This window comes from Vipera ursinii, assembly GCF_947247035.1.
Source record: "Vipera ursinii genome assembly, chromosome: 3".
Lineage (NCBI taxonomy): Eukaryota > Metazoa > Chordata > Lepidosauria > Squamata > Viperidae > Vipera > Vipera ursinii.
The window spans coordinates 203,537,482-203,602,856 of record NC_139516.1 but is presented as its reverse complement, the minus strand read 5'-3'; the positions used below and the strand labels follow the sequence as shown (position 1 = coordinate 203,602,856).

Below are 65,375 nucleotides of genomic sequence, written 5' to 3'. Positions count from 1 at the left end.
GGATACCCAGAATAGTTTGGTACATTGAATCTAACAAATTCTTATTCTTAATTTTACTACTGGGACTATGAAATAGAGAGTGTTCAGGATCCATGATTTTGAATGATTCCAGCCTGAATAAGATGTTTGAATATTGTAGAGCTAATTTACATTGTTGTAATCTCTTCTGCATCTGGATTATCTTATCTGTGTTCATCTGGTCCTTATTTTAGATGCTGGAACTGGGGACCCCCTGACAGAAGACAGGGGATACAGCAATGAACTCCTTATAGAAGACCTTATCCCCACACTGAAGATGGTCATCCGAGCTGTTAGGTAAACCTTGGGCTGCTTACAATATTGCATATCTATGTGTGTGTTTAAAAATCAGTTTACAAGTTTGGAAAAAAAATCAGTTCAGCAATGCTAAATTACGTATCTTTCAAGCAGTGCAACTCAAGAGAGCTTTGCCAGTCTCTAGCTTTCCAGATGTGTTGGTCTTCAGTTCTCATCTTCCCCCTAGTTGGGGTGAGAGTCAGGGCTTTTTTTCTCATTGAACGCTCAGACACGGAGTTCCGGCACCTTTTTTGGATGGAACCTTGTAGGGTAGGCAAGGCGGGGGTTGTATGACAATGTGTGAGTTCTGGCACCTTTTTCTTTACAAAAAAAGCACTAGTGGGAGTAATAAGTTGCAACAGTTGATATAGAGTACACAACTGAAAATCCAGCAACATTTGATTCCTTCTTTATTGAGGGTCAAACACATGAGGAAGTATTTTGGGGTAAGTAGTGGGCAAGTGGGGGTGCGTTGGCCTAGTGGTGGTGAAGATCTGGGCTTGTCAACTGGAAGGTTGGTGATTTGAGACCTGAGCACCGCACAACAGGGTGAGTGCCCGTTACCTTGCTCCAGCTCCTGCCCACCTAGCCTGCAAATGCGAGTAGATAAATAGTGTACCACTTCGGTGGGAAGGTAGCAGAGTTCTGTGTGCTTTGGTGTATAGTCGTGGTGGCCGCACGACCATGGAAGTGTCTTTTGCACAATGCTGGCTCCCTTGGCTAGGAAAAGAGGTGATCCCCATCCTCTAGAGCAGAGGTCCCCAACCTTTTGGGCACCAGGGACCAGATCCATGGAGAGAGGTTTTTCCGCAGACCGGAGGGGGCATGGTTTTGTGTGCTGCTGCATCTCGCGGATGGGGGCTTTGCTTGTTTGTGCAGCCCGGTTGCTGGCATGCCGCAGCCCGGTACTGGTCCCACGGACTGGAGGTTGGGGGACCCCTGCTCTAGAGTTTGACTCAACCTTTTTTTAATTTTTAGTGGGCAAAAGTCCGCTTGAGTCCAGAGTCACTGGACAGTGAGATTGGTCGCATGTAAATCAATAAATAATAATCCCCCCACATGGCACTGCCTTCATGAGTTTGTGTGCTCTGAAGAAGAAGAGAATTATGCCAGAGGTTCAATCATACTGGACAGGTCTCATCAGAGGAGTCAGACAAAGAGTGTCGCTCCCATAAAAATGTACTGAGATATAATTTAAAGAAATCCATACTAGATCGGTCATTACCTGGGTCAACAAAGACCACATTAGGTGGAGGAGTTCCTGGACCTCTGGTGACAAATGAGCTAGAACAACTGTTGGTTGAGCAACCAGGGCCACCAGCTGCAGGACTGTTGGAAGAAAAAGTCACAAATATACAAAAGGATCTCCCAGAAGAAGTAGAATGACTATGGCAAAAGAAAGCAAAGGTAGTACTAATAGTAATAGGAGCACCACTGAACACCATCGGCATTGACAAATTTACCGTCAGTCAATTGCAAAAGGCAGCTTTACTTGGAATAGCTTACATCAGGGGTGTCAAACTGCCGGCCCATGGGCCGGACGTCTCACTGGGAAACCGCACCCAGCCCATTGGGAAAAAAAGCTCCGATACGTTGCACGACGTCACGTGACATCACAAATTTGACATGTCTGACTTACATCCTTCAAATGTCAACTTCTGCCTATCCCAGGTCCTTAGGAAAGACTCAATAGGTGGACAAAAATGCCAAATCTAGTCTAAACATCTGGCTGGCTGTACAGTGAACCACAACAATAATAATAATTTGATCTTAAAATAGGTTATGTCATGTTCCAAACCTTGCTTACACAATAACACAACTACCCCAAATGGCTTGGACTACAGCCCAGATGCTTCTAGCAAAGGTTAGAAGTATGTTACAAAGTAGAAACATCTGTTTGGGCGCATTTGAAGCTTGAACCAATTTAAGTTCAAAATACCGTTGACTGGTTTTGTGACATTAAGTACTAATCTAATTTCTTTCAATAATTAGATTTTACTTTAAATGGCTAGAGAGACTGTATCTGCTGATGTCCTCCTTACCTGCTTCCTGCTAAGAGTAGCTAATTTGGAAAGCGTAAAGAGAAGAATTTTTAACTCTAATCCATTATAAATGGAATTAATCAAACCTGGGCTAGATTGTGTGCCTTTGTTATAGCCCATTAAATTAACTCCCATTTATTCCCAGTGGCTTGTAACAAAACTACTTAAGAAGGCTACATTAAGCTTGTTTTGAAGGTTTGACTTGAAGAGGATTTAATGAAATCCATGTCTTTGAATCAGATGTATTCTATGCATCAAATGTGATGCTTTTAAATCGATTTGATAGTTAATAAACATTTCTGATCAGTTTGGATCTTCCCAGTCAAAACAGCAATGTGAATTAATTGTAATAAGATGTTAGCTAGATTCCCATAGTCTTATTGCTTGATTGAATTGTTATTAACCTTCTAACTATTAATGGGAAATCTTTGTCTGTTTTTTATTCCCTCTCTTATTGGCTATTAATTACACTTTCATTTAATATTAGTAAGGCTGCTGATTTTAATATTAATATTATCATTATTAATTTATCCTCGGACAGAAGTCTTAATATTTGACAAGTATTTTATATGAGTGGTTACTGTTGCAAATAGCTGATTTTTTTATTATTTCAAATGGTTTTTATGATTAGATTGTATGTTTTGGGTGTTTTTAATCAACTAACAGAGTGGATATTATAATAGTTGGTTATTTATGCCTGTCAGAAGCATCACAGTTAAAATAAGGCATTTTTTTTAGGAGACAACATTTAAAATCTAAAATGCAAGATTAAAATATGCGCAAATTAAACAGCTCTTGCCCAGTTGATTATATCAGGGTTTTTCAACCTTTTCACCCATTGTACCACTTTTAGGATATGGCAGCATCCGAGTACCACCAGTCGCCTAGCAAGGGGTCAAAAACTTGTGACCAAAAAAAAAAGGGGAGATAAAATGATGTAGTCCTTGAATTACAACAGTTCGCTTAGTGACTATTCGAAGTTACAATGGCACTGAAAAAAGTGCCGCCCAAGCTACAGCCGAACAAGACACCTGCCTGCCCACCCACCCGGCGGTGCTCTTCCTCCTATCCGAGGTTTTCATTGTTGTGAGCATTTCTGTTGAGGATTGTCAGCAGGAGTGGGATGGGGGGGTGTTTGGTTTTTATTCCCCCCCCACTCTGCTGGGTGGTTGCAGCAGGTTTTGGTCACTTCACATAACCCTGGGACAGTGTGACCATCATAAATATGAATCAGTTGCCAAGCATCTGAATGAAAATCACAAGACCCTGGAGATGCTGCAACATTCCATCTGATCGGCGCTTCTTCTGGGCTCAGCAGAAGCACCAGGATCAGCACGGAGCTCCAGCTGGAGCCTGGCGCTGATCCTGGCGTTTCCACTGAGCCCTGACAGCCCTGCAGCTCCAGCCATCTCTCGCTCAGGCTTGTGCGGTGCTGCCACCGGTTCAGCTCATTCCCCTCCCCCACTACCATTTTTCTAGGATGGTCGCGTACCACCTGCCAGGTGCCAAGGTACCACAGGTGGTACCCATACCACTGGTTGAAAAGCCCTGGATTATATAATATATATTATGTATCGTAATTATAATAGTTGATAGAAAGCCCCATTTCAAAATTATACAGTAGTCCTCAAGTTACAACTATAAATTGGGACCAAAATTTCCATTTTTAAGCAGGGCAATTGTTGAGGGAGTCAAGCCCAATTTCGCAATCTTTTTGCTATGGTTGTTAAGTGAATCACCACAATGGTTCAGGGAATCATGCCGTCGTTCAGCAAATCTGGCTTCCCCTCAGTGATGTGGTGTTTCAGAAGCCGGCTGGGATGTTTGCAAATGGTGATCACATGACCCTGGGGATGCTGCAACTCTCATAAATATGTGCCAGTTGCCAAGTGCCAGAATTTTTCATCACATGACCACAGGGAACGCTGCAATGGTTGTAAGTGCAAGCATTGGTCATATGTCACTTTTTTAGTGGTGTTGCAACTTTGAAGGTCCACTAACCGAATGGTTGTAAGTTGAGGACTACCTGTAAATGCAGCTAAGAACTGAGGTTTCTTAGAGAAACAGAACCACAGAAGTCAACTTGGCACAGCCACACAGTGATTTGCCTATGGTTGCAGAGGATATGAAACATGAAATGTCATCCATCCAACTGAGGCAACTATGCAAAATTTAGTCCTGCCTTAGGCACGAAAGCCGGTTGGGTGACTTTGAGCCAATCATCAGGAGACTGAGAGTTCTAGTCCTGCCTTAGGTATGAAAGCCAGCTGGGTGACTTTGGGCCAATCACCAGGAGACTGAGAGTTCTAGTCCCGTCTTAGGCATGAAAGGCAGCTGGGTGACTTTGGGCCAATCACCAGGAGACTGAGAGTTCTAGTCCCGCCTTAGGCATGAAAGCCAGTTGGCTGACTTTGGGCCAATCACCAGGAGACTGAGAGTTCTAGTCCCGCCTTAGGCATGAAAGCCAGCTGGGTGACTTTGAGCCAATCACCAGGAGAGTGAGAGTTCTAGTCCCGCCTTAGGCAGGAAAGCCAGCTGCCTGACTTTGGGCCAATCACCAGGAGACTGAGAGTTCTAGTCCCGCCTTAGGCATGAAAGCCAGCTGCCTGACTTTGGGCTAATCACCAGGAGAGTGTGAGTTCTAGGCATGAAAGCCAGTGGTTCCAAGTTCACATCTAAACATGATTGGAGTTCTAGCATGCATGGGAATTCCATGAGCTTCAAGTCATCTCCACCCTCTGCTCAGCTGATGTAAAGATGGAACATCAGGGTTTGTTTCATCACTGGAGGTTCATCACTGGGTGTTTTTTAAGAAGAGACTGGACAGCCACTTGACTGAAATGATATAGGGTCTCCTGCTTGAGCAGCGGGTTGGACTAGATGACCTTCAGGTCCCTTCCAGCTCTATTCTGATTGATTGTATCTGAATAACTCATTCGGAACCACTTTTTCTGCTGCTGCTTCTTGCACTAGGATTCTACAGTTCCGCCTGTATAAGAAAAGATTCAAGGAAACCTTGAGACCTTACGATGTAAAGGATGTGATAGAGCAATATTCAGCTGGACATCTCGACATGCTTTCCAGAATCAAATACCTTCAAGCAAGGTAAGAAGAGGGCATGGCCCCACTCGTAGACTAAACATGCAAGCTCTGTTGACTGAGAGTTTGGCCTAGATCAGGTCATGGCATTGTCGTTGCAAGCACCCCTACTCAAAGGGTGTCACTTTGTAAGAAATTGATGGCTGTGCAACAGACTCCACCAAGAGTCTGAATTTTCATCTCAGGCTAGGTTAGGCTTTGTGTTCACGTAACATATTCAGTCATACGAATTAGAAATCTTAGTTTTATTCTATGTGGGTTTTGTGTATTTGTGCGTGTAGCTTAGTATTTTATGTACACCTAAGTTGGTTGCTTAGCTTATCATTCAGTGGGTTACGCAGATCCAGACATAAGTTAATGCAGGAACCAAGTTAAGAGTTCCATGGAGACGGGACCTTATAAAATCCAGTGATTCAGCCACTTAATAGATTATTATGTGTTGCATTATCTATCTATTAACTTGTCAAGGCCACCCAGTGAAGTCAAGGCAGAGAAGATCGATAGATAGATAGATAGATAGATAGATAGATAGATAGATAGATAGATAGATAGATAGATAGATAGATAGATAGATAGATAGATGTAGGTAGGATGGATAGATGGATGGATGGATGAATAGATAGGTAGATAGGATGAATGGATGGATGGATGGGTGTGTGCATAGAAAATTTATAGGCTGCCCATGTTACCTCAAGGTAACTCTAGATAGATGATAGGTAGGTAGGTAGGTAGATAGATAGATAGATAGGAAGGAAGGAAGGAAGGAAGGAAGGAAGGAAGGAAGGAAGGAAGATTTTTGCTAATGGCAATTTCCTTCTTGCAAAGAAAATCTTTCTTTAAATTGGACTATTCCATTTTAACCAACATGCCTACTAGAGGTAGTCCCAGTGCTGGCTGGGGAATTCTGAAGCCCACACGCCTTAAAGTTGCCAAGTTGTACAGCATGTCATATGACTAGATCCAGGAGTCCTTATGTTCTGTTTTTATCTCTTTCCAGAATAGATATGGTTTTTGCACCTGGGCCTCCATCTACTCCCAGACACAGAAAATCCCAGAAGGGAGGCACATTTCCTTACCCTTTGCAGCAGTCTCCAAGGTGACATTTTTTTTTGGGGGGTGCCACTCAGTGAAAGCCACATTTACATCATTTTCTCCCTGGGGCCATCATTCCCCCCCCCACACACACACACACACTTTTTTCCCTTAAGTGCCAATGTAATGTGGACCATAGATATACTTAAGGTAGTTAGAACTGAAAAATGTCCATTCTGATATCTTATATCTGAAAATCCAAAATACCTCGTCCAGTCTTCATCCGAGGAATGTTGCTTTTCATCAACAAGCTGATCTACTGAGATTGATTTACTGTCAGATACAAAAGCAAAATTTGGGACACTTTTATTTTTATTTCGTTACGACATTTGTTTCCTGTCCATCTTGCTGCAAGGCGACTCTGCACAGCTAGTCCTCGGCTTACAGCAGTTCCACTTAGTGACTGTTCAAAGTTACAGCGGCACTGAAAGAACTGACTTATGACCCTTTTTCACACTTACGACGATTGCAGAAATCCCCACGGTCACGTGTTCAAAATGCAGAGGTTTGGCAACTGACTCGTATTTATGACGGTCGCAGTGTCCCGGGATCCCCTTTTGTGATCTTCTGATGAGCAAGGTCAGTGGGGAAGCCAGATTCACTTAACAACCGTGTTATGAACTTAGCAGGTTCAGTGACTCACTTAACAATTGTGGCAAGAAAGGCCATAAAATTGGGCAAAACTCACTTACGAAATGTTTCATTTAGCAACAGAAATGTTGGGCTGAATTTGGTCGTAAGTAATACATAACTGAATTTGCACACGTGTAGAACAACTAACCAACTTACAAGTTCCCAACTTTCTCCAACTCTTGATAGTTTGGAATAAACGGTTTCTGCATTAAAATTACAATTCACATACCCCAAAGCTTCATTTTTTCCCCCAAGCATGGCTAATTTTTCTTGGCGTATACCGCATGAGCCCAAGATGTGATATTCCTACAATGTACAGATAGTCCTCAACGTATGACCACGATTAAGCTCAAAATTTATGTTGCTAAGTGAGAAATTTGTTAAGTGAATTTTGCCCCACGTTACGACCTTTCTTGCCGTGTTGTTAAGTGAGTCACTGAAGTTCTTAAATTAGCAACTCAGTTGTTAGACGATGCTGCCTTCCCCATTGACTTTGCTTGTTAGAAGGTTTTAAAAGGTGATCACATGACTTCACATGGGACACTGCAACCGTCGTAAGTATGAGTCAGTTGCCCAGCGTCCGAATTTTGATTGTGTGACCATGGGGATTCTGCAATGCTCATAAATGTGAAAAATAGTCTTAAATAATTTTGTCAGTGCTGTGATAACTTCAAACGGTTACTAAATGAGTAAGTCGAGGTTTACCTGTAACGATTTTAATCCCACGGAGGGCAAAATTGTATTCATTTGCCTTTGATTTTTGCACAGGCCAAGAAAGCACAGTAATTCTGCAGAATAATAAGGCTTCAACACGCACAGGGGCAATTGTTACATCCCAAGTAACAGAGGTTGACCATCCATTCAGTAAATCCTCCTTTGAAATGACCTGCTGTGTAAATAGATTGTGAACTAGAAATATTTGTCGGAAAAACTTCTTATGTTTTTTGCCTCTGTGTAAAATGGAACCTTTTTCTATTTTAGGAATGAGCCATTCATAAGTAAAGCATCTGCAGATGATCCCGAAGACCAAAGCATGATGGGCAAATTTCTCAGAGTTGAAAGACAGGTATGGAACGCCCAGCAGCTTGCATCCACCTTTTTCTCCTTTACGACAAATCCGAAATGTTGTGCTGAGCTTTGACCTTCATGATGACCTCGAGAGAGGTTCAATTTTCACTTGCTCTTAGTTTGGAAAGCCAACTGCAGGTAGTCCTCCGATTATGACCAGAATGGAGCCCAAAATTTCTGTCGTTAAGTGAGGCATTTGTAGAGTGAGTTTTGCCCCATATTACGACTTATCTTGCCCCAGTGAATCGCTGCAGTTGGTAAGTGAGTAACCTGGTTGTAAAGTGAATCTGGCTCCCCCCATTGACTTTGCTGGTCAGAAGGTCGCAAAAGGGGATCACGTGACCCCAGGAGACAGCAACGGTCATAAATATGCCAAGCATCTGAATTTCGATCACCTGATCATGGGCAGGCTGGAAAGGTCATAACTGTTTTACTTTACATTTTTTCACTTTGAACGGTCCCTAAATGAGCTGCTTGTATTTATTCCAGCTGACTTCTGATGACTGTTGTCTTTCAGGTCCATGACATGGGGAAGAAGCTGGACTTTTTAGTGGACATGCACAAGCAGCATATGGGGCAACTGCAGGTCCAGGTCACCGACGCGTGTCCTTTGAAAGACGCCCCATCCCCGGCTGAGGATAACCGGTTCTCTGAACTGAAATCCATCATCTACAAATACTCCAAGCCTTCCATTCATGAGCTGTCTCCAAGCTTCCATCACGTTCCCATAAACAAAGTCCCTCCTTTTGGCTTCTCCAGCCAGGACTGTGGTCACCGCCCCTTTTCACTGCCCCTGGGTGAGCAGAACTCAGGCCAATGGCCATCCCTGCCCTTCTCCACTGCCTACTCAGAAAGGCCCACAGTCCTGCCAATACTGACTTTCATGGACCCTCGGGTTGCCTTCCAGTCCCCGCCCAGAGAGCTCTGGAGCCCCCATTCGGACAGAGTATCCCCAAGACAGAGGCAAAGCACGACAAGGGACAGTGACACCCCCTTATCCCTGCTCTCGGTCAATCACGAGGAACTGGAACGTTCCCTGAGCGGGTTTAGCATCTCTCAAGACAAAGATGATTTCCTGTTCGGCCCAAATGGTGGAAGCAGTTGGATGAAAGAAAAACGCTATTTGGCTGAGGGGGAAACAGACACGGATACGGACCCTTTCACCCCCAGTGGCTCTATGCCTCTGTCCTCCACGGGGGACGGGATTTCAGAGGCAATATGGACTTCTTCAAGCAAGCCAATTTAATCTTCTCTACGGGGGTGGGACGCGGGAGGGTGGAGAACTGGGCTGGCTTTTACTTCTCCTGTAAACTTAAACTTTGTATATCTTACAGTACATGCCCAAAGCTTCCTCCCTCAAAAGCGAAACAAAAAGAAAAAAAAAGGCAACCCACCACACCCATTCCTTCCACCACCGATGGCTGTTTCTGCATGCTGGGTGTTCGTGGACTTCTTTCTCCACCATTTCACACAGTTGGGCGATGCAGTTCTGCTGCTGCCGCCAAAACGAAGTGGCTAAGATTTGCGCAGGGTTTTGTTTTGTTTTTTCTTTTTTGCATGACTTTATGCTCTAAAGGATACAGGGAATTTCCTCCATGATTAAAATCATGAAAAAATAAGAAGAAGAACAACGCTATTGCTCGCTAAGTCAAGGGTCAGATTGATGCCAGGGCTAAAAACACCACAAACGTGGAAAGATTACAGGCTGCATCTTTGTGAGCAAAACAGTCCTTATTTCTTAGAATGATGCCCTTGGTGAGGTGTGCATGCATTTGCATCATTCCTCTTTGCAATTTTAGCTGTTTCCCTCTTGGCCGTCCATTTTGTTCTCTCCCATGCCGTCACACTAGGCCGATTATTTCTGTTCATTTGACCTCTTTGCTCCTGCACCTATGTAAGAAACCAGAGAATATAACACATTCCACTATCCAGAGAATTGAAGTGTTTTTCTGCATAACTTCGCATGTTGATGATTTCTATTGAGCTTAGGCATGCTTAATCTGCTTTGAATATTGTCTTCACTCATCATCTCCATGATGTCCACGGGTCAAAGTCCATGGGTCAAATGAGCGAAATGTCATTTCTGATCTCTTTAAGTTTCCTTGAGTTAGGCAAGTTTTGAAGTCAACGTTTTAACTGATGATTGTTGGCCTTCACACAGCACTTCTGTCATCAGTATAGTGAGGGCCACGTCTTGCTTGTCCCTTTATGATGGTCGTCATATCTGTAACACTTAACAACATTAATCTCTTCCTGAATTATGATGAGAGATGGGTCACTAAGACATAGTTTGGTTATCTCTCAGCTGCTTATAGAATGACATCTACGTACTACTCTTATTCCAAAAGCAGTGTTTCTCAACCTCAGCAACTTCAAGATGTATGGACTTCAGCTCTCAGAATTGGGGAATCCGTAGAGTTGAAATCCACACATCTTGAATGTCTATGCAGATTCTCAGTCATCCAGGTCATGGTTGTCATATAAATCCTTCCATTCTCCACCATTCAGTCAGAACTCAGGAAGCTTCTTGGATGAGAAGTGAAATGTCTTCAAGCAAAACAGGAAACTCCAGTTGCCTTTTGAAAGAAAGCTTCTTTGGGACACACCTCTGGAAGTTGCCAGGACTGAGAAACATTGCCTTACAGGGTTTCAATATACAATTTACTAGACTGAATCGTGGCTGGGGAATTCTGGGAGTTGAAATCCAAACCAAGGTTGAGGTATTGCCAAGGTTGAGATATACTGTCCCAGAGGCTTTCAATATACAATTTGATGATGGTGATGATGATGATGAGGAGGAGGTTATCCATTCAATCATGTCCGACTCTTGGTGATTCTATGGGCCAGGTGTCTCCACATCTTCCAGTCTTGCCCTACGTCTCTGCTTGGTGTCCGCTTTGATGGTGTCTTCCACCCTTTTCTTTGACGGCCTGGTTTCCTTCTTATCACTAACTCTTTCAAACATAATTACATTACTTTCTCCAGTGAATTCCCTTGCATGACCTGGTCAAAATAAACGAGACACAATTTTGTGCTTTTTCCTTCTAGTGACATGTCTGGTGTTATGTTCTCCAGTACTTGCTTGTTAGTTACTTCTGCTATCCAAGGAATACGCAGGAGCCTCCCCCAGCTCCACAGCTCAATTTTCCTCCTGTCTTGCTTATTTAAGGTCCAACGTACACCACCGTAGGCACCTACAGGATAATACAATTTACTAGACGTAACCATGGCTGGGGAACTCTGGGAGTTGAAGTCCACACGTCTTATAAAGTTGCCAAGGTTGAGAAGCACTGCCATAAAGAGTCGCCATTTGAACATATAATCTAATCCAGGATGTTTCCACAGTCAAAGAGCATCCCAGATGTTTGCAGGGTTCCATTTTAAATAGCTTTCTAGAAGGTTGTATTCACAAATGAAGAGGTAGAATCTCCTTGGGCTTCCCTTTTCTTTCTGGAAGTTTTTTCCTTTATTTTTTATTTATTTATTTTAATTCCATTTTTATCCCGCCCTTCTCCGAAGACTCAGGGTGGCTTACAAGCTTAGCAGTAGCCTTCATTCTATGTATATGCCTGCTTATTAGGGCTTTCACACACACCCCAAGCGGCATTATTACAAAGTCAGCTTAATTGCCCCCAACAATCTGGGTCCTCATTTTACCTACCTCGGAAGGACGGAAGGCTGAGTCAACCTTGAGCCTGGTGGGACTCGAACCTGCACTAATTGCAGGCAGCTGGTGTTACTTAAGGGAGCATTAGCCCACTGCTCCACCAAGGCTCTTTATTGATCACTGGCCAGGAAGCAAGGGAACTCTTCAATTTTCCTCCCCTGGAATTCCTGTACTTGCTTGTAATGAGTAAAACCTGACTCCAAATGAAGCAGAAGCACAGTTCCCCAGATGTGATACGCTTATACACAGGTAATCCTCAACTTACAACCATTAATCAGTGGCCGTTGAAGTTCCAACGGCACTGAAAAAAGTGACATGATCATCTTTTGCACCTACAACCATTGCAGCATCTCATGGTCACATGATCAAAATTGAGAGGCTCTGCAACTGACTCATATTTATGACAGTTGCAGCGTCTCAGGGTCAGGGTTTATTTATTTATTTATTTATTTATTTATTTATTTGTTTGTTTATTTATTTATTTATTTATTCGGTTTATGTACCGCCCTATTCCCAAAGGACTCAGGGCGGTTTACAAGGCAAAATTTAAAAACAATCCAATATAAAATTAAAATAAAATTAAATTAAGTCTAGCCATAAAAATTAAATCACAATTTAAAAACATTAAACCCCTCAGTCCAGACCAGATAGCTCAAAGAGCCAGGATTTCAGGTCCCGGCGAAATGAACGAAGGTCGGGGGCAGTCCGGAGTTCCGTTGGCAGTTGATTCCATAGGGCAGGCGCGCCCACAGAGAACGCCCTCCCCCTGTGGATCGCCCGTCGGCAATCCTTGACCGGCGGTACCCTGAGGAGGCCCTCCCTGTGGGAGCGCACAGGACGATGGGAAATTGACGCTGGCAGCAGGTGCTCCCTTAGATAATCCGGGCCCATGCCATTTAGGGCTTTATAGGTCATCACCAGCACCTTGAATCTCACCCGGAGGGTAACCAGAAGCCAATGCAGCTCGCGGAGAAGAGGCGTTACACGGGAGTATCGGGAGACTCCCATCACAACTCGCGCGGCTGCATTCTGCACCAGCTGAAGCCTCCGAGTGGTCCTCAGGGGCAGCCCCATGTAGAGAGCATTGCTGTAGTCTAGCCGGGAGGTCACGAGCGCATGGGTGACTGTGCGTAGCGCATCTCGGTCCAGATAGGGCCGTAACTGGCGCACCAGGCAAACCTGGGCAAAAGCCCCCCTGGCCACGTCTCCTATATGATCTTCCAAACTGAGCCGTGAATCCAGGAGGACACCCAAGTTGCGGGCCCTATCAACAGGGGGGTAACACCTCACCCCCCATAGTTAACGATGGAAAAGATTGGTTAGTCTGAGATGCAGGTATGTACAGCCACTCAGTCTTGGCAGGATTGAGACGAAGCCTGTTTCTCCCCATCCAAACCCGGACCGCTTCCAGGCAACGGGATATCATGTCGAGGGTTGAGCGGACAAGCAAAGTTAACGGGGAAGCCAGATTCACCTAACGACGGTGTTCCTAACTTAACAACTGTGGTAAGAAAGGTCATAAAATGGGACAAAACTCACTTAGCTATCATCTTGCTTAGCGCCGGAAACTTTGGGCTCCGTTGTGCTCGTACGTCAAGGACTACGTGTATGTGAAAGGTTTCCTTATTAAGGGAACAAACATCCAATCCAAAATTGTGGAAACCTTTTGGGAAAAGTGTATTTTTGAGGTTTGATGGCTGATAACATCACTTTTTTTTTTTGGAATAGTACCATAAAACTATGTATCAATGGAAAGATGATTTAATCAAGAATGTAATGCAACAAAGTTTGTTCAATTATCTGTATTCTATGAAAATTTATAGCCAAATAACCAGAAAAAAAGGAAGCACAACTTGCTTAGGTTTGATATCAGGTAGCTTTCCTTCATCTGATTGTAGCCAATGAGCATGATTGTTTAGGGAGCCAATCGGCTGTCATCTTGTTTCGGCAATGAGCCAATCAGATCACAGTAGGGTTCAGGTATTGATGTCGTGTATTGAAGCTGAGAGGAGGACATTTGTCAGTGTGTTAGGTGATCGCTATCAAGTGGGTTGGGGGTTTGTTTGGTGTTCTTTCATTTAGTGAGCTCGTAAAACGTAATAAAATTAAAGTAATGGCGCAAAGAGTTGACTGGTTGCTCAGAAAGTGATGTAAAAGAGCCTTGGTGGAGCAGTGAGCTAATGCCTCCTTAAGTAACACCAGCTGCCTGCAACTAGTGCAGGTTCGAGTCCCACCAGGCTCAAGGTTGACTCAGCCTTCCATCCTTCCGAGGTAGGTAAAATGAGGACCCAGATTGTTGGGGGCAATAAGCTGACTTTGTAATAATGCCGCTTGAGGCGGGGACGAAAGCCCTAATAAGCAGGCATATACATACAATGAAGGCTATTGCTAAGCACATTGATTTGTGCTTTAAATTGCAAGCCGCCCTGAGTCTTCGGAGAAGGGCGGGATATAAATGGGATTAAAAAAATAGTATTAAGTGAACAAGGCTATAGTTATAAAAAATTATAGAAGAAAAATCGGTGGAAACTTTACCAAAGGTGGCATTTCTAGTGTATGCTTTTCCCAAAAGGTTTCCACAATTTTGGCCACTGCTATAGGGCTAGGATAGGGAAATTGCTTGCTCAATAATTGCAGGGGTATATAAAAAAAAAATTCAGAATACTAGTTGTCTGCAAATTAAATATATAATTCTTGATCTTTCTAACAAACACTAAGAGTGTGTGATGTGATGAGAAGTGGGCAAATGCAGTTTTAGGCTGCATCAGAAGAAACCATGATGAAGTCACTTGTGACATGATACAAAAATGACATGAATCATGTACTTGCCCTATTTTACACCAGCTGGCTGGATAGTTTCAGGTTGGAAAAGACCAGGTCTACACATGAAGGTCCAATTAAACTCTTATTTCTAAAATCCTATGCACCAGGAATCTTCTCAAATAAGTGTTATCGCCTGCTTGGAGTTAGATAAAGGTCCATAGAATTCAAGAGAGGTTGGACTTAGTCTGCTTGTGGCTATGTAGGGATTCTAGGCTGATCCCTCTTTTAACTCCACCCGCAGCTTCTGCCACTCTTTCTTTTACAGACATACAGTACAATAACTGTCCCCCACCCCCTGTGGATGCACTTACATCAACTAACTGTATATGTTCCAATCCTGCCCACTGACAGTATCATTGTGTTCTTCTTTGACCCAACTTCTCATTTGAAGGACTTATCCAGTTCTTGGCATGTATTAAGAGGAAATGAAGAAGGGAAGAGAAGGTCCAGGAAACTAATCCAGGGTTAAAAACAAAATCCAACGAGCAGAGATTGACAGGTTTGCACATGGTGGCTACAAAAGTCTCCTAGAGAAGGTCAAGACTTGGTGTCTCTCATCCGAGAATGGAGGAAAAGAAATAATGCATATTAAGTTATAGGAAGGCTACTTTTGACTGAATATGAGAACAAAATCTCCTATCTATAAGGGAGTTTGAAGTCAGTGCCAAGGACCCAGAAAGATGCTGGGCTCTCCTTCCTTAAATATCTTAGGAAAAGTACATCTGCCTTGTAATGTTGCAGGGAGGTGCAACATTCACACTCCCACATGCTCCAAGACACCATTTTGAGCCTGAATTTGAACTACCGCACAGCCCAAGTGGATAAAAGCTGTGAGTCAGCCATGTGACACAGCCGCTAAAAGGAGAAATGTGTGGTTAGGTTGCATCAAGACAAGCAAGCTTTCCAAAGAATATGAGATAAATATTTGCCTCTACCTTGGTTGTGATTCTCTCCAGGAGAGATGGAGGGACAATTGTTGGTTTAGCCTTGTGAGTAACAGATTGAATGGATATATGATAGCACTTCCAAAAATGTTATGTGGGTATCTGACACAAATAGTTCTTTTCCTCTCTTAAAGCCCTACACAAAATCATGAGCATGTCACTGTCTGTACATGACCCAGAAATATAACAGCCCTCTCTTTATTGGATCCTGAGCAGATGTTGGATTCCACCCATATTCCATCCAATGATTTCTATAATGTAGTGCAGAGAGTGGTATGTAGATGTCTCCCTCTTTGCATCTGAAGCCATCTTTTAAATGTGGAAGCCATTACAGGAGGCACCTTATGTCAGCCGCGAGCTATGAGGAGTCAGGGTTAGATAAAAAAATGAGTACAAGTTTATTCCATGAAGGGGATACTGGCTCAGCGGTTAAAGGCACTGAGCCTGTCATTTGGAAAGCTGACAGCCCAGGTTTGAGACCCAAGTGCTGCGCAATGGGGTGAGCTCCTGTTACTCACCCCAGCTCTTTCCAACCTAGCAGTTTGAAAGCATGCAGATGTGAGTAGATAAATAGGCATAACTTCGGTGGCAAGGTAACAGCATTGTGTGCACCTTGGCATATAGTCATGTTGGCTACATGATCATGGAAGTGTCTTTAGACAACACTATCTCCCTCGGCTAAGAAACAGAGATGAGCACTGTCCCCAAAAGTCGTACACAACTGGGCAGGGGAACCCTTTATCTTTACTTTTTATTCCATACATATTCTAAACAAGGATCTGATGGCCTACTGTTGGTCAAGCCAAATTGGTGGTAGATAAGAATCAATGGAATTCAAGGAGGGCTGGACCTAGATCTTTTGTGGGAGCGAAGGGACTTCAGACTGATGATGCACTTGACCCCCCCCCCCTCAAGCTCAGCCTGATCATTTCCTACTTCTTCATCTCTAGAGATGTAGGCAGCTCCACCTAGCCCTCCATGGATTCATCTACCCCAGGAGTGTCAAACTGGCAGCCCACAGACTGGATGTGTCACATGCAAGTCACACCCACCCCATCTCCACGAAGGCAAAAAACATCAGGATACGTCAGGACACATCATGTGACGTGATCACGTTTGGCACCTGTGATCTACCCTATCCCCTGCTACTATGAGCTCTGAGGCAGTAACTGACATCTCACAGACCTTGATATCATTGTGCAAATAACTCAATGATGGTCCATTTTTTAGGAATTCGAAAATAGCAAAACACAAAACGATCAATGCATTGTAAAGGCCTTGCAACGTATCAACAAAGAAATGGATTGCTTACCTTCAGATTAAGATGAAAATTAGCCTCCTAGAAGTATCCTCACAGCTCTTCAGTCTCTCTTTATCTTTTGCATATCGAAACACAGGCAAAGGGCTGAGGAATGTTTACATCGCAATTTGGTGCATCCAGAAGAATGGAAGCTACAGCAGATCCTTGACATTTTCCCCCTTCCAGTCACTGAGAAGACAAAAGGAACAACATTGCTAAACTTTCAGTCAGTGTGAAATCCAAAATGCAACGTTTCTTTAAATAAAATAATTATGGTAAAGTATTTCAAATACCATGCTCTTCAAATTCTAAATTTCTAAATTATTCTCTAAATTCTTCCATTATACTGTAGTTACAATTCCTCAGGGTTTAAAAGGGCTAGGTTTATTCCTGAATTTCCTACTTAAAGCCAGTTATAACTCATATTTTTGTGCCTTGCTCACTTAAAAAAACATTTCTTCTTGCTTATCAGGTTTTGGCTGATAAGGGAACATAACCTGTGTACAGGTGACCTTTAGGACTGTTCCTAATATTATTCCATGAAATTTTTAAATGATACGTGTCATTTATATTCCAGCTCCGTTTAGCATTTTAACAACTTTAATCAGTTAGTTTCAACATACGGATGTATATACTTACTGTACGTTATGCAAATAACTGTTCTTACCTGCTTTTTTTAAAAAAATTAAATAAAAAAATTACATTCTGCTTTTAAACACACCTGCACCAATGATTAATAAAACAATGGACATTTAAGTTACTTGCAGTTTAGAGGGATTTTGTAAATATCACACAACCAAGTAGGGAGACTTCGACGAACTGAGCATCTGGATTTTCTTCTGCACTTTTTCTCCAGGAAATGTTCAAACCATACACATTCCCTCTGTGTATTTCTCTCTGTCTCACACCTGATAATGGAATGGAATGGAAAGGAAAGGAACAGAATAGAGCTGGACCTTGGAGGTCTTCTAGTCCAGCCCCCTGCTCGAACAGGAGAACCTATACTATTTCAGACAAGTGACTGTCCAGCCTCTTCTTAAAAACCTCCAGTGATGGAGCACCCACAATTTCTGAAGGCAAGCCATTCCACTGGCTTATTGTTCTCACTGTTAGGAAGTTTCTCCTTAATTCCAGGTTGCTTCTCTCTTTGACCAGCTTCCAACTATTGTTTCTTGTCCTGCCCTCTGGTGCTGCAGCCCTTCAAACAATGCAGGCATTATGAGAGTCCATTACATGAATGGGTGCTATGTATGTATGTATATGTAATTTTTTTGGCTTGCTAACAAAGAATATATATGACGGTGGGTTCCTCGGTACTCTCTGAACTTAGCTGGGTTTTTTTTGAGATATTTCATTTTAGAAATGAAAAATCATTAGTGCTAGAAGGGAGAGGAGCAAGCCACTTGTATATCAACTCAGAGCAAATCCCACTCCCTTCTAGCACTGATAATGTTACCTAGCTGGGTAATGAAACGTCTGCAAGAAAACAACCAAGCTCAGAGGGCACCAAGGACCGCACAGATCGGCTGTGAACTTCATATATTCTCTTTTATTTTTTATACAACTATGGGGCACTGCAAAAAGTTGTAAATGCAGACCAGTTGCCAAGTGCCCAAAATGCCATCAAGTGACCATGTGGGGAGGGGGGAAGGGGGGGGCTTTTGGAAGTTGTAATCTGGGCTTAAGTAGCCCCAGGGAGGTCAGTCTTAACTTCAAATGGTCACTATGCAACCGGTCGCAAATTAAGGACTACCTGTATATTTTGTGTGGATATTACCTCAGACATTCTCTCTCTGGAGGAGAGGATAACCAGAAGTAAAGACTGGGGCTCTGTGGGGAAGAGATGAAAAGCCAACTTTGGGGACAAATTGCCCTGGAGAAAATCTTTGTCTTTGTTGAGAGCTGACATCAACTTGATGGCAGCCAATCCAACAAATAATTAAATATATTGGGAACAATAGTGGCTATATACACGGGGTTTACATTCTGATGTTTGTTATTCCAGATTTTTCCCCCACAATTCTTTGTTGTGCTCATTTCTCTACTTCCTGCAATACTCCCCGGCCAAACCCACATTTGAAAACCTCCCCCCCCAATTCAATGAAAAACGTATTGTAGTTTTGCGGTGTTTTGTGAAAATAAAACGTTAGCAGCGAGCAGCAAGGCCGTAATTGTTTTTCGTTGTTACATTGATTTACTGTATGTGCATTGAGGGACATTGTCAAGGAACCAAAGGCAATATTTATTGTAACAATGGTTAGGAAATCTTCTCGCTTCTTTCTAAACTGTCAGCCAAAACCACCGAATAATTGGGCACAGCCACCATAGTCTGTGAATCTGTACAACTTTGTTTACACACCATCATTATACCTCAAGTGTTGAAACTTTAGAATACAGAATATAGAATACAGCGTAAGGGAGTTAGGAAAACAAGCAGTTCAGATGCTGTTGTGATTCAGGGTCAGCCTGTGGGTTCGGCAGTTGGGTCGGACGATTCAGGGGAGGAGGAGGAGGGGGGTGTTGAAGAGCTTGCTGAGGGGGTTGGAGATCTTGCTGATGAGAGCCCTCAGCCAGGCCACTCCCACCTGGTCACGATGGAGACCCAGCTGTGTGAGCCTGACAGTGTGGATGAAGATGACCCACAGCTGGCCCTGTTCAAGGACGCCCGACGCAGGAGGCAGTCAATCAGGAGTAAACAGAGGAAGGCAATGGGGCACCTTGGAAGGAGGCAGAGAGAAGCCACGCCCTGAACTGTATAAAAGGGGAATGCGTGGGAGGGCTGGTTTGCTGAAGGCAACCGCTTGATTAGTTCCTGTTTCATAGCTCCTGTTTCATGGTTGGTGTCTTGTTTTGCTCTGTTTTATGTTAATAAATTTGGCAGGCTTAATTCCAGCCTCTTGCCGTTTGTAAAGGGGTTGTCCCTGCCTTTTCTGCAGGGCCGGTAGCAGGCTGGTACAGAACAGATGCAAACTGAAGACTTTCCTCCCCAGTTAAAAATTATTCTGTTTTATTTCCAGTAACCACCTAACTCTACACAGGTCAAAAGCAAATTTAGCTACTTTTTCTTTGCTGTTTCACAGTGTATTTTGTGCTTCGAACCAGCGCACTTTCTTCCCTCCCTTAATAGAATAAGAGTGGGAATCACTTCCTTGATTCCTTCCTCTCGCGCTTGGCTGAATCATCCCTTGTCTCTTGAATTAAAAAACAAGGAAGTTAAATTTATAGCCCTGAGAAAGTGCTCTGCGCTCATTCATTTGAGCAGGGCTGTCATAGATAGTGCACTGTTCATCTCATAAGGCTTTGTGGGGTCCCTGGATGAAATCAAACAATACCGCAATTTAGCAAAACACTGCGGAGCGCAACGGGGAAGCTATCAGGGCAAAGCTGGGAATCCTGCTGAAAGTCAGATGATCTACTCATCCAGACATCAAACAGTCAGGACAAGGGTCCAGAAACTGCCTTTCTTTCTCAGTTATAAGGATTCGTAATTATCCTGCTTTGTTCCACGGGGAGATGACAAACAGGCCATCAGTGATAACAGAAACCTTCAAGGGGGTATCTTAACAGTGACAGATTTGCCTTCCAAGATATAGTTTAGATAGCTTAAAAGAGCTTGATCAAAGAATATTGTTTGGTCTGGGATGGCACCCACCCCACCAACAAGAGCAAATGGGGTAAGGCGGGGGGGTGTCCTCAAACGTGGCCACTTAAAAACTTGTGGACTTCAACTCCCAGAATTCCCCAGCTGGCTACAGAGCAAAGAGTAACAGAGTTGGAAGAGACTTATTCCTACCTCCTGCTCAAGCATGAAATCAGGTGTAACTCAGCTAACAGCCGCCTGGCTTAGCGATGGAAATTCCGCTCCTGATTGTAGTCATAAGTGAAGGCCGCAAAAGGTGATCCCGGGATGTGGCAACCGTCATGAATATGAGTCATTTGCTGAGTGTCTGAATTTTGATCGCGTGACCATGGGGATGCTGCAAGGGTCCTAAGCATGGAAAAGGGTCATGCCATTTTTTTCCTCCAGTGCTGTTTTTTTAACTTCAAATGGTCACTAAACGAATGGGTGTAAGCTGAGGCCTACCTGTATACTGTTATTCTAAAAATGCTGCAGTTTCTCCCGAGATGCTCATGGCCTACAGAGGCTCCCAATGTTTGGTTCTGATAGACGAGGACTCAGAGTGGTTAGCAAAGAACGAGTTTATTGAATACACAAAGTCAACTGTCAACTGTCAAATGTTGCAACCTTATATAGGGGTAGTGTTTGAAGTGTAGCCAATCAGTGGAGCTTATTTTCCCGCTCCTAGGTTATTGCACCCAATGATTGCACCAGGATTTCCCGCTCAAACCCTTGCTAATCTGCACACAGCTAGTTCCCTGTTTAATAACTATTTACATACACAACACCCCTTACCCCCCAGTTGTTGTTAACTCTTTACAAAGTCCCTTAAATATTTTGGTGGCCTATGAACTCTAGAAGGGTATCTATTAGTCTGACTTCTGGGGACCCCCTTTCCAGATTGACCGCTGGGCTGCTCATCTGTGTTGGACCTAGGCTCTGGGTTACTTGACTCTGATGTTTCCCTGTTGCTGTTTTGTGCGTTGGTTTGTGTTTGATACTCCGTAGTCACTGTCCTACCTCGCAGGGGTGCCTCCTGATCTAATTGACTCGATTGTTGCTGCTGTGGGGATACAGGGAAAGAGATGTTTTGCCATTCCTCTACCACGCTCTCTGGCATGTTGTTATTAAAGAATTTGGATGTGCTTCCTTCCCCATTTGAGCTATGGCCCCCCTCTACTGGCAAACACCCCCTGGATCTTTTCCTCAGCTGATCAGTGTGTCTTTTACAGGTCCTATTCCCTTCCCCCTCAATAGTGTATGACAGAGGTCCTAAAATCTCAGTCACCACCCCTGGCATCCATTTGTCCCCTTGGGCATAATTCCTGGCCCAGATCAAGTCCCCCACTTTAAATGTTCTGTTAGGAATGTCCAATTCAGCACTAGGCAGAAGTCTGTCAGGGTGTAGTCTGTCCAATTTGGTGGTTAGTCTCCGTCCCCACCGCATTTCAGCTGGACTTTTCCCTGTGGCGGAACAAGGGGTCGTATGTTGGGCCAACAAAAACTCGGCCAGTCTCTGATGCCAGTCACCTCGAATGATTCTTTTTAAGGCGTCCTTTGTGGTCCTCACATTACGTTCAGCCAAGCCGTTAGTGGATGGGTGGAAGGGTGCTGATGTCCTGTGCTTAATCGAGTTGGCCTTGAGGAAATCCTGAAATTCAATAGATGTGAATTGTGGCCCATTATCCGAGACAATTAAATCCGGCAACCCATGAGTGGCAAAGAGGCCCCTTAATGCCTGTATGGTTCTACCTGAGGTTGCTGAACTGACTGGTACTACCTCTAGCCATCTAGAGAAGCTGTCAACCACTACCAGAAATGTTAACCCCTGGAAAGGCCCAGCGAAATCAATATGGATTCTGGACCAAGGATTTCTAGCTAACTCCCACTTATGCGTACGAATGTGTTGTTGTTCCGGCCTAGAGCTTTGGCACAGATGGCAATTGGCAACACACTCTTCAATATCCTTGTCCAGTCCTGGCCACCACAAGTGACTCCTAGCCAACGCTTTCATCCTAACTATTCCCGGGTGTCCTTCATGTAATTCTAATAAAATAGCTGATTTGTGGATTCCTGGAATAACCACACGATTTCCCCAAAGTAAACATCCCAGATGAACTGACAGTTCATCTTTCCTTCTAAAATAGGGAATATATTTTTCATCTGGATTGGCGTTTGGCCACCCGCTCAGGACCCAGGCCATTACTCTCTTTAAGGTGTAGTCTTTGTTTGTTGCCTCAGCTATGTCTTTAGCAGTTAGTGGCAAATCAGGGATATCCTGTAGGGACATTATTTGTCCCGCAGGTGCAGGGTCTTCCTCTGTTATGTTTAGGGGCAATCTGCTAAGGGCGTCCGCATGTCCCATGTCCTTGCCCGGTCTGTATTGGAGGGAGAATGAGTATGCTGAGAGGAAAATAGACCATCTCAGCATTCTAGGTGACATTATTTGGGGAGTCTGTTTATCTGTGGTAAACAGTCCTAACAGGGGCTTGTGGTCAGTCAGTATAGTAAAGTTCCTGCCATAAAGGTAGTCGTGGAACTTTTTAACACCTGCCACTATTGCTAATGCCTCCCTGTCAATCTGAGCATAATTCCGCTCTGCTTTGGTTAGTGTGCGTGAATAGTATGCAATTGGTCTTTGTATTCCTTGTTTGTCTAAATGACTGATGACAGCCCCTACCCCATAAGGCGAAGCATCGCACGCCAGGTAGATAGGTTTATTTTCTATAAAGTGGGTTACAGTTGATTTACTGGACAATATGTCCTTTAAAGTTTGGAAACTTACTCTGTGTTTGTCTAGCCATTTCCAAGGAGTCTTCTTATCTAAGAGTCTGTGGAGGGGTTCTGCGATGGCAGCCTTGTGTGGCACAAACGTATGGTAAAAATTTACCAGTCCTAGGAATGCCTGCAATTCTGCTTTATTCTTTGGTTCTGGGGCACATTTAATTGCTTTAATTTTGTCAGGGGTAGGGTGTATTCCATTTTTATCAATTCTAAACCCTAAAAAATCAGTGGATTTAACCCCTATGCTACATTTTTCCCTTTTTAGTTTCAAACCAGCCCTCCTAAATCTACCCAGTACCTGTTCCAGTCGCTCTACTAACATTCCTTCATCTTTTCCAGCAATCAAGACATCATCAAAATAAGGGCATACTCCTGGTATGCCCTTTAAGGTCCTCTCCATCACTTCTTGAAAGATGCCTGGAGCTGCTGCAATACCAAATTGCAGCCTATGGACCTGGAACGCCCCCTTGTGGGTAACTATCGTCTGTGCCTCTGCAGCCTCTTTAGAAACAGTCAACTGTAAGTACGCATGCGCCAAGTCGAGCTTGGCGAACATGGCGCCGTCCTGGATCGTGGCGAGGACCTGCTTCACCGTCGGGACCGGGTAAGCGTGCTTTTTCATTCCCAAGTTGAGTGTGGCCTTATAGTCAGCGCAGATTCTCACATCCCCGTTGGGTTTGAGGGGTGTGACAATCGGCGTTTCCCACAGGCCACCCTCAACAGGTTCTAGTACCCCGAGGCCTACAAGCCTGTCGAGCTCGGCCTCGATTTTTTCCTTTAGGGCGAAAGGTACCCTTCGGGCCTTAAGCCTGATCGGTTTTACAGAGGGGTCTAGGTTAAATTTAATTGGGGGCCCTTTGTACCGACCCCAAGACCCATCGAATACGTCTGCAAATTCATTGCAGACTGATTCGAGGGTCTTATTTTTAATTACAGAATTTATCCCCCCGATCCAAATGCCCAGGGCAGGGAACCAGTTAACCCCTATTAAGCTAGTCCTATGTCCCTCCGTGACAATTAATTCTAAGATCCCCTTAAATCCCTTGAATTTAACACTAAGGCTGACCTTCCCTTTTATTTTTATGGGGCTTTTCTGGAAGTCGGTTAATTGAATGTTTGTTGAATTAAGTGGAATTTTCCTTCCACTTATTTGTTCTATCCTCTCAAGGGTTTCAGTGGAAATTATTGACACTGAAGCCCCTGAGTCAATTTCCATTCTGCAAGGGACCCCTTGCAGGTGGACCGTAATTTTTGATTTTCCTACAGGAAAATCGTGCCCATTTCCCTGTTTCCTCCGGCTGACACGCGCCACCTCCCCTAGATTTGGCATTTTTACCCAGGGTTTAGGGGTCTCCTTGCCACTTAAACTAGGGGTTACCTTACCCTCGGCCCACACATCGATTTCGTGGAGGCGGTTGTCACGAACACGGCTCCGGCAGATGGCCTGGATGTGGCCGGTCTTGCCGCATGCCCTGCACCTTGCGGTACGGAATCGGCAAGAGGCCCAGGGATGGTTGCCTCCGCAGCTGCCACATCGGTTCTGGTTGTCCGTGTCGCGCGGTCTGGTCGCGGTGTCCCGCCAGGGTCGTTGAGTCGCCGTCGCTTGTCTTTGCGGAGTTGCGGGTTGTTGTCGGCGGGCAGGTTCAGGCCCCTCACTTCTGGGTTGTCTTGGCGCCATTTTCCCGAACCGCCTGGAGACTTCAGCGATATCTTCTTCCCACTGTTGGTCCACCTCCCCGCAGTCCACATAGCCTTCTTGGTTGATTTCGGACGAAGCTGCCATGCTACTGCGGGGGGGGTCGCGATACCCGGTTGATTCGTACGTTAAAAGTTCGTCGAGCACCTCCTGCAGATTGCCAGTGGGTTTGGATATAATTCTGTTTTGTAGCTGCTCGTCCCGCAAGCCCAGTACAACTCGGTCACGAATTCTTATTTCAAGATTATCATATTTACATCGTACTGCGGCTTCCCGGACGGCAGCGACAAATTTTTGTATGGATTCTCCCGGCCTCTGGTTTCTTTTCTCGAAGATGCGCCGCCAGAATAATTCGGATCTCCTAGGTGTAAAGTGGACTTTTAGTTTAGCTAGGAGATCGGCATACGGCACGCTTGAGACCGGTTGCGGTTGACACAGTCCGACAGCGACTCGGTAGACCGGTGTGCCGCAAATCGTCAGTAATGCTGCCGCTTTTTTCCGGTCGTCTGTGATTCCGTTCACTAGCAGGAACCCTTCGACCTGTCCTACGTATTCTTCCCAATCTTCGGGGAAGTTTGGGTCGAATTCCTTCAGTGACCCGATCTGCGCCATTCGGAGACTTTTTGTTCTGCCGCGGCCGCTCGGTTGACTTTGACGCGTATTCGAATTTGCCGCCTTTGTGCGACAATTCCGCCGATTCTCTGGTCTTCTGTCTATCCCACCCTCGTCGCCAATTGTTTGGTTCTGATAGACGAGGACTCAGAGTGGTTAGCAAAGAACGAGTTTATTGAATACACAAAGTCAACTGTCAACTGTCAAATGTTGCAACCTTATATAGGGGTAGTGTTTGAAGTGTAGCCAATCAGTGGAGCTTATTTTCCCGCTCCTAGGTTATTGCACCCAATGATTGCACCAGGATTTCCCGCTCAAACCCTTGCTAATCTGCACACAGCTAGTTCCCTGTTTAATAACTATTTACATACACAACACCCAACCCCTTCCGTGATATGGATGGTGTGTCTTCACGTTATGTTTAACTCCCAGAAACTACATAGATAGGCTTTGTCTGTGAGGGCCTTTCTCTAACCTGTTCTTTCAAATCTACCAACAGTGCACACATCTCCACTGTAACTGGGTCCATTCCTTGTTGCTGGCCATGTTCCTCTCTTCCTTCCTTCCTTCCTTCCTTCCTTCCTTCCTTCCTTCCTTCCTTCCTTCCTCGCTCCCTCCCTTCCTTCCTTCCTTTCTCCCTCTCTTCCTTCCTCCCTCCCTTTTTTCCTTTCTCCCTCCTTCCCTCCGTCCCTTCCTTTTTCCTTCTTTCCTCTCTTCTCCTTCCTTCCTTTTCCTTCCTCCCTTCCTTCCTCTTTCTTCCCCTTCCTTCCTTCCTTCCTTCCTTCCTTCCTTCCTTCCTTCCTTCCTTCCTTCCTTCCTTCCTTCCTTCCTTCCTTCCTTCCAACTGCTGCCTTAACCATTACACTCAACAGGTTTTCCTTTCTTGTGGAAACTGGAGAGGGTGGTAGATTGTTGGATTACGTCTACTCGGAATCATGAGCTTACAAGGATGTGAACAATGTTTTGGAAGTAAAACAAAGCCATGGCATTGAAAACCCTTTTTTCCCCCAAAGTCACCATCTGACTGTCCAAAGTGATGACACGCAGGGACACTGTCTCTTTAACCAGTGTGGAAAAGAAACTACACCATCCTATTTTCCAGGGAATGGAATAGCTGCCAACTGGTTTCAGGTCCCATTGAGAGACTCACTCAAGTTGGTGCCACAAGGATTTTGTCTCGCTTGGCAGGTATCCTTCAAAACTTCTTCTGCATCATTTTGGGCAACTTCCTTTGCTCAGAGACATCCTCTTTTTTCTTCTTTTAGAAGATTATCAAACTCACTGCTTTTCAGCCTGGTTCTCTTTCATCCAGTGGTTGTCCTGCTGATAGACGACGTGTGCAAGAATTTGTCAACGCCAGCTCACAGCCGCTAAGCCAGGTAAGCTGAAACTGAAAAGATTTGAAGATAGGATCGAAGAAGAAGAAGGGGAAAAAAACAAGTTCTAAGCCAGCACGATTTCAAAATAAATTAGCTGTGCCTTGAAAGTTCCCCAGATTCTAAATATGTACCACGGAGACTTTTAAAATATTTATTTTTGTTTATATTTCCTACTTCTTAGCTGCCTGTCTCCCTTGGAGAGGAGCTCTGGGAGGTGAACATTTTAAACAAACATACCCAAAGAGGTCGATTTGAACACTACATCTTAAATTCTAGGATCTGTTGAGTTGCAATAAAATAGAATCATATTCTAGAAATGAGTTGGTGATACTTTTTTCCATCTGCCTTTTTTTTAAAATGAACCTGAAATGGGTGCTGGTGGCCTTTTTTTTCTCCCCAGCTTAATATCAAAATAGGACAGATCAAAATAAGACAGGAAAATGGGCAGAGAAGATTCTTCTTACTACGTTGTTTACTATAATTTCTTTGCTTAATTTAAGAGATGCAGTCGCCGCTTCTGACATGAAGATACCACCGAACACAGTTAATTTTTTTTTGTTAGACTGACCTGCTTGTTGAGTCACAACAATGAAAGAGCAATAAATTCCAACTGAAATTCATCTCTTTATTTTAATTCAAACAGCTAAAGAGATCGCCAAAGGGAACAGAACCCGATTAAAGCAGATTCATTCCTCAATGAAGTTAAGGGCAAAACTATTGATGCTTAAAAGTATTGAAATTTCTCTATCAATGGATTAAAGCAGACTCATTCCTTGAAGAAGTTAATGGGCAAAACTTCTGACACTCAAAAAGCGTTGGAATTTTTCTATAATTGGATTAAAGCAGATTCGTTCCTTGATGAAATGAAGGGCAAAATTATTGACGCGAAAACTATTGGAATTTATCTTAAACTGGATTAAAGCAGATTCATTCCTTGAAGACGTTAATGGGTAAAACCATTGACTCTTAAAAGTATTGGCACTTATGATAAATAGGGAAGGAAAAAACAGGCAACATTATAATGGTAATCTACCGGTAGCTTACTTTTTAATCTAAAACACCAAATAATCCCAGAATCAGGCACAGAAGAAAGTAAGTTGGCAGTGCTGGCTGTAGTACATACAATAACATCTCACAAAATATAGTTGCATACACACATGGAAACTTGATTTTGACTTGGTGGATCCAGGATTCTCTAACAAGAAGCAAAGTAATTTAAAAAATAAATAAATCATGCTCTTCAAGCAAAGAACTTTTGAACTAAGTGAATGGCACACAGGCAAGTTTAGCAGAGTATTTTTCATACTTCATATTCACCATGAGTGAGTTGAGCAGCCACATCAGTTTTCTTTCATAAATAAATAAAACAAATATTTATTTCCATTTCCCCTTGGTATACTTCAAGTACGGTGAGTGAGAAACTCTGGAGGATTTATTGAAAGTTCTGCAGAGATCCTCCAGTATTTGCTTTTGAGTTATTGCTTTCTTTTCTCCAAGAAAATTCATCTTGAAGATAAAATTATAAAATGCCATTGAAATCCAACGCATAGCCAAACCATCTTGGAATATTCTGTTTTGACTACTAGGATGACTAATTGTTATTCCTGGAAGGAGGCTGGATTTCAAAACCATTTTTAAAATATGTATCAAAATTATTTGTTTTCTAATCATCAGTAGCTACTAAAATACACCTTTACACATCAGTAAAGCATTTTACTGATGCTGAATTTAAAAAATAAAATAAAACCATTACTTTGAAAGAAAATTGCTGGAACTTGTATGTTTAAAGAACAGTATATATTTTGATATATTTACTTTCTGCTTCTCTTCACACCATTGAGATAAGCTTGTTGAGGTCTCCATTCAAAGAGAAGCATTAATGACTAGGAAAATTTTTGAAAAATCACACATACTTCTAAGTCAATGTTAAAGGTTGATTTAATAAAAAAAACAACAAACAAGAATTAAAAAGCAAACCTTTTACATTTTGAAATAATTCTCTAAAAATAAATGATTCCAGAAATTGAATTATTAATAATTTCAAGAAATAATTTTCTTGAAATGAGCAATAATTTTCTGGCTTCTTGAAATAATTTTAAACTGGTCTTAATTTTTATAGAAGGGTTTTGGGAGAAAAACAGCAAACTTTTGAAGTCTTTCATAATTTCAACCTGAAATATATAAAGAATGTTAAAGCTCATAAAATTAAATCTTATTGGTTTAGAAGTTTTTGGAAGTATAAAATGTCTGCTGCTGATTAACTGGCTGAAAAATTAATTGTATTCGTTTCTGAATAAAGAATGGGTTTGAATAAAATAATTTATGTTAGATTCCCTATAGTAAAATATGTACTGGCTTAAAATGTTCTTCATTTAACAATAACACAAAATGAGATGATTTGTATGTCTACCTTTTAAATCTATATATGTTTACTGGAGGAGTAAAACATGTTGCGCTCAAATAAGGATGCGAAAATAGCTATCAAAATACCAAATGGGGTTTGCATTTGACACAAAATACACTTAAAATATATTTCTAAAAAACAACAATTGGCTAGGGAATTCTGGGAGTTGAAGTCTTAAAGTTGCCAAGGTTGGAAAACATTAGTCTAACTCCATAAGAAATCCCTATAGTGGTATCTTTCTCCTTCATTGTCCAGAATTGTTTATCAGAAAGTCTAAATGAACTTTGAGGACTGCTCATAAGTCCCTATCTTATAACTTCAAACATTCGCGTCATAACTTGAGGACTATCTGTATCATAAAAATAATACAATTTAATGATCTCTGCGTGATTTCAAGAAATTAGCCTTGGTAATCTTTTCAAGTTTTGTCTTAATAGGAATACTTTGGGAGATTTTAAAATATATTTTAGTACCCATGGCAATCTTTAAGTTAATTGCAATGTCCCTATTGTGATGGGTAATGGGATTGTGTGTCTTGATCCGAAGTTAAACCACTTGGAGTAATTTATTCACTTTGGGAAGTAATAATAATAGAAGAGAATAACAGAGTTGGAAGGTACCTTATTATTTATTTATTTATTTATTTATTTATTTATTTATTTATTTATTTATTTATTTATTTTTTATTAATTTAATTTGTATACCTTGGAGATCTTCTAGTCTAATCTCCTGCTCAAGCAGGAAATCCTATACCATTCCTGGACAAATGGTTGTCCAATCTCTTCTTTAAAATCTCCAGTGATGGAGCACCCACAATTTCTGGCAATTTGTTCCGCTGATTGAATTGTTCTCACTGTCAGGAAATTTCTCCTTAGTTTTAGATTGAATCTATATTGCTCTATAGTTTGTATTACATCCACATCTGTCTTTATAGCTTAATCAATAATATGCCAATTTAGTATAGAAAAGGAGGAAGGTAAATGGATACAGGTGATATGCAACAGAGGTTGTGCGGAGGCTGATTTCAGGAAAGAGTGTTGGCGAGCCTGACTAATATAGTTGCAATATCACAGATATGTGATATACTTCCTGTAAAATATGAGTATTGTTTTGTAAAGCCTTAGTAAGGCCACAGGTGGAGAGCACTGCATCCAGTTTTTGTCATCATATTGCAGGATTTGGGTTTGGCTAGTCTAGAGAAAAGAAGGACCAGGGGAGACATGTTAGCAGTGTTCCAATATTTGAGGGGCTGCCCCAAAGAAGAAGGGGGTCAATTTATTTTTCAAAGCACCATTGGGCAGGACAAGGAACAATGGGTGAAAATTAATCAAGGAGAGAAGCAATCTGGAATTAGGGCGACATTTTCTAACAGTAAGAACAATTGACCAGTGGAACAGCTTGCCATCAGAGGTTGTGGGTGCTTCATCACTGGAAGTTTTAAAGAGAAGACTGGACAGCCACTTGTCTGAAATTGTAAAGGGTCTCCTGCTTAAGCAGGGGGCTGGACTAGAAGACCTCCAAGGTCCCTTCCAGCTCTATTCTGATTGAAATTTAGCTATCATTGAAAGATATAAGAATGCAAGTCGTGTATCTTGCTACTCATCAAACTGTGGTTATGGTCACTAAAATCTATTTTTCCGCAGTGTTATTACTGCTAATGCCAATTTGTATTTAAAACTAATTCAATAGTAATTCATTCCTATCTTTGCCCTGTCTAATTTTGGAGTACAGATTTGGCACATCACTTAAAAATCCAGTGGAGATAGTATCTGTGTGCAAAAAGAAAAAAAATGGACTTATGCATCCTCTTTGTATTTTTACAGTTATTTATATATCCATCTCCCATGTGGTTTGATGTACAGGTAGTTCTTGATTTATGACAGAAATGGAGCCTGTTCATTATAATTGTCAGTTGTGATGTCATGTGATCAGACCTGTTTTTGCGAACTTTTTTGCAGCGGTCATTAAGCAAACACAGTGGTTGTAAAGCAAACAGGGCAGTCATTAAGCAAATCCATTGTTCACTTTGGGGTGTTTTTGCCAAAAAAAGAAAAAAAAAGAAAAAAAAAGAAAAGAAAATGGTGGTCTTTGGTCAAAATGTTGTACAGGTAAATTGTGGTCATGTGGACACAGGGCACTGCAAATAACCGTAAATGTGGGTCAGTTTTTGTGTGCCCTAAATATGGTCATGTGACAATGGGGGGGATTGTGGGGCGGCTGTCGGAACTGGATCATAAGTATCTTTCGGGGCATCTATTGAAACATCAAGCAGTTATAAGTCGAGGACTAGCTGACCCTGGAAGACAGGAGAAAGAGGCAAAGCCCAGACAGTTGTCTGATAAAAGAAATTTGAGTCTGAAAGAAAAGGGATGGAGAAAGTGTCTCAGAGGAGACTTCCCCTACTTTTCAAGAGAGTAAAGGTGAGGGCCTGGAAGAGCACTTTCAGACATACAACACTCTTTCAAAGGAGCCTTACAATAAAGACAGATCTAGCCCTTCTGTCTTTGTGCTGCTTGTATGGACTCCCTTGAAAGGCTAATATTTGGGTGAGCAACTACTGCTTTGGCATATGCAAAAAGAAGATAAGGTCAATGAATACGAGGCAAACCCAGAAAGAGGTGGAGAGACCACATCGAAACAACAACTAACAATGGTTGAAGCTGCCAGAAGAGCAAGAAGCAGAACTTGGTATCTCCCTTGACACAACCTGCCTCCAGAAGCTGTGAATGCTCCAACACTGGAAGTTTTTAAGAAGAGACTGGACAGGCATTTGTCTGAAATGGTATAGGGTTTCCTGCCTGAGCAGGGGGTTGGACTAGATGACCTCCAAGGTCCCTTCCAACTTTACTATTATGATTATGATTATGAGAAGAAGGAGAAGGAGAAGGAGAAGGAGAAGAAGAAGAAGAAGAAGAAGAAGAAGAAGAAGAAGAAGAAGAAGAAGAAGAAGAAGAAGAAGAAGAAGAAGAAGAAGAAGAAGAAGAAGAAGAAGAAGAAGAAGAGCTTTTATTACTCAAAGGGGAGGACCCTGGTCACCTTACCCTAAGGTTCTGCCAACAAATGTAACAATATCTTGCACAGTCAATTGCTTTTGTTTAACATGTCTCTCAGCTAGCCTTGGCCTCCCCAGAGCGCCCCATGCTATTCTCTCTCTAATTTCCTATTTTATTTCCATAAAAGATTCAAAGAGTCCTGGAAACTTTCTGGTCCTCAAATGGTTTTCTCTTTTTCAGGGGCATCCATGGGGTGGGATGTGTGTCAAAAAAGCCAAAAGGGCCTATATATAAAGAGGTAGTGACAGATTTTATTTTCCTGGGCTCCAAGATCACTGCAGATGGGGACTGTAGCCAAGAAATTAAAAGACGCTTGCTCCTGGGGAGGAAAGCCATGGCAAATCTAGACAGCACACTAAAAAGCAGAGACATCACCCTGTCAACAAAAGTGCGTATAGTCAAGGCTATGGTCTTTCCAGTTGCAATGTATGGTAGTGAAAGTTGGACCATAAGAAAGGCTGAGCGCCAAAGAATTGAGGCCTTTGAACTGTGGTGCTGGAGAAGACTCCTGCGAGTCCCTTGGACTGCAAGGCGATCAAACCGGTCGGTCCTAGAGGAGATCAATCCTGACTGCTCTTTAGAAGGCCAGATCCTGAAGCTAAAACTCAAGTACTTTGGCCACCTAATGAGAAGGAAGGACTCCCTGGAGAAGAGCCTAATGCTGGGGAAGATCGAGGGCAATAGAAGAAGGGGACGACAGAGAATGAGGTGGCTGGATGGAGTCACTGAAGCAGTAGGCGTGAGCTTAAATGGACTCCAGAAGATGGTAGAGGACAGGAAGGCCTGGAGGAATGTTGTCCATAGGGTCGCGATGGGTCGGACACGACTTCGCAGCTAACAACAACAACAAGGGTTTCATAACCAGCATTGGACTCTTTTGACCCTTCTCCCCAAGTGCCCTTACTCTTTGGCCTTTTAAGAGTTTTTCTTTCTTTCTTTCTTTCTTTCTTTCTTTCTTTCTTTCTTTCTTTCTTTCTTTCTTTCTTTCTTTCTTTCTTTCTTTCTTCCTTCCTTCCTTCCTTCCTTCCTCCTCTCTGTTGTCTATTTATTTCTCATTTTTTTCATTTTGATTTATATGCCACCTTTTGGCTCGTGGGATATTTAGGTTAGCGAATGAAATAAAATAATGGATTTTTGAAAACCAAATAAAAGCAGTCGAAAGGTCTGGTCTTAACTCCTTTCCTGAAAAAAATATATAAAAAGTGCAGATTGACTTTACTTCCCCAGAATATGAGATCCTTCTTAAAAATGCTTGCAGACTGTTTTCATGAACAATTCATTATATTCCAAACTGGGTAAATGGTTCAGTCAGATCAAAATGCTCAGAACATGACTTGAACAGACGAGAAACATCTTCTGATAGACAGATTCATTTTTCCTGGCGATAGAACTTCAAAGACATCTTCTTTGGCCTTTATCTTTCATTCATTCCCAAATGCCCCAATAATTCAGACTTGGATAATTGTCCTGCCAAACAGAGAGGCTATTTTGCAGCAGCTAGAAAGCAACCTGACCAGGGATTTTATTTTAATCATGCCTTTTGATCTGTGAATCCATTGTGCCCTGATGATAGCTTAAGAGCATCTTAGCTGTCCTTCGGATATCCAGGGATATAGATGATTGCTTCAGATCTGAAACTGATTCATGCAGAATATCCCTAAAGTGATTATCTTCTTTTTTTTCCCCCATGTACAATTACCAGTCTGCCTTCAGCAATCTTTTGCTGTAAAAGGATTATCTTTGGTGTATGATGAAATGAAGGTTGATATCTTCGCTCTGGTGTGGCATGGTGTGGTGCTGTGCTGTGCTCAGCATAGCAACTGGTGAAGAGATGCAGGAGAAGATCCTGTGGGTTTTCTGGATTGGGAAAGAAGGAATGTTCCAACTAATTTAACACTAACTTATTTGTACGTATGTATGTACGCTGCGAACTCCACCTGGGTGTCAGGAAGGGCATCTGGCCAGCAAACACTCAGCTCCATACAGTCACCCCAACGATATCCCAAATTAAGTGATTACAGAGTTTTTAAAAGGGAGTATATGTATTAAATTTGGATTGCTAACAAAGAATTAAAGGGAGACTGATATAGCTATTTCAAGCTTCTTTGCTTTCATCAGCCAGCCACACCCTTCTGAGATTCGAACCTGGGCTGCTTTGCACATTAGGCAGTTGTTTTAACCTCTAGGCCACAGGCTCTTAAGTTTATGTTTATGTTTATGTATATGTGTATATGTACTGTACATCTCTATGATTGTAAGCCATCCAAAGTTACCGTACACAGTGGTAAGATGGGCAGCCAATAAATTTTACAAATATAAATGAATGAATGAATGAATGAATGATTTGCAGACATTCAAAAGGCATCAGCTTGGGAAAAGAGGAAACTGGGGGGTAATGTAAGAATTGAATTGAATTGAACTTTATTTGGACAAATGTAATTTGACACACAAGGAATTTTTCTCCAGTACAGGAGCACTCAGTGTACATGCAAAGCAAAATAATAATAATAATAATAATAATAATAATAATAATAATAATAATAATAATAATAATAATAATGATGATGATGATGATGATGATGCTGCTATCTCTTTTCATTGCAGCAGTGTTTCCGTTAATGGAATAATAAACAACAGCCATTTTGCTTAAGACCTTTCTGTCAGATTCACTGTCTCTCTTCTCTTTCTCCAGATAATTTCTCAGAAAAGCAGATTCCAAAATGCCATTGTTTTCCCTGCGTGGTGGTATTAATTTATCCATCATCTTTTTATACTTCTGCTTTATATCTAGCTTGGGTAAGTAACAAGCTATGGCTGTGTTTTCACAATAGAGTTATGTTGTGGGCTCACAGAATACATATTTTTTCTTTTAACCACCCTGCAATCCCTTGCCTCACAAAATATTGAATCACAAACTAGCCAAAAGCGGTGGGCTAAACCCACATGCTACATCGGGGGGGGGGGGGGGGGAAACTAACCAAGATTAATATTAATGAAATTGGAACATTGTAAAACAAATGTAGTAGCTGAAATTTTCATTTACCTGGTGTAGTGTTCATTCCACCCCCTCAGCAAATTGTATTACGAACGCCATAATTTTGATTCCGCATCTAATAAAGTACTGTTTTCAAACAAGATATTTTATACACTATCATTATTTTTTTTAATAGAGAGGGACATAAAGGACACATTTTCTCAGGAGTCTATTTTTGAAATTGATATCATTTTGTTTTTGTAGCTGCAAGCACAAAGAGAGAAAATAAGAAAGAAGAGCGAGTTGTTGTAATGGCAACCGCAGGTAAATTCTTCTCAGAGAATTCATTTCCTCCTTGTCTTTCTGCAGGCTTGTTCTGAATTAGAAATGGCAGAATTGTTGCAAAGATGGGAGAACTAGACAATAATCAATAATAGCTTTGTAGGAAAATTAGGGTTCCCTTTGACATTGCAAGCAGACTGTAAATATTTTTGTACAGCTGCTTATTGCTCTTTTTAATTCTTGTCTGGTAGTCATTCGAGGCCATTTAAGGATTTGAGATGACTTTCCCATGAGCAGAAACAAAATTTATTCTACCAAATTGATTATGGGATTACTTACTATATGACTAAGTAGTCAGTAAGAAATATGCAGCCAGATTTACAAAATCCTTAGCTTCGCTGACCTACTTTAGTGATCTGTTATTTCTGGTTTTATACATGAACATTTGTACCTTCACACAAACATATACCACTTGTGTGTCTATGAACTAAATAGATGGGCACTTTTGTGTTTGTGAGTGTATGTTTGTGTGTATGAATTAAATAGATAAAAATAGATAGACAGATGTTTGATAAGACCAGATCCGATATGTAAATGACACCTTTGTCATAATAAAAACCAACTAGAGAACACACACAAAACCATCAACAACATCTTCAGCGGTATAAAATTGACAAGGGAAGGAGAAAAGAATAGCACTTAGACTTATATACTTCTTCATAGTGCTTTACAACCAGTGGTGGGATCCAGCCAGTTCCTACCAATTCAATAGAACTGGTAGCTAAATTTTGCTGAGTTCGGAGAACCAGCTTAATGCACAGTGCTTCTGGAAGTCCAGTCTAGGCTTCGGAGGTCATGAGAAGGCCTCCCAGGCCTAGAATGATCCACTGGAAGTGTATGGATGCCACTTCCGGAAGTCCGATCTAGGCCTCGGAGGCCTGGAGGAGGCCTTCTAGGCCTAGAACAACCTGCCGGAAGCGCATGGATGCCACTTCCAGAAGTCCTTTCTAGGTCTCCCAGGCCTAGAACGGCCTGCCGGAAGTGCATGGATGCCACTTCCAGAAGTCCATTCTAGGCCTTGGAGGCCCAGGCCTGCATCCAAAAAGACAGCCAGTTGTTCAGGTATTTGAATGCCACCACTGGGATTCTCGATCCTCATTTTATTGACCTTGGAAGGATGGAAGGCTGAGTCAACCTTGAGCCGGTCAGAATTGAACTGCCAAACTGCTGGAGGAGAAATGTCAAAGTAAAGCAAACAATGTTTCATGGCCATAGTGCAAACCCTTTTCTACGTGCATGCTGACATTGCATGCTTGCCCCGAATGGGTGCAAAGGTGAATATGAGCCAGTGGCCTGAGCATCTGAATTTTGATCACATGACCATGGGGATGCTGCAATGGTCGTAAGTGTGAAAAATGGTCAAAGGTCATTTTTTTCAGTGCCGTTATAACTTGGAACAGTCACTAAATGAATGGTTGCAAATCAAGGACTATATGTATTTTTCCTTTTTCAGAGCTCCCTGCAAAATTGGTTGATCTGGCAGCGCTGAACCTGACGGGGATGGTAAATGGCATGCTAAACACCGCTCTCAGAGGTAGCTTCTCATTTGACTACTTTTTTCTCTTTGATAAGTCACATTCAACCAGCAGACAAAGAAATAGGAAAAAGAGAAATGCATATGAAGTGAAGCCATTGGCCAAAAACCTGCTCTAACCTCTTGTCCTTACCAAGAAAATATAGCAATAGCAATAGCACTTAGACTTATATGCCGCTTTACCATGCTTTACAGCCCTCTCTAAGCAGTTTTCAGAGTCAGCATCTTGCCCCCAACAATCTCGGTCCTCATTTTACCCACCTTGGAAGGATGGAAGGCTGAGTCAACCTTGAGTCAGTCAGAATTGAACTCCTGTCAGTGGGCAGAGTTAGCCTGCAATACTGCATTCTAACCACTGTGCCAACACGGCTTCTATACAATGTAGACAAGGGGTGTCAAACTCAATTTCATTGAGGGCCACATCAGCATTGCGGTTGCCCTCAAGGGGCCGGGTGAGTGTGGCCTGGGTGGGCGTGGCCTACTGGGTGGGCGTGGCTAGAGTGCGTATGGCCTACTGGGTGGGCGTGGCCAGCTCTACATTGTTTGCATCAAGGGTGCCTATGGGGGCCTGGGCAGGAGTGGGACAGATCTGAGGGTCTCTGGGCCAGGGCCAAGGCAGTGGGGGCCGTTCCCTCACTCTTTCTAGGATGACTTCGTGGGCCACATGAAACCACTTTGCGGGCCGCATCCGGCCCCCGGGCCTTGTGTTTGACATGTCTGATGTAGACCAACTTCCAAATGAATGTAAAATAACTCTGTTATGTTTTGACATTTCAAAGTTAGAAATCTGATGGCATCACTAGGAACATGACAATATTTAAAGAATGCATGCACTGCACCTGCAAGCCCCATAAATGTTTATTTGCAAGCATTTTTGTGCTCCACATGTTTCCCTCAAATCTATTCCAGGTCTGAGTCCTATCTGTCAATTCTCCATCTCTTTCTGGGTTGCTGACATGGCAGTGTCTTTATTCTCCAGTCACCAGGGATTCCAGAGAATAAATTTTATCAGAACCTCGGGGAGTGAAATGTATTATGGATTCCCGTGGTGCCTAAATATTCACAAGTCATTTTAGTAACCATAAGAGGGATAGAAAATTAGTTTCTATGCGGCTGTTAATTATGAGCAGGGTGATTGTTTTTAAATTGTACTTCCACAGGAACTAAAGAATTCTTCTCTTTGCTGAGCATTGTATCTTACAGTTCATATGCCTTCCACAAAGTGTCCATTGTCCTCTACAACAGTAAGTTAGTGATAATTGGGACCTAATAGAGTTTTTGCTTCTTTGTGTGTTTGTTTATATCCTGTCTTTGTTAATTTTATAAGTAATTCAAAGTGGTAAAATACCTAATACTCCTTCCTCCTCCAATTATACCTATGACAACAAATCGGTGAAGCAAGTTGGGCTGGCTCAAAGTCACCCAGCTGGCTTTTATGTCTATGGTGGGACTAGAACTTTCAGTCTCCTAGTGATTGGCCCAAAGTCACCCAACTAGCTTTCATACCTAAGGTAGGACTAGAACTCATAGTCTCCTGGTGATTGGCCTAAAGTCACTCACCTGGCTTTCATACCTAAGTTAGGACTAGAACTCACCATCTCCTGGTGATTGGCCCAAAGTCACACACCTGGATTTCATACGTAAGGTAGGACTAGAACTCTCCATCTCCTGGTGATTGGCCCAAAGTCATCCAACTAGCTTTCATACTTAAAATGGGATTGTACCCTGATGATTGGCCCAAAGTCACCCAGTTGGCTTTCACGCCTAAGGCAGTACTAGAATCCACTGTCTCCTGTTGATTGGCTCACAGTCACCCAGCTAGCTTTTGTGCCTAAAGTGGGACTAGAATTCACAGTTTCCTGGTTTCTAATCCAACACCTTAACCAAACTGGCTCTCTTATTCTTTTGGTGGATAAGATTTTATGTTCCATAATATTTTTTTCTTTGCAGTATCCAGCTTAAGGAACATAGATCCTACCAAGTTCTCTACCCGGTACTGCTATTGCTTAAACAACAGGACTAATGACTTAACAGGCAAGTTATGGAATAGGAGAAGTTCAAAAGAGAGGTAATTTTTCAGTCTTTAGTTTCATACAGGCAATATATTGGCACTAAGAGGTGGAAAAGTAAAAAAAACCAAAACATTCTTCCTAATTGTTTCTTTTGTCTTATAACCTCAGTTAGGTGTTGGCATTTTTTGCTTGTTAAGAATAGAATAGATTCCTAATTGTTTCTTTTGTCTTATAACCTCAGTTAGGTGTTGGCATTTTTTGCTTGTTAAGAATAGAATAGATTTCCATAAACAATATATATCAACATTAAAGTTATTAGCATTTGATGAACTGAAGTCACTCGAAAATCACCATTACCATATTTTCTCCATACAAAACATATTTTCAAATGATCCCTTGGGGGGGGGGGAACTTGAAGCAATAATTTATTAGAAAATCTCATATGTCAGTATAGTAGTCCTACCCTGAGCTTAGGAGATCCGGTTCATAGCCTGCTATGAAAGAAATTAAAAAGAGAAAAAGTATGGTACAGCAGGAATTTACTCCCAACAAAGGAATGCCACATGTTTAAACAGCCTTGAAAACTTGAAACAGGTAGCAAGTTCTGAATCATGTAAATTAACCTTTGTGTTCAGTGATTCCACAACAGTTTATTTTCCAAGGTGAAAGTAGCAGGCTTAGTCCATAGGTCTTATGCAAACATGTTTATTGCAACTTGTCTTTTAGGTTCTTGAATCCACACTTTCATTGCTTTGACATTAGAAAGAAAACTGGAATTCTGAACTTGGATGTTTGCTTGCAGTAACTTAGCAACAACATTGTTGTTGTTGTTAGTTGCGAAGTCATGTCCGACCCATCGCGACCCCATGGACAATGTTCCTCCAGGCCTTCCTGTCCTCTACCATCTTCTGGAGTCCATTTAAGCTCACGCCTACTGCTTCAGTGTCTCCATCCAGTCACCTCATTCTCTGTCGCCCCCTTCTTCTCTTGCCCTCAATCTTTCCCAGCATTAGGCTCTTCTCCAGTGAGTCCTTCCTTCTCATTAGGTGGCCAAAGTATTTGAGTTTCAACTTCAGGATCTGGCCTTCTAAAGAGCAGTCAGGGTTGATCTCCTCTAGGACTGACCGATTTGATCGCCTTGCAGTCCAAGGGACTCGCAGGAGTCTTCTCCAGCACCATAGTTCAAAGGCCTCAATTCTTTGGCGCTCAGCCTTTCTCATGGTCCAACTTTCACAGCCATACATTGCAACTGGGAAAACCATGGCCTTGACTATACACACTTTTGTTGGCAGTGTGATGTCTCTGCTTTTTAGTATGGTAACATCGCAAGGCGATCAAACTGGTCAGTCCTAGAGGAGATCAACCCTGACTGCTCTTGAGAAGGCCAGATCCTGAAGCTAAAACTCAAATACTTTGGCCACCTAATGAGAATGAAGGACTCACTGGAGAAGAGCCTAATGCTGGGAAAGGTCGAGGGCAAGAGAAGAAGGGGACGACAGAGAATGAGGTGGTTGGATGGAGTCACTGAAGCAGTAGGCGTGAACTTAAATGGACTCCAGAAGATGGTAGAGGACAGGAAGGCCTGGAGGAACGTTGTCCATAGGGTTGCGATGAGTCGGACACGACTTCGCAGCTAACAACAACAACCAGGGCTTTTTTTCTAAAAAAAAAATGGTGCCGGAACTCAGAGGTGCTGTCACTGGGAGTGATGCTGGTGTCTGTAAGAACCCCCTCTTGCTACGGTGTTGCCGCCTGTCTTTTGAACCCCCTCCCCTGCAGCTTTGACCACAGGCCACGGGGATTCTGCTTCCCACAGCCGCCGTGGGGATTCCCCTCCCTGCAGTTGCCACGCCAAAGCCCATGCTGAGCCCCCAGCTGGAGCTGCTCTGAACCCCGACCCAGAGCTGTGTTCCTCATGGCAGCAATCTCTGGAGCTGAACAGCTGATGGCCTCCGGCACTGTCCCTGACACCAGCTGAAGACGCCCCAGCCATGGAGCGCTACATCGGGCCATCCAGTGTCTCCAGTGCCAAACAGCTGATGGCCTCTGGCCCTGGCACTTGTTCACTTACTGCCCTGTCACTTCCAAACACAGTAAGTGAGTGAGCAAGTGGGGTTTGGAAGCATTTAGAAGCGACGGGGCAGTGAGTGAATGAGCAAATGGCATTTGGAAGCATTTGGAAGCGTTTAGAAGCAACGGGGCAGTAAGTGAGTGTGTGAACGAGCAAATGGCATTTGGAAGCGATGGGGCAGTAAGTGAGCGAGTGAGCAAGAGGCCTTTGAAAGAGACAGAGTGGGGGAGAGACTGAACGAGGTGCCTTTGAAAGAGACGGAGGAGTGAGTGAGAGCGACTGGAGACTTTTGTGAGCAAAGTGTGAGTGAGTGGGGGGGGCTTTTGTGAGCGAAGGGTGAGAGAAAAAGCCCCCCAAAAAGGCTTTTTTTCTTGCAAAAAAAGGTGCCGGAATGCCGTTCTGAGAGTTCTATGAGAAAAAAAGCCCTGGTAACCACAAACACTGATGATATTACCTAGCTGGGTAATGAAATGTCTGCAAGCAAACAACCAAGAGCCTTGGTGGAGCAGTGGGCTAATGCCTCCTTAAGTAACACCAGCTGCCTGCAATTAGTGCAGGTTTGAGTCCCACCAGGCTCAAGGTTGACTCAGCCTTCCATCCTTCCGAGGTAGGTAAAATGAGGACCCAGATTGTGGGGGGCAATTAAGCTGACTTTGTAATAATGCCGCTTGGGGTGTGTGTGAAAGCCCTAATAAGCAGGCATATACATAGAATGAAGGCTACTGCTAAGTTTGTAAAGCCGCCCTGAGTCTTCGGAGAAGGGCGGGATATAAATGGAATTAAAATAAAAATTAAAATAAACATCCAAGTTCAGAGATCCCTCAAGAATTCCACCGTTCAACCCTGAGCTGTAGATATTGTCTTCTACGGGGAGAAAGGACAATATTGGGATGTCAAAATCTTTTCTCTTTATTTTCCTAGATTTTACAGCACTGCTGGTGGACATTGTGGGAAACTCCACCAGTTATCTTACTGAGATTTTCAAGTCAACTTCCATTGTGTCAGGTGAAAATTGTTGCTGTTGCTTTGGCTGGTTAATCTGATAACCCATTTATTCCATGCGACTAAATGAAGGAAATAAGGAAGAAGGGAATGTAGCTTAGGGAAGAACATTTGGCTGATGGGGTAAGAAGACCTCATCCCATCCCATCCATCTCTTAGCTCTCAGTTTCAATTTTAGTACAGTTTTTAATAATATTTTAATCTGTGTATTTTAATATAAGCTCCTTTGAATTCCAGGGAGAATGGCTTTCTACAATAGAATGAAGCCAGCATTTTATTTTTCAGTCCATAGCTCAATCCTTTAATTGTAGGAACCAATTGAAGAAAGCAATTTCAGACAAAATTTTCAAACAAAAACCCTAACCTTCCCCCCAGATAATTTCCTTTTACATTGAAGTAATTATAAGTATTTTTTTTTGATCCCTTGGCATTAGCAGCATTTTGATTTTAGAACCTCAGAGAGCTAAGGTTTTTCTTTTTAAGGTTTTGCTATTTCCTTCCCTATGTGAATTGAAAATTATCTTCTGTTCGGATTTTAGTTCCAGTTTAAAGAATCTTAAATAAATTAACGAAACAACTATTTTCTTTCAGTGAGCCAGAGCAATGATACAGATTGCATCTACATTTGCGTCATGTCAGGACGAATAGGTAAACCTGAAACTTTTCTTTGTTCAGGAATGTATTGCTAAGAGTTGAACCCCATATATATGTGTAGGTCTCTTCTTCTCCATCTCTCTCTCTTCCCCATCCCAGTTATGGACTCCACCATTTTACCTAAGGGCAGGAATTGCGTATGTCTAGTTTATTGAAAAGATACACTAGGGGTGATATGATAGCAGAGTTCGAATATCTCAGGGGCTGCCCCAAAGAAGAGGGAGCCAAGCTATTCTCCAAAAGCGCCTGTAGGCAAGACAAGAAGCAACGGATGGAGACTAATCAAGGAGAGAAGCAACCTAGAACTAAGGAGAAATTTCCTGACCATGAGAACAGTAAACCAGTGGAACAACCTGCCTCTGGGAGTGGTGAATGCTCCAACACTGGTGGTTTTTAAGAAGAGACTGGACAGCCATTTGTCTGAAATGGTATAGGGTTTCCTGTCTGAGCATGGGGTTGGACTAGAAGACCTCCAAGGTCCTTTCAATTCTGTTATTCTCTTAGCTCCAATTAAATACGTTTTTGAAAGCAGTGGCCTACTTTGCTCAACGTTGTGTTGTGCACCAATTACCTCCTTTCCTGGATAAAGAGGCCCTTGGCTCATTGACTCTCCCACTGATTGTCTCCCATTTGGACTATTGCAAAGAGGCTCCCTTTGAAAAAATATCCAGAAGCTTCACCTGGTACAGAATGCAGCTGCATGAGCAATCTTGGATGCTCCAAAGATGGCGCTTGTAACACCCTTGCTGCATAAGCTGCACTGTGTGCTAGTTTGCTTCCAGGTCCAGTTCAAGGTATTGGCAATGACCTTTAGAGCCCTACCTGGCATGGGCCTGTTGACCTGCAGAGCTCTCTTTGCCCCATTAGATCAACCTGTCCCATCCAGCCAGGGAGGGAAGGTATGCTGTGGATCCCATCAGTTAAAGGACTCCAACTGATAGGGCCCATGAAGAGAGCTTTCTCTGTCATCTGCCCCCATTCTGATAAATATTCTCAGAGGTGAGGTGGAACCCCATGATCCTGGTCTCTTGGAAATGCTTGAAGACGTGGCTCTGCTGGCTCACTTGCGGCCTACAGAGCAGCCTGAAGTCATGGGACTAGTTAGCATCCTGAAGCCCCTCCCCTGCCCTTTTAGGCTATTTTATTCTTGTTTTTAACTGTTTTGTGCTTATGTCTGTTTGTTCACCATCCACTCACTCTATGAGGGAGGTCTATCTATCTATCTATCTATCTATCTATCTATCTATCTATCTATCTATCTATCTATCTATCTATCATGTATTGGGCCTTGTTTTACTAAGTGTACCACTGGTTTTGAATGCTGGAAGGTTGATTAAGTAAGAAGCTGGCTAACGTCTCCCAGCTCCTCAGACAGCCCGTCTCCAGGGCTGCTATTGGCTGCCTCTAGGGCAGCAATAGGTTGCTTTAAACCTATTGGCCGCCACCTAGGGGCCAGGGTATAAATAGCTGCATTCACAGCCCTGTTTCCCAGTTCAGTTCCTGCTCTTCAATAAAAGCATGTTCCTGCCGGAACTCACTCGCCTCGTCTCTTCATTCAAGAAAAGAAGCCAGTACACAACTCACTCACTCACTCACTCACTCACTCACTCACTCACTCACTCACTCACTCACTCTATCTATCTATCTATCTATCTATCTATCTATCTATCTATCTATCTATCTATCTATCTATCATCCTCTATCCTCCCTCTAGATGTAGACCTAGATATATAGTAGATATACTGTAGAAGATAGATGTAGATATAGATATATATATTGTTAAATTCTGCAGAAGTAGTGATATTTTTTTGCTCTGGATTATGGGAGTCCACGTTTTGCAACCCTGCAAACAAGCTCAGGTTCCTGCTCAGTGTAGTGGTCTTCTCCTACCTTCTTTAGGGCTCCCTGTGCTTCCGGTTTCACCCCGCTTCTCCAGGTTGATTTTTCAGGTCTTCTTTTTGGCGAAGGGAGTCAGGGCAACCTAAGGTAGAGGTCCTCAGCCGGCCTCTTCAAGCATTTCTTGAATTCCTTCAAGCCTCTTTATTGATTCGATGTTGACATATAGGAAAGGAACATTCAAAAGGGGGAGCATGGGATGCTGTATATTTTATTGGTTTCTCCATGGCGCTAGATATAAGGGTCACTGAGCCAAAAGCAATGATGTCTTCCTCTCCCCACACTTTTTTTTTCTCCATAGGCAGAAATCTTACAGACCTATGGGAAGCCATAGAGAAGTCTCCTATAGTCAACTACACTTTTTCCGGTAACATATCAGATTTCTTGGGTGAGTATATGTGGCAGAAAGTAGTCTGGAGTTACGCAATGGAGGGGGCTTTTTCCCAGAGAGCAAAGGGACAACAGAACTTGGAGTATCTGGTGGGCAAGATCAGACCCTCCCTAGCAATTCAGAAACTTCTATAGTTATTGTTAGATGATTGCTTTAGTCTGGCAAGATTCTGTCTGTCAGCAAACAACTATAAAGCAGCTACTCAGAAGTAACTCCATGTGTCGCTCTCAATTCTTTGGGCCTAATATTATGTCCTGAATATGTTAATTCAGGAGAGAGAAATACTGGGCAATGAAAAGATGGATTAGAATAGTCCACAACTGCATATTCATTGGAGCCAGTTCTGACATGAGAGATACTGAAAGAGCAGACCCAGGTTACAGTTGTTGCATGCCATAAAAGATTATTACTTGCTGTCTTTTTTTTTGTAAACTACCAGGGATATACAAAATAATCTTTTATTTCTCAAAAGTTGAATAATTTGATCTCTATCTTTTAAAAAGTCCTTATATTAAAGTTTATTATCTGATAAAAACATAAAAAGAAACAAAAGAAAACTAAGAGAGGGAAAAACAAGGGTGCAGAAAGAAAGAAAGAAAGAAAGAAAGAAAGAAAGAAAGAAAGAAAGAAAGAAAGAAAGAAAGAAAGAAAGAAAGAATAGTGACCTGACTTTTTTCCAATGCAGTAGATTACAAAAAGAATTTAAACCTCAGCTTTACATAGTTTTACATTTCTCCACATTTCAGGCCATTTCTAGAAGAACAAAACCATTCTAATCATCAAAACCTAAAATCAAAGTTTAATTTTTTTTCCAGTTTGAGCAAAGAGTCCAGAAGCTCAGTATTTTCATTTTGGCCTCTGCATTTCACAGTTTGATTTGGGTGAAATATGCTCAGAATTTTACACAAAATTCTATATTCTTCCTTTTAGATAGAGAAATAAGAAAATGGAAAGAGGAATGAGGACAAGGAATAAGAACAAAAAGCAATAAACTTAGTACCACCCAGAAAATTAAAAATCTGGGCTAGACTTACCTAACTTTACAAAGATGATTTTCTGCAGCAAGTTCCTCTATTTTCTCCCAGATTTCTAGACGCTTTAATCACAAGTTCTTTGAGACTGATGGTCAGCTAGGTCCATATTTCATTCCTTGGTTTCCTCTTGAAGATCTGTTCATGTTTTAAAAGAACTTAGGTGGAATAGGAGGAGCTGAAAGAATGCGATTGTTATACACATGACGGAGGTACCCCAGTCCTCAGGAAATATATTGACAAGCTAGCTGGCATGTAAGCTGATTTGAATCAGCCAGCTGTAAATGCTAGGGTTTGCAGCCTCCATACTCACTGTAATGTATTGGGCCTTGTTTTACTGAGTGTAGGATGTGGGTTTGAATGTTGGAAGGTTGCTTAAGCAAGGAGCTGGCTAACGGCTCCCAGCTCCTCAGACAACCCGTCTCCAGCGCTGCCATTGGCTGCCTCTAGGGTGGCAATAGGTTGCTTTAAACCTATTGGCCGCCACCTAGAGGCCAGGGTATAAATAGCTACATTCGCAGCCCTGTTTCCCAGTTCAGTTCCTGTTCTCAATAAAAGCATGTTGCTGCCTGAACTCACTTGTCTTGTCAAGCAAAGGACCCAGTACACAACACTCACAACACGTCAACACTGCTCACATGCAGCCACTGTTTTTCCATATTCCATTTGGTAACAGCCATTAAGTTTTATCCCTCCCTCCCTCCTTCCCTCCCCCTCCCTCCCTCCCTCCATTTATCTATCATCTATCTCCCCCTTCCCCCCCTGATATATTTACACTTTTCAATAAAATCCAATCCCTATGATTTATGTGGTGATTTGTGGACTACGAATGTTCACAAGATTGCTGATCTAATGATGGTGGAAGTATGGGAAGACACTTCCTGGACACAAGCTAGTGAATCAACATTACATTTTGTTTGGGGGCTGAACTGTCTGCTTTTCAGTATTTTATCATATCAACATTTAGCCTATTGGGCATGTCAAGTGGTATCCCTAGAGATCTAATATCCACAAATAGCCTTTATATATAATCGTGGGCAGGACTTTTTTCCTCATAGAACGCTCAGAATGGAGTTCCGGCACCTTTTTTGGATGGAACCTTGTAGGGTAGGCAAGGCAGGTTGTATAACGTGTGAGTTCCGGCACCTTTTTCTTTTACAAAAAAAGCACTGATCGTGGGGAATCTCAAAGGCGCTTTTTCACAAGGCAACTGGACTTTCTTTTTTTCCCTTTGAAGACGTTTCACTTCTCATCCGAGAAGCTTCTTCAGCTCTGACTGGATGGTGGGGAATGGGTGGATTTTTATTCCTTGCAGACAGCTGGTCATTTGCATTCTTTTAGAGAGTCATTGATGCCACAGGTTTGTCTGTGTTGTCAGGGTCCCCTGGGTAGTGCAAATGGGTGTGGAGTTTCTTGGAACTGCTGGAAGGACCATGTTGTAGGCTGGAGATAGATGATTTCGTGTCCCTCCCCCCCCCCAGATGAGAGAGGGCTGTTCAATTTTGACAAAGATGGCCTCTTTGACCCCTCTTTCAAACCAGCGGTCCTCTCTGTCCAAAATGTGGACTTTGCAGTCTTCGAAAGAGCGACCTTTGTCTTTTAAATGCAGATGGACTGCTGAATCTAGTGCCAATGGGTTTGTTCTCCTATGTTGTGCCATATGTTTATGAAGTGGTTGTTTTGTTTCTCCAATGTACGGATATTCACATGAAGCTGAAACATATTCCACAAACAGTAAATATGTTTAACATCTTTCAGCTCCAAAGGTACCTAGCTGGCCACAGACCGATACCTTGAAAGAAGACCTGTTGTTGACAAAGCAGTCAAATTGGCCGAAGTCTGGAAAAGCAGAAGGATCCGAAGTTCCAGTGGTACAATCTTCCTGGTGGCCGAAGACCAATGCTTCCAAAGAATCTGGTCCTCCCTCTGCTGAAACAACCTTGACAAGGTCTTCTCCTGCTTCTATAGAAATCTACAGCACTTCATCGAGGTTTCTGCCAGCTCATAGTGAGTCTGCATAGGCTATATAGTTGTGTGGTATGAATAATTTCAACCAATCAGTTATAGACTCCTCAAACCATCCCTGGCTTCATACGGTGTAACACTTTCACGTTTATTTTAAGTGATTTTACTTGCTTAAGATAATTTTCATTCCAATCTTCCATTTTTCTAAGTCCTAGAACACATTCAGAATTGTGTATCAGTATATTGTGTGTGTGAAGACAACAGCCTAGAATTCAGGAGTCTCTAAGTTGTAGTCCTACCCTTTTAGCCCTAGGAGAGAGACCAGGACAAACCTCCTTCTGAACAAACTTGCCAAGAAAACTTGAGGGATTTGTCCACCGAGTCTCCAAGAGTTGGGCACGGTTGAACACAAGAAAAAAGATTGCAAGATCATTTCAAGTTTATAGAGTTTGTAGCTTGCACAAACTAGCATGAGCATGGATTAAAAATGGGTTTGGTTGTACGTGTGGTTTACTGGTCAAAATGTGCCAGAACTAACACAGGCTATACTTTATCTTAGTAAAAAGTAGTATGAGAACTCAGCCACTTTCAGGGTGGACAGCAGATCTGGCTATCTACGGGCCCATCTGATGAAGCCCATAGCTTGCAGAACATTGCATCTTGGAATGTAGAAGGAGTAAATGATAAAGTGTATGTACTGAACTGAAAGAAAAAGAGGAATTATCTTGCTGTGGAACTAAACAAAGGAGAGCTGTCATAGATCTGAATCAAGGTGGAGTCATTCTATGGAGCTGAACTAAAAAATATTGGCAGGGAACTGGAGGTGTATGTTTGATTGCAGTAGGACCATGCGTTCAAACCAATGAACCCTCTTCCCTCCCAAGAAAATTATCAAAAGACAAAAGCGCACCACATTTAATCTCCAGGAGCTGCAGACCTATTAAGGTAGACCATAAATGTTCCATAAAGCTCTGTTGATGTATGTTCTTTTCTTTTTTTTTTTCTCCAGCCCCAAGGATACCTTTACAAGCTAAGACCATCGTTGTGAAAGAGAATGAAGCAGTCCCTCAGCAGTTCACAATAGGGCAAAACTCTGCTACTTTTAAAAGTTCTCCGGGTCCTTCTACCCTGATCTCATCTCGGTTGCAGACAAATACTTCAACAGGATGGGACATTTCTCCCGCCCAACCATCTCTATCTTCAGCTCCTTTGATCCAGTCAGACTTTCTGTCTAAGACCCGGCCAGTACCAAGTGAGCATTCAAAGTCTGGAAATATCCAACATTTCAGCTCTCTTGTTCATTGCCAAGTTTCCCAAGCTTTTCTTTTCCCTATTGTTTTGGTACCTTTGTTGATCCCTGGCAACTGGCTGGATAAGTCCCTGAAAGTTTCTTGGCAACATTTTTGGAAGCAGTTTATCACTGCTTGCTTCCTTTTGTTGAAAGAGAGGGACTGGCCTAAGGTCAGCCCGCTAGCTTTCATACTTAATACCGGACTAGAACTCACAGTCTCTCAGTGAATGGTCCAAAGTTAGCCAGCTGGCTTCATCCCTAAGGTAGGATTAGAATTCCTGATCACCTTGTTTCTAGCCTGATGCCTTGACCACTACACCAGGGGTCTCCAACCCCCGGTCCATGGACCAGTACTGGGCCATTGCATGCCAGTAACCAGGATGCACAAACAAGCAAAGCCCCATCCGTGGGATGCAGGCAGCGCACAAAACCACACACCCTCCAGTCCGTGGAAAAACCTCTCTCCACGGAACCGGTCCCTGGTGCCCAAAAGGTTGGGGACTTCTGCACTACACCAAACTGCCTTTTTTCCCCCCATTTGGTTTAACTTCACCCATTCACCTTCCTTCCCAACCACTGCTAGTTTCTTTTTTTTTTACTATTCATATTTGCGATCCTGAACTTTTTGGGATCACACAATACATGGGACGATGTCACAGGGACAACCAAGCTTAGTTATTAGTTATAAACCAAGTTTAGTTATTTAGACATCTCTCAACTGAAAGGGCCCAACTCATGTAGATAAAAGTGGAGGAATTTTATTCCTTGAAAAACCTGGATATCAAATTAATCTCTTAATAATATATATGTTAACAGCAAACGCAGCATGAAGAAATGAATCCTAGACTATGCAAGTATACTTTCCTTTCAGCTAATTGCTGTTATTATTTTTTTTAGTAAAACTTTTAAACCCTTAAGAATATGTACAGAAAACGTTTTTAAGAGAGGCTTTACTTCATGCAAGCAGAAAATCATTTTAAGGTATCTAAGCTTAAGAACCACACGTTCTATTTAGTTCAAATTTCCCTCCTATTGTTACTAGTGTTCTAGAATTTAAATTTCATTTTGATTAATTGAGATTGGCTGGGAACAGACTAATGATTTTATTATTTAAAATTTTAGCAATGGGCGTTCCTTTTCCATTGGTTTCTCCATCTACAGAAGAAAAACCAGTCGCCTTGAAGACCCATCCTCCTTTTAGTAAGTTGCAACTGTTATGTGTCATATGCTGCAGTATTCTATCTGTCACACCTTAACAAAGGATATTTCAGAACTTGAGAAGGTGTAGAAAAGGACTATTCAAAGGGCCTTGGAAAACGTCTCTATGATCTTATTGCACCATTGAGGCCACACTTAGAATATTTTGTCCAATTCCAGCCATCATGATACAAAAAAAAAATGCTGCGGGTTTAGGACAACTTGTAATGGCCAACTCCATGGGACCACTTTCCATGGGCAACTTGCTGTGGGATAAGACTTACTCTACATTGAAGAAATGGTGGGATAGAAGCATTAAAGAAAGGATGCAGAAATGAATACAGAAATGAATTCAACAATCCATTAAACTGAATTGTTGAATTGTCCTGTGGTGAGTTGTCTCGCGGCGAGTTGGATGCAACGAATTGACCATGACAAAATGGCCATGGCGACTTGGCTGCCGTGAATTGGCTGAGGTAAGTTGGCCACATTCCAACCTAGAAAGAGTGCAGAGAAGAGCGGCAAAGTTGATTAAAAAGGGTCTGGAGACTGAATAGTATGATGAATAGTTGAGGAGTTAGCTATGTCTAGCCCAGGGGTCTTCAAACTTGGCCCTTTTATGACTCCCAAAATTCAACTCCCAAAATTCCTCAGCTAGGCATGCTGGCTGAGGAATTCTGGGAGTTGAAGTCCACAAGTCATAAAAGGGCCAAGTTTGAAGACCCCTGATATATAATATTATAATCTCATTGGCAGGGCAGGTTGTGTGAATCCTTGCAGGATGTGTCCTAGGAAAATGCTGGATGTGCCCTGTCTTCAAATACCCAGCATGCAAATGTCATGCTGACTGGGGAATTCTGGGAGTTGAAGTCCAGACTTCTTAAAAATTGCCAAGCTTCAGAAACCTAGTGCTTGACCCATAACTCTAGTCCTAGTGGGTACCTCCACTGTAACAGTGCAATTCACAATCCATCCTTGCTAATGTGTTGTCTTCTAATTCTCTTTTCAGTGACAGGAAACACACTCCTACCTGCCCTTGTGACACAAAGGCCTAACAGTGACAGCTTATCAAAGGTGAATTCTAGTAAGTATTTTTCTTTTGAGCTACCAAACACGACATACACCTGGAGGACTGTTATGCTTTGTTCCCACAGCCTCCATGCATGGAAATTCCATTTTGATGCAGAAAATAATTGCTACGGACATCCCAGCTGCTATTTTCACCACTCAAATTCCACATTTCATATTCATCCCTTTTGTCCTGAGCTTCGTGTTCATTCCTGCCTCTTCTTCTTTTGTTCCGAATCATCACGTGGGAATACTAAAAGCATTTCAATCTTCTAGTCCTTAAGCTTATTATCTGTGCCCCTGATATTGCTTTAAACCGGAGAGCTCTGCTTGTTTGAGATACGGCCTTGCTTTACTGCTTTTGAGCTGCAAAAGAAAAATGAAATTTTGCTCTCCGTGGATTATATCTTTTAGTTCAACCTGGCTCTGACTGCTAACCTGATTAACAGGACTTGAAGAAAGCAGACGGAAAACTTGCTGTAAAAGTTTGCAATCCCTTCCTTTAAAGGGCAAAAAATCATGCCTGGTCCATATTTTATTTCAGAAGCAGGGCCATTGGTGAAAGAAACAGAAGAACAAAGATAATATGCTAATATTGTAGGAGATTCACAAATGCTTACCTGAACATAAGACGCTCCTGTGCCAGTGTGTACCTCTGTTGTTCTAACAGGATATCTCTAGGAAAAAATGGGCAGGAGAAATTGCACAAACTTCAAGCAAAGTTTGAAGTATGTTCCCTGCATAGCAAGCTAGGATCTCAAGCTTAGGTTGAATTTAGTGGAATCGGCTGAATTCTCTGAACGGAAGAGGGGAGGCCAAAAGCTTGGGTGTCCGATTTATTGTATAATTGCATTCTTCAAACCCCTGACCCTATTAGCTCACATTCCCTTGAGGTTGTCTCTGCAAGTTTGGGCCCTTTAAAATGGATCTTTTGAGTAGCATTTTCTCCCGCTCATCTCTTGGTCACAAAAGCACCCGGTGTTGCCAACAAATCGCCAGTCTTAACTTGGAAGATTCTATTTCAAGCAACAAATTGACTTGCAAGCTGAGCCTTCGGCTGCTGGCTTTCCTTATTTTTACTTTTCTTGGAATGGGCACATTTCCATCAGCAATGGCAGATGGTCAAGTGCTGCAGCTATTTTGTCTGCTGGCACAAATGCAACAAATTTTAAAAAATATTGATTTATTAATTTATATCCCACCTTTATTATTTTTATAAATAGCTTGGGGAATGAGCGTACTCCTTCCTCATCCTATTTTCCTCACAACAACAACTCATGAGGTGAGGTGAGCTGAGACTGACTGACGCCCAAAGTCACCCAGCTGGCTTTCATGGCTAAGGCAGGACTAGAACTTACCATCTCCTGGTGATTGGCCCATATTCAGCCAACGGGCTTTCGTGACCAGCTGGCTTTCATGCCTAATGTGGGACTAGAACTCACAGTCACCTGGTGATTGGCCCAAGTCACCCAGCTGGCACCACCTTTTGCTGCTGTAACTGCAAACAAATGATGACTACTTGGTGATCAATTCCTTTCATGCCTAAGGCAGGACTACAACTCACAGTCTCCTGGGGATTGGCCCAAAGTCACCCAGCTGGCTTTCATGCCTAAGACAGGAGTAGAACTCACAGTCTCCTGGTGATTGGCTCAAAGTCACCCAGCTGGCTTTTTTGCCTAAGGCATGACTAGAACTCACAGTCTCCTGTTGATTGTTCCAAAGTCACTCAGCTGGCTTTCATGCCTACGGTGGGACTAGAACTCAGCATCTCCTGGTTTGTAGCCTGGTGCCTTAACATCTAGACCAAACTGAATCACTTGCTGGGAATGCTGACTCTCAACAAATGAATGGATCTTATCTCCCAGAATCCTGGCAAATGACCATGGCTCAATTAGAGAGTTCTGGGAATCCAAATTTACACGCTTGGAGGATATCGGGTTGAGGACGATTAGAGTACAGGTAGTTGACCAGTCACTTTGAAGTTAAAACAGACCTCCCCCAAAAGGTACTTATTGTTCTGTCCCAGCCTATGTGAGTCCTTGCTATGCTCACAAGGAGAAACCCCTCTTCCAACAAGCAGGCAGGAATGCCAAGAAAAACCAACTCCTTTACTCGATCCTCAACATGAACAGTTGCCTTTGGCAACCAGCACCTCCCACACCTCCCCTTTTATAATTCAGCCAAGGCATGGATTCCTAATGCCTTCTCCTTTGCCTTTGGAGCCACCCCATTGCATTCCTCTGTCCTACTCTCTTTTCTTGTCAGTGCTTTCGTGCATCCTGCATATTTCCCAGCTGTGCTTTATTACTGTCCAACTCAGACTCCCAGCACAGCTGTGTCTCAGCCTGAGTGCGAGTAGAGGGGCCAGGCTCCTTGTCAGACTGTAAGTCTTGGAGCTCCTCAGAGCCTTCCTCTGACTCTAATGTGACTCCAGGCCCCTCCTCTTCCTCTGATTCCTCAGACTCAGCTGCCGGATCCACTGGCTGGTGAGGAATCACAACACTTATGACTGATTTTTAATTTCTCACACCCTCTCCCCTGCCTATGGTTACACGGTTGCTTTTTGGCCTCTTGGCATTTGATTCGCATTTATGGCTGTTTGCAGCTTATAGTCATGTGAGATGTTTGACAATTTTTGCTGGTGTATTTGTGGTGTTTGCTTAATTTATTTATTTATTTATTTATTTAATTAAATTTTTATACCGCCCTTCTCCCGAAGGACTCAGGGCGTTGAATGACTCTGGAATTTTTTTAAACAACCATGGTGTTTGCTTCTTGACCACTACAAAATGGTAAAAATTGGCCACAAGATCATGGTGACCTGCTTAATGATTGCTCAGGGTTACAACTCTAATTCTGGCCTCAGATATGGTTATAAGATTATCTGCAACTGTCATGTCCTAGGACTGGCTGGTAGGCTGAATTCATAGTGTCATAGGTATTGCATAATATCTATGCAATTTAAAAAATCTGTAAGGTATGTTGATATAGATTATGAAGATTTAGGCTGAGGCGCAGGTCTGTCCTGCTTTAAGCACCCTGTGCTTCTTTTGCATTGAATGGACATCTTACAAATCATGCCTATGTGATTTTGTTAATTTTGCATGGATCCTATGGGATGTTTAAGGGGAGGTTGGAAAAGGAATGGTGGGCTGGATTTGGCAAGCTTATCAGAAAAAATAGGATCCAACCAACCATCCATAAGAGTTAAAGGGGCCTTAAAATAATTCAGAGCTGAATTTCTAAAGTGAAATTTGAGCAGTCTTCTGTTTAGCCTTGGGTTGATAAGAGTAAAAATCCATTTTTTCTGCCAGTACAATATAGGGAAGTTGTCTTTGAAAACATGGGACAATGTGAATCAGGGCTGTTAAGGTTACAGTAATATTCTAATTAGGGATGCAGTGGCTCAGTGGGTTAGGATGCTGAGGTTGTCGATCAGAAGGTTGGCAGTTTGGCAGGTCGAATCCCATGCATTTAAAACTATGCGTAAAAATGAAAAATATAGTAGAAAAGAGAAGGAACAAAATATAATATACCATTGTAGCAATGAACATTTGGAATTCTACATATAGTTATCTAAATATTACTCAGATAAATACATACATATACATATACACATACACACACACACTAAAATGGACACAGTGGCTCAGGACACTGAGCTTGTCAATCAAAAGGTCAGCAGTTTGGCAGGTTGAATCCCGAGTGCCACGTAGCAGAGTGAGTACCTGTTACTCGTCCCAGCATCTGCCAACCTAGCAGTTCGAAATCACGTAAAAATGCAAGTAGAAAAACAGGGACCACTATGGTGGGAAGGTAACAGCGTTCCGTGCGCCTTTGGCGTCTAGTCATGCCGGCCACATGACCACAGAGATGTCCTCGGACAAGTGCTGGCTCTTCGGCTTTGAAACAGAGATGAGCACCAGCCCCTAGAGTCGTAAATGACTAGCACGCATGTGCGGGGGAACCTTTACCTTTACCTTAATATTCTAATTGCCTAAAAATTAGCTCCACCAAGCTTAAAGGGCTTGTATAGGGGTTTATGAACAGAAGATATTATATTGCAAGGTTTAATTTGACTGGATTGTACCTATAATCCATGACTGGATTGCTGCATGATTTATAGAGTCAATGATTTATGTGATCTTTTATAGATTTATAGATCTTTTCTGTGGATAACTGGCTTGTGGAATAGACTGTATGGCCCACCTCCCTAAGAACAGAAGCAACAACTGGAGCAATTAGATTAATTCTCTCATATTGTCCTACTATTTGCTTTCAGTCTCAATAAGTAAGCATTTTGCAGGCCTTGGGTTTCATCCTGTTCTGTCCCAGTCTACATGAGTCCTTGTTATGCTCACAAGGAAAAACCCCTCTTCTAAGAAACAGGCATAAGAAAAAACCAACCCCTTTTATTCTCACAGACCTGAGTCAATGTCCAAGGCAAACAAACACAGTCCACAGAAACTCGATCCTCAACACGAACAGTTGCCTTTGGCAACCAGCACCTCCCACACCTTCCCTTTTATAATTCAGCCAAATTGTGGCTTCCTAATGCCTTCTCCTTTGCCCTTGGAGCCACCCCATTGCATTCCTCTGTCCTACTCGCTTCTCTTGTCTGCGCTCCCGTGCATCCTGGATTTGTCCCAACTGTGCTTCATCACTGCCCAACTCAGGCTCCCAGAACAGCTGTGTCTCAGCCTGAGTGTGAGTAGAGGGGCCAGGCTCCTCGTCTGACTAAGTCTTGGAGTTCTTCAGAGCCTTCCTCTGACTCTAGTCACTCCAGGCCCCTCCTCCTCATCTTATTCCTCAGACTCAGCTGCCGGATCCACTGGCTGGTGAGGAATCACAACACATCCTGCTCCCATTCCCTTCTTTGTGATTACTTGAAGCTCCTCGGAATTACAAGCCAACACCAAATACCAATCCTGTCTGCTTCGTTGATGGCCACTCCATGCCTGCATTGTGTCTGAGACCACCGTTCTGGAAGTACAACCTTTGATAGGAGTAAGGACACCCATCACTGTAAAAATCCAAAGACTGGAGATAGACATTTATTGCCCTCCTCCCCTGCCACATTTGGGATTTTACAGAATGTTCCAGTCCCAGAATTGAAAATGTCATTGGGGATCACTGAATCCAACTCTTTACTCAGTGCAAGCATCTAAATTGAAGCATCTCTGAATGATGTCAACCCATCCATTGTATGGAGTCCACCACCTCTTTTGATCATTGGTTACACTGTTGAACTGCCGTTAAAGCTAGGAAGCTTTTCTAACTGTCAATCAAACCTGTTTCCTGTAATTTAAATCTGATATGTGGTGTCTTGATCTTATCAGTTATGGTCAGCAAGGGATTGTGTGAGTTGCAACCCAAGACATATATACAGTAGAACATAAGGTTGCCTGCTCTTGACTTGGAAAATTAAATAGACCCTACAGATTCGGTGGATGCTACTTAAAAATAATAGCAAGTTCTCTATCACACATTTTGTTTAAAAGAAAGATTCAGACATACATACAGTAATGACATACATACAGTAATGAAAAGCAGTCCATGAAAACCAGCTTCAACCCAAAAGGTCAACTGTGAGGAAGTGATCTTAAAGAGTTGACTACAGGAAGAAAATCAGGGGATAACAAAAAAGAAAAAAGAGGGGCTTTCACTTCTGACTTTTGAAGATATTTCTCTGAGACTTCCACCAGGACTAAAAGGCTGGTCAAAACTGGGAGATGAAAGCAGGAATTGAGAAGTCTTCTTCTAGGTGCTTGGACTGGAATAGCAGGTATACATTTTCTTCTCAACAATTTCCTTGTTCATTTTGGCTTTCTTCCACTGAAGCATATAACTTGATCATTGCTGGCACATGACTTTTTAATTTTAAACAGGTGATGAGGGATGGAGAGCTGGAAGAGAATAAGGCCATTGTCTCTGGAATCGGCACAACCACGCCTGACCATCTCACCCCTGAAGTATGGGGAAATGATATATTTTTTTCTGCCTGGCTTCTGTTCAAGAATGTGACAGAAAATGGAGTGGCTTTGGGAGCAGGCATCTCCTCACCTACGGATAAAGCTGTCTATTTCTTTTTTTTGCCAGGAGAGATTCTTCTACAGGGTTGAGAGATGTTGAAGGCCCCACAAGATATTTCTTTGTTCTCCCCAGAGAGCCCCTAAGCTTCAGATCTTTTGTTGTGAATGAACCAAATCCCACCTTGAAAAGATAACAGTCCAATACAAAAGGTTTCACATTCATAATATTTTACTCATCATATTAAAAAAAGGAAATCTGTGTTTTTGTCATCATTTACATGGCATGGGTCCGGAATACCTCGGGGACCACCTGCTGCCAGCGTCGACTCCCCTCCGCCCCGTGCGTTCCCACAGAGAGGGCCTCCTCAGGGTGCCTCCAGTCAGAGAATGTCGGCTGGTGGCCCCCAGGGGGAGGGCCTTCTCTGTGGGCGCTCCGGCTTTGTGGAACCAGCTGCCGGTTGAGCTCCGGATGGCACCGGATCTCCGCTCCTTCCGGCGCGGGTTAAAGACCCATTTATTTGAACAAGCTGGCCTGGCCTGATGGGGAATCACTTAGGGTTTTTAATATTTATATATATTGTTATTGTTTTTATTGTGGGCAATAATTTAATTCTTTTTTAATTTTTGTACTTTTGTAGTTTTAAGATATGCCCTGTTCACCGCCCTGAGTCCTTCGGGAGAAGGGCAGTATAAAAATTTAATAATAAATAAATAATAAATAAAAAAATTTCCGGAACAACTGTCCTTCGTGTCTCTTCTGAGTATATGTCACCTGTATTGTAAGAACTACAGTTAGTCCTCATGATCAGAGTTGAGCCCAAAATTTCTGTGGCTAAACAAGACAGTTGTTAAGTGAGTTTTCTCCCATTTTACAATGCCACAGCTTTTAAATGAACCAGTCCAGTTGTTAAATTGGTCATATTTAAGTGAATCTGGCTTCTCATTGGCTTTGCTTGTCAGAGGGTCACAAAGGGTGATCACATGACCCTGGGACACTGCAGTTGTCATAAATAAGAGTCAGTTGTCAAGTGCCTGAATTTTGATCATGTGACCATGGGGGAATGCTGCAACCATCATATGTGTGAAAAATGGTCACAAGTCATGTTTTTCAGTGTCATTTTAACTTCAAACGGTTGTAAGCCAAGGACTACCTGAACAGGCAAATTGTATTTGTGATTAAAAAAAAGAAAACAATAAATTGCTTGTGTTACTGAATGTTTTAAATAGGACATTTGCAATAGGAGAAAGTGGAAGTTGTAGATATCTGTTTGCTTTAAGAGAAGGAGTGACCAAACCTTACATTTTGGGTTTAGCTTCTGTTGAAAGAAAAATCTTCATCAGGGTCCAGTCCAAGCTAGCGATAAACAAAATGGAGGCTGTTTGGAAAGAAGGTTCTTTATGAAGTTGCCAGAAACTTCAGTGACAGCAGCTTTTTTCTAGGGTGGCTGACCACATGGAGCTGGGAGTGGTGGGTTTTTATACCTTCTTGGGCTTTTGTGTTTGGAGTTGTTCGTGTTCCTGTGGCATGAACTTTGACCTGAGATTCAGTGTGCCCTTTTTGTATTCTGATGGGGTGGGTTAACCCTATTATGTCCTAAAGATCATGTCCTGCTTCTCTGGGGCTGTGTTGGATTTTTGGGTGAGGGGTTGGTGGTTCTAGGGGTCTTTGTCTTTCTAATCCTATCAGCTCCAAGCTTCCTGGCTCCAGTCTTTCTGAAAAGATTATCAAATCTGCATTTCTACAAAGTTGGTTTCTGCTTGGGACAGAGAGACTTGGATGGTGGTTTCCGCCTAAGATTTTCTCCATTACTTCTTTGAGGAAATATATTCTGCCTTTTTAATATCCCCCAAAATATTTCTTTCTCTCTGTGTGTGTGCTGTCTTCCTACACTTCCTACCTGTAGTTTGGACTGTAGTTTCCAATGCACACTTTGATACATTGCTCAATTAAACATAAAGGAAAAGTTTATGTTTTTGATTTACTCAGAGTTCAGTTCACTCCCCGTTTAATTTTTGCAACAACTCTCTTAAGATAAGTTCATCCAAGGAGTGACAATCTGACCAAGGTCACACTGTTTGTTCTGTAGCAGACCTGAAATCCTTCTAGCCCCTTCCCTTGATAGCTTGTCAAGTACTGTACATGATTCTTTGTCTTGAATTTGTTTTTCCTCTTCTGGTGTAATTAAATGCCATTTTGTATTAACTTCACGGCTGCTTCTGATAGCTCAGGCATATGTCATCAGGCCTTCATTACATGGGGGGGGGGCACTTCCCCACCTCTCTGATCATGTAACCCATTCAAAGTCATGAAGAATGCTAAGCACGATCCTGGGGGAATCAAATCCCAAGAGAAAAAGTTGAGTTTTGATAAGGCTCCTCTTCCAGGAGCAGAGAGAGAGAAGATGTGAGATTGGAGGAAGGTTCGGATACTTCCTACCTTTAAGGAGACATTATTTGGGTTACTGAGAAAGATCAGTTAGCTTACAAAGCTGATGAGAACTTGGGCTGCCATATGTTGCATGTTAATTTGGGAATCCCAAATGTGCTTTTTCAAAACTCCACTGGACTTTCTTCTTTTTGCTAGGAGGCATTTCGCTTCTTAACCAAGAAGCATCTTCAGTTCTGACTGAATAGTGGAGAATGGAAGGATTTATATTTCTTTGCCATCGTCTGGTTGTTAGCACTCTTTCTGAGAGTAATTGAGACCACTTGGAGGTTTATTTGTGCCCTCAGGGTCACCTGAATAGTGCAAATGGGAACTTAGAATCTCCATAGACATTAATTTGGAAGGAAACCCCAAGTAGTTTAAGGGAACTTATTTATTTATGAAACTTAAGAGGAAAGTGGGTTGAACTAAATGTATGAGGAAAGTGCTTCTAAAGAGCAACCACTGCCATAAATGATGATTTTTTAATATATATATATATTTAAAATGAGTTTGGAATGAATGAAGAAACCACATTTCTTCTCTGAGGTCCCACAGAATCCATAATGGAGCAATTTTACAACTTACAGTAGTCCCAGAAATCTTCACTCAGATGTTACATAAGAAGGTGAGCTCCCAGAATGGTTGTGTGTTGTGGTGTCGGCAACTTAAAACAAAACTCCAGAACATTGATTTTCTCTGTGCAAAAACATGTTCTTTCTTTAAATAAAAGTACTCAGATGTGCCAACAAATGTCTTATTCCACAACAGCAAAATGTCCATCCCATGGACTACTTTGGGATTACATCCTTTTTTCCCCTCTAGAATGCACACAGGTCATCAAAAAAGGCAATTTGGTGACTGTGCCACCCCTCACAGTTCAAAAGCTGAATCCTTGCGTTATGGAGCTGTGCAAGTTTTATCAGCGGTGCTTCTGTACCAGAGACCGGAGCTACTCAAGGGATCACGCTATGAGGTAAATTTAAAAATGGTCTCATCTAAGTTCTTAGTCAGGAATCTAGATATTACGAGTTGTGCAAATTCTCACAAGGGACCTTTGTTTTGGTGAAGAGTTGAAGGAGATACTCCTTCCAAGTTGATGCTTGAAGCAAGAGAGCTCCATGCTTTTTAGAAGAAAATCAATCCCCCATGTTAGTTTCTGGATCTTTATAGTCTGTCCTAAACTCTACTTCCTCCATCTTTTCTTATCAAGCTTTGGTGAGATTGCCACAAAACATGTCTTTTTCTAGCAGCAAGCTTTGGCTATCACCACTGGACATAAACCTTCTCTTGCATGTTTTCACCCTGAGTCATCAGGAAACTTCTAGCACCTTCTAGAAAACCATGGTTTTCCAAACTACACCAGTGAGGCCAGGCTTATGTCACTTCGGTAATGGTGGATAATACCATGAAGATACCAGAAGTCACTGAGGAAGAAATGGCCCAAAGATGGTTCTGCAAAGGAAAATCCATCCTTCTGTTGAACCTCCACTACCTCAAACAGGCTCACAGCATATGAGGGAAGGAATTTAAGAATGTTTCCTTGAGATTATATTGAAATTTCTAGGTAAATCGTAAGATATTTTGGCACCTGAAATTCTGAGTGTAGAAACCTGAGGAATAGGACCAGAACACCAGCTGCATTTGGCAACTTGAGATTTGATTTTATGAGCTTAATACCATGAAAAGGCATCTTGTCAGATTTGATGAATGGGCATTAATAGAACAAAAGTGATTCCAGGTTAATAAGTAAAAATCAAGCTTCCTCAGCTTGACAGAACCAGGAAGATCAGGCAATTTCTTTGATCTGTTCAGACAGTATGGTTTGCAACACAGTCCAAGTAAAACCATTAAGAATTAATAACAAAGCCATAAAATATATGAAGACAACCCAGTCTACCATCCATACTATCAGCTGATAAGAACAGAATGTTATGATTGTGCAAAGAAGAAACAGCAAATACTCTATTCTATTCTATTCTGTTCTGTTCTGTTCTGTTCTGTTCTGTTCTGTTCTGTTCTGTTCTGTTCTTTCCAGCTCTATTCTGATTGATTGTTCTCTGCTACCTAATATGTCTTCTGTCAGCTATATTCTGTGTGCAGCAATCAGACACCTTGGTTCATGTGTGAGAGAGATTTACAGAGGAGAAGCAACTGTTGACGGTTGTTGTCTACTCTCCTTATTTCCCATTTGAATACACAGCTAATTCTTAGCCTGGGAGAAAGATAACTAAATTTTGTTGCAGGGAGCTGTAAGATTAATGACCCCATTGGTTATTTTCTTCCTGGGCTTTTTTTTTTTCTTTTTTTGGTCTTTTCAGGGAGTGCAAAACAGCTAGATTTCTAAATCCAATCCTTGGTTCTGAATTTATCACCCAATAAATTTATTGTGACCTTAGCAAGGAATTAGCATATCGGCTTTCATCTCAGAAGCATAGGAGAAATAACAAGACCTCAGAGAGAATACAGGAAAAATAAAAGGAACTTCTGTTCAAATAAAATCTATTGCGGAGTTAAAAGCAAAGGAAGAGTTGGAGCTGTGGTTTCAGTAGCCTTGGAGTAAGAATTGATTTGCAGAAGTCCTTAAGATGTTGTATTTCTGTACTATATTTCAGCAATGAAAGCAATGTTACACTCATGTTTGGAAGCCAAGTATGTTTGTTACTTTAGTCACAGACATCAGCTAAGGATTTCAATCCAAGAATACACAATTCAAAACACATCCTATTCATCTTTTGATTTCGTTTCGCATTTTAGGTACTGCGTTGAAAACTATCCATGGTTCTTTAAAAATGCAGGATTTATTTGCGAAAAGGTCAAGAGATCAACTTATTCTAAGAGTAAGTAAACATTCCCATCTAGTCTATTTCAGTGGGATTTTGCTCAATGCCCATTGGGGTTCAACGTGTCTTGGGTAGGATGGCACCATAATAGCACATCCTCCTAAGAACTCTACTAACGGGGTTACAGCAATAAACTATCCCAGACTTTTCTTTAGTTTTGTAACTTTCCACCAGCAGGTTTTGGCAGAAGAATGGGGAAATGGGAAGAGAGGGAAACCAATCCTAGTTTCCCTGATGGTTGTTTATGAGTGACTTGGCCCCTTTACTGCACTTTTGACATGTTCAAATCGTTGAAGTTATTTTGTAGAGAGAGAAGGTGGAGACCCACAATAGATCCAGGGAACTATGAAAGTTCACTAAGTCTGCGGGACCCTTGGTGCTCTTTCAGCTTGTTTTCTTGCAGACCTTTCATTACCCAACTAGGTAATATCACCAGTGTTAAGGGAGAGTGGGATTTGTTCTCTCTTTACATATCAGTGACTTGTTCTGTCAGCGTTGGTGGGAGCGCTCTTGGTAGTTCCTTAATTAGGTTGTTATTTATTGTTGGATTGTTTGTCTGAGTTGGTAGCTCTTTCATTGGGGTGTTGTTTACTGCTTGATTGTTTTTCTGGAATTAATCCTGATGTTAATCTCTACCTATCTGGGTGTTGATTGCTGGTGTTTTGGTCTTTTGTTTAGATTTTTAAAAAATTGTCTTTTTTGAATGGTATGTAGCTGTTGTTTATCTCTATTTGCCTTTCGATTGCTGATTCGTCTAAGTGTCAGGCTTCAAGAAATTCTCTATATTTTTGCACCTAGCTTGGTCTAGGATGCTTAGAGTTTCCCCTTTGAAATTATGATTAACTCTGTCCATGTTTGGTGCAATTAAGGAGTTTTCAAGAAACAAACAATCCAATAGTAAACAGCATCCTAATCACTGTCCAAGAACATTCCCACCAACATTGATAGGGCAAACTATATATATAAACAGAACGAACACCACTCCCTTCTAACACTGATGATGTTACCTAGCTGGGTAATGAAACATCTACAAGAAAACCACCAAGCTCAGTCAGCACCAAGGAACCTGATTCAACCCTAGCAACAAATATTCCCTTCTGTCTAAATATGAATTTCTTTCTCTGCATTGAATTGACCCTTTTTCTTTTTTTTTTCTAGCATTGAAACAGAAGTGCCTTAAATCTATTTGTAAATCCATCTGATTCTCCAAGAGAAATTGTTGAGCACAAGAAAACATGGGAGAAATCCATAGGTTTATTCCATTATCCAGTGCAAGAAACCACACACACACACACACACACACACACACACACACACACACACACTCTAGTAACAGAAGAGGAAGAAGAGGATTTTCCTTGGATGGCAGGATCTTCTTGATTGCACACCGATTGAACAAAAAGTTAATAATGAATAGAACGTGACATCCACAACGAGAACCTTCCCTTAAATGAAAAGTTGTAATAATTATGGTTATGTTTCCTAAAGATTGTCCCCTAGTTTGTTAGTGAATGTAAATCAGTGGATTCTTAAGTGTTTGAAACATCAGTGAACCAAATTTGAATTAAAATGTAAGAATGACATACAATTGCATTTTGCAGTTCTGTCTTCACTTAAAAAAGAAATACGTAACAAGATTACTTTGTCTTACTTCGGGATGTCAAAGGTCAATTTAAGGTTTTTTCTTATTGATGAGTAAACCAGTTTCACCCTTCATCTTTACAGATCTACAGGACGGGTTGGTTTTATAAGCTTGGAATGTAAATGCTCGCCAGAAGGCTTTCCACACTGAAAGATGCTTAGATGCTTAGATACACCTTTTGGCCTTTTCATAACCAAAGTGAAAGGGAAATCTTGCACTTTATAAGGTTTTACAGGTAGTCCTCGACTTACATCAGTTCATTTAGTGACCATTCAAAGTTACAAAAGCACTAAAAAAAGTAAGTTACAATCGTTTTTCACATTTTTTGACAGTTACTGCATCCCCATGGTCACATGATCAACATTTCAGATGCTTGGCAACTGACTCATATTTATGACGGTTGCAGTATCCCGGGGTGATGTGATCCCCTTTTGTGACCTTCTGACCAGCAAGGTCAATGGGGGAGCCAGGTTCA

The 65,375-nt window shown here is 42.2% G+C and overlaps 2 protein-coding genes across 2 annotated transcripts in view; both read left to right on the top strand.

Annotated features, from left to right (window-relative positions):
• KCNQ3 (potassium voltage-gated channel subfamily Q member 3) overlaps positions 1-9,599 on the top strand; it is a gene marked incomplete at its 5' end in the record, with an annotated part of 187,036 nt that extends 177,437 nt beyond the window's left edge. Inside the window, 5 exons of the mRNA XM_083360344.1 lie at positions 213-315; positions 5,331-5,462; positions 6,454-6,552; positions 8,163-8,247; positions 8,767-9,599. Coding sequence (XP_083216470.1) covers positions 213-315; positions 5,331-5,462; positions 6,454-6,552; positions 8,163-8,247; positions 8,767-9,495 — 1,148 coding nt within the window. The 3' untranslated portion in view covers positions 9,496-9,599. The remainder of the gene's footprint in view (positions 1-212; positions 316-5,330; positions 5,463-6,453; positions 6,553-8,162; positions 8,248-8,766) is intronic.
• A 5,906-nt stretch (positions 9,600-15,505) lies between these two features.
• HHLA1 (HHLA1 neighbor of OC90) lies at positions 15,506-64,460 on the top strand (the record flags this gene model as incomplete). The annotated part of the gene is made up of 11 exons (XM_083360343.1): positions 15,506-15,569; positions 35,769-35,828; positions 37,300-37,380; positions 38,541-38,624; positions 39,331-39,414; positions 42,385-42,468; positions 43,057-43,113; positions 45,317-45,403; positions 61,241-61,391; positions 63,173-63,255; positions 64,417-64,460. 11 exons carry the CDS (start codon positions 15,506-15,508, stop codon positions 64,458-64,460), a joined length of 879 nt encoding a protein of 292 aa, XP_083216469.1.
• Positions 64,461-65,375: the final 915 nt, after the last annotated feature.